Source organism: Capsicum annuum, chromosome 12 (assembly GCF_002878395.1).
Source record: "Capsicum annuum cultivar UCD-10X-F1 chromosome 12, UCD10Xv1.1, whole genome shotgun sequence".
Classification (NCBI taxonomy): Eukaryota; Viridiplantae; Streptophyta; class Magnoliopsida; order Solanales; family Solanaceae; genus Capsicum; species Capsicum annuum.
In genome coordinates, this window is record NC_061122.1 from 155057106 (window position 1) to 155129194 (window position 72089).

The 72089-nt window shown below is 36.3% G+C and overlaps 1 protein-coding gene and 1 long non-coding RNA gene across 15 annotated transcripts; both read right to left on the reverse strand.

Annotated features, from left to right (window-relative positions):
- Nucleotides 1-4796: 4796 nt before the first annotated feature.
- On the reverse strand, nt 4797-13020 carry LOC107851023. 4 transcript variants are annotated; one of them, XR_007047966.1, is made up of 5 exons: nt 12526-13020; nt 7204-7298; nt 5336-6476; nt 5186-5268; nt 4797-5106 (listed from the first exon to the last, which is right to left on the reverse strand). It is a non-coding gene; the product is annotated as an uncharacterized LOC107851023 (long non-coding RNA). The 4 variants fall into 4 exon arrangements; XR_007047965.1 differs by lacking the exon at nt 7204-7298 and having other exon boundaries at nt 4797-5109; nt 12526-13017; XR_007047967.1 differs by lacking the exon at nt 7204-7298 and having other exon boundaries at nt 12566-13015.
- Nucleotides 13021-13979: 959 nt separating this feature from the next.
- On the reverse strand, nt 13980-46760 carry LOC107850957 (protein LUTEIN DEFICIENT 5, chloroplastic). 11 transcript variants are annotated; one of them, XM_016695817.2, is made up of 16 exons: nt 46251-46760; nt 45982-46132; nt 44052-44253; nt 43881-43952; nt 43655-43765; nt 41210-41401; nt 40930-41091; nt 35424-35519; nt 35243-35344; nt 34867-34899; nt 34685-34765; nt 34517-34599; nt 26338-26469; nt 14786-14846; nt 14576-14641; nt 13980-14411 (listed from the first exon to the last, which is right to left on the reverse strand). In XM_016695817.2, the coding sequence occupies exons 1-16, from the start codon at nt 46342-46344 to the stop codon at nt 14277-14279; spliced, it is 1773 nt and encodes a 590-aa protein (XP_016551303.1). In that variant the 5' UTR covers nt 46345-46760; the 3' UTR covers nt 13980-14276. The 11 variants fall into 11 exon arrangements, 2 of the variants coding, with proteins under 2 accessions (XP_016551303.1, XP_047256386.1); XR_007047975.1 differs by lacking the exons at nt 13980-14411; nt 14576-14641; nt 14786-14846 and adding exons at nt 27428-27833; nt 28047-28400; nt 29268-29461 and having other exon boundaries at nt 26344-26469; XR_007047972.1 differs by lacking the exons at nt 13980-14411; nt 14576-14641; nt 14786-14846 and adding exons at nt 27428-27833; nt 28047-28124; nt 28266-29461 and having other exon boundaries at nt 26344-26469.
- Nucleotides 46761-72089: the final 25329 nt, after the last annotated feature.

Here is a 72089-nt window from a genome sequence, read left to right on the forward strand (position 1 = left end):
TTCTGAAAGAGAAGAGCACGAATCAATAGTAGAGAGAGACACTTTAAGCATGATAAACTTCTGATAGAAAGAATCACACTTTTTCCTAAAAGTCTTATAGCCTTTTGCTTATAGATGTGGTGCGCTACACATCGATGATCAAGACTCTACTTAATGCGGCTCGTCAGAGTCCTTAAGACACCTTAAAACCTTAGGCTCTGATACCAAATTTGTAATGCCCCAAAAACGGGTTCTGGAGCGTCACACGGTGCTTGATGCTACGAGTAGCCCCAAGCTAACCCTTTGAGCCATTATCATTCAGTTCAACATGAATCAACGGGGTTTCCATAAATAACCCTCAAATATCAACAGAGTAATCATCATCCAAGAATAAAAGAATTTCAGAAAGATAACAAAATACGACTTATTAGTCAACTCCCAACATCTATACTAGTCTGACAAGCCTCTAAGAAAATCAATAAAATCAGCGAGCCATTGAGACATGCCCCAACTGACTCATACTCAGTTATCAAAAGTAAATAATTTCGTGAAACCAACATCAGACATCACGTCCTCGAAACATGAGGACTCACCACGACAGAGGATGTAGGACAGCGTGCCCAAAGAATCACTGTCGAACCTGGAACTGAGCACCTAAACCTACATTTCGCAAAAATGCAGCGCACATTCGAAGATGTGGGTCAGTACCATGGAAAAGAATCAAGTATATGGGGGTGTATGCAGTTTTATAAACATCATCATCATAAATATTTATAAGAAATATGTAGGATGTATGAAAGACTCACATAACCCGAAGAAAATCATCAAAATCATAAGAGGATGAAATAAGTACAATAACACATGTGAGTCATCATATAATTTGTCAATCACTTTCAGTTCATCAAGAATATCAATTCTCATAATGTAAATATCATTTAAATCTTTCGAAAGAATAACTTTCACAATTCCACTAACTTTCACAATTCCACTATCAAATCACTTCATCATTCACCATAGACACAAGGAAACACACACACACTGGGAGATCCTATAACCGACAAACCATGTGAGCTACATGGAGTCCAACGTACAACCCACGTTGGGGAGAGTCGTCCTATCCTTGCCATCGAAGTAGGACTATCGATATTAAATCCACACAAACTAGTGATCACTATATAAATCAGCCTCAGGCTCACTTCTACAGGGGCACATAGTTCTAGGAAAGTAAGATCGCTTTATACCCCCCACTCGGTGCTAAAGATTTCTCCCAGACTTAGCTCAGATCATTTCAAAGACAATCCACAACAAAACAATTTCAGTAATATATAAATATACATTGAGAGTCATCATGCTTCCCATTTATCAAAATTAACCACGTTGTGGATTTCTTTTACACTCGAGTTCAAAACAACTCCATTAAGACCAAAAGGTCAAATCATTCAAAATATCTTAAATATTCAACATCAACGTGCTTATAACACACACTTTCTCAAAAAAAATATAATTTTCAATGGGGATTCATGACCCAAATGTCAAAATCATAATAAATATCATTCAAGATTCATACTTTATATCTCCACACATGTAAATTCATCTTTCAAAATCATAAACATCAAGATTTCATAATAATCATCATAAGATATGGGTTCATGCTTTAAATTCGTAAAAATCAAATAAAAATCATGTCTTTGTAAAAAAAATTACTTTTAGGCACAAGAACGAAAGAGAATTCTTGTTAAAAAAACCTACATACCTTGAATGATGAACTTTAGATCAATATTCGTTTTTGAGATGTTAATCGTGCCTTTGAATGATGGTTCTTGGAGTTCTTGAACTAGAAACTTGAAATCTTGAATAAATTTGCAGAATTAATAGTGAACTTTGGAGGTTCTTGAAGTTCTTGAACTAGGAACTTGAAATCTTGAATAAATTTGCAGAATTGATGGTGACTTTGGAGGCTCTTGAAGTTGGATGTAGGAGCTTAGGGTTTTCTTTTTGAGGAAATTTGATGAAATATAACATATAATGCTTCTAATAGGCTTTAATATAGGGTTTGAATGGATTTTGGGTGAGGGAAAATGACCAAAACGCCCCTAAAAATTAAATAATTCTCGAATCTGTCCTTAGGTGGACTGTTTTGATAGTTTGAAATAGATCAACCATAATGTTTTACTCCGATATCCAAATTGGATAAATCCAATTTCATTAGAAAGAGAACTCTAATATCTTTCCGTTGATATATAGTATCTCACCCAAATCATTGTGTACGAGGAGTCATGATCGTTTGAAGTTGACCCAAAATTTGCTTTTGATAGGCTGAAGTAGATCAACCATAACTTTTTGCTCTGATAGACAAATTGGATGAAACCAATTTCATTAGAAGGAGGACTCGCAGAGCTTTCCGTTGATATATAGTAAATCACCCAGATCATTATGTACAAGGAGTTATGATCGTTTAAAGTTGTAGCAAAAATACGCAAGGCCTCAGTACTTTTTCCTGCACGTTTTACTGTTCACTACTATTACTATTCATGGTTCAATCAGATTGTTCATAACTCGCCGCTCGGGTGTCCATTTTGGATGATCCACATATCATTGGAAAGATTATTCGATACTCTACGCAATGATGGGTCATAATCTAAGACATTCCGCACAAAAAAATTATAATTCATTCTAGAAGATAGAACCCAACACGTTTACGCATAAAATTTCAACGAAAAATTTTTCGGAGTATTACAATGGTCTTCCAAAATATAGTCCTAAAATTAATTATCTCTCATATGCATATGATACCATTTTTTTATTCTGGGGATAAGATATCAATTATCAAGATGATGAAGGTCCTAAAGGAATATGAGAACATCTCACGATAGCTGGTCAACCAACGAAAAGTTTTTCCTATTTGCATGACAAGACACCTTTGATTGTGGCAATAAGGTTGAGAAGGTTAACTGGAATAAAGCAAGGAAATTTTTCATTTACTTACTTCAGATGCCCTGTTTTTTATGGAAAGAAGAATAAGGCTCACTATGAAGATTTGTTGAGAAAGGTAACTAGAAGATTATTGATGTGGAAGAATAAGTTGTTATCATTTAGTGGTAAATACATTCTCACTAACCATGTATTGAAATCTATGCATGTTTATACACTTTCAGCTATGAATCCTTCCAAAAAGGTGATTGATCAGCTACATCAGATCTTTGTTAGATTCTTTTGGGGAAAAACACGAAGTACAAGAGGTAAACATTGGGTGGCTTGGGAAGATATGTGTTACCCAAGAAAGGAAGGAAGATTAGGACTCAGATCACTTCATGATATGTCTAAGGCATTGTTTGCAAAGTTGTGGTGGAGATTTAGAGTTTCAACCTCATCTCTTTGGAGTACTTACATAGGTAACAAATATTGTAAGAAATTTTATCCAGTTATCACAAGAAATAGTGGTGTTTCTTATGTGTAGAGTAAAAGGTTAGAAGTAAGAGAAGAAGTAGAACATGAGAGAAGTAAAACATGGTGGCAACTTAAAGCTAGAAATTTCAGCTTTTGGTTTGACAACTAGACAAAATTAGGGGCTTTATACCATTTGGAAGGACAACAAGCAAGAGAGGAGGAAATAGAAGTGAAGGAATTCATCTTTAATGGTAAATGGAATGTGGAAAAGCTTAAAGAGTATTTATCTGATAAGTTAGTCAGTCACATCACTAAATCCATTAAGCCTCAAACTAGAATGGCAGAAAATGATAAGGCTTGATGGATGGGGAACACCAAGGGTGAATTCACAGTGAAATTATCCTATCAGATTAAGAGAAGTAGAAGAGATGAATTGGAGTGGTTACAAAACATCTGGATAAAAGGAATCCCTTTTAAGATTGCATTCTTTCTATGGAGACTATGGAGGAAAAGAACTGCCACAGATGATAATCTTAAAAGGATGAGGATTCAAATTGTATCGAAGTGTAATTGTTATGAAGGAAGATTCATGGAGACTATGAACCATTTATTACTAACAACCCCTATAGCCCAACAGCTATGGAGGCATTTTGCTTCTTATGCAGGTATTAACATAGAGGACTCAATTTGCATCAAATCATTTTTAAGTGGTGGAACTATGAAGGTAATTCTAAGATGAAGCAAGTCACAAAAGCAATTCCTGCGATGCTAATGCGGGAACTATGGAAAAGGAGAAATGCATGGAAAAAATGTTACTTTAGATAAGATGAATCATCAATGCCTATTGAATGTTTATCATCTTATGAAAGTAAATTTTCCATGGATAAAAGAAGTACCTATTTATTGGAATGGCATGTTGGATACATTAACAAGTTATAAACCCAGACTTCACTACTTAAAGGTGAAATAGAACATACGGGAAGAGGGTTGGGTGACATGCAATGCAGATGGAACTAGTAAAGAAAATACAGGTATGAGTTCATATAGCTTTTGCATTAGAAACAGTGAAGGCAATCTAATATATGCAAAAGCTCTTAACATTGGAATCTCTACCTATATGGAAGCAGAATTATTAGCAATCTTACAAGTTATCAAATATTGCATTAGTCGTGAGTTTCTACATGTACATCTTCAGACAAATTCTCTTGGGGTAAAGAGAATGATTATAGGGGAACGGAAGGTCCCTTGGTTACTAAGTGAAAGAATAGAGGAAATTATGGAACTTGTAATTACTCTTGACATTCACATTATACACATGTTTAGACAAGATAATCAATTAGTGGATTTCATAGCAAACACAACAATAGAGCAAGAACAAATGCTTCAATTTCATAATTTCAATCAACTACCAATCAAGGGAAGGCAGAATCTAAACATAGACAACATGATGATTCCTTATATAAGGGTTAGAACAAAGAAAATATCAGTCACACATAATCAATAATGAAAGGCAAGAAAAGAAGGACCACAGAGTTTCACAATTATTACATTTATAGAATAGTTTATGGCCATAAGGGCAAAATAACTGTGAGAAAGCTAACTAACCTAAGCTACATCAGCCAACAAAATTGATGACCAGCAAAAAGTTAGAGCAAAGGAACAAGATCTGCAATACAATGCTTGTATTCAGCTAGGAGTTTCGAAAGACGGAGATTGGAAGCAACTTGTTTTTCTCCACTTCTGCTTCAGTTACGAAGAGTACATGGATTAATGAGAGTAAAGGGATCTATTAATCAAAAGCAAAAAGGTAATAGCTTACACGGATCTATGGAACTTATATACAGTGTTCACACTCTCTATCGAGTTTCAACTAAACTCATGGACCTCCACCGAATTTCACACCTACAAGGGAAAGAGGTCATAAAATAGAGAGAATACAAAATAAAAGCAAGAAAAGAACACTTCTTACTTCTTCAAGCTGAGCAGGAAGAAGATGCACACAAGATGATGAAGGTAATTCACCACCCACAACAAGAGCAAACGGAGATGACGATTACAAAGGACTAACACAAACATCCTCAACGACAGAAAGGACGTATGGATAAAGAACAAGAGGATCAATTAGGAAACCTTAATATTAGGGTGCCTTTTATAGACCCAAATTAGGTCATTGGATCGGGTTTGGGCTTTTTGTTTGATATTTGTTATTGAAATGTTCTATTTGGGCTGACCGGACCCTTTTGATAAAACAAACCTTGAGTCCACTATTAATTAAAAAAATAAGGAGATCCCATGTATCCTACTCGCTTTATCTTATCTATTGACGTTATGACAAGGGCTCTCAATTATATTTTTTAGGGTGATTTCTTTATGGGATATGGTATTCATAAGTTAATCCCAAATCTCAATCACTTGGCATACGCTGATGGCACTATTATCTTTACTTCTTCTAATGCATATTCCCTTGAAAGATTATGTTGATTTTATAGGATTATGAACAAAAATCTGGATAAAAGGCTACATAAATCAGAATATTTTTAGGAGAGTGAAACAAACCACGGGAATGGCTAAGGATTCATTTTATCTCAAATACCTTGGTTGTTCAATCTAACACTTAAAGAAGAAGAAAGAACACTTTAAAGATTTGATGGAGAAAGTGAGAAATAAAATTCAAGCATAGAAAGGTAGACTACAGTTGTAACGCCTCGAAAATGGATCCCGAGACGTCACACGGTGTTAGGAACACAAGTGATCCCAAGCTAACCCTTGTACTTGCATACTGCTAAGCAACTGATTTACATATGTATAAAATGACTGAAGTTACTGTGCGGAAATATAATCATGAAATCTAAAAAAGAAACAATGCTGATACAATTTTATATTCTGATGAAACTGGAGAGCAGAACTAAAATTACATGACTGACTCTGACTGGCGTCACTATAGATAGCTGGGATGCGACTCCAACTACTACTAATCAATACATATGAGTAAGAAAGTAAAGTACATAAATAACATCTAACTGAAATCCCCGAAGTAGGAGGACTCATCATCTGCTAGCTGAAATTTGAACTGTCTGATCATGATATATGGACTACAACTGAACTGGTACCTACATTATTAAACAATGTAACGCATAGACGTATATGTGGGATCAGTACTTTTGGAATGTACTGAGAATATGGGGGTGAATACATAAGTAAAACAATATCTCAATGTTCGTATAAACTTGTAAAATAATGCATGCTAAGTATAAATGACTCACATTGGTTGGAATAACTGAAAGCTAAAAATCATGAATCATGAATGATAAAACATACTGTATAAATCTTGTGAGTCATAACACTTAGTTCTAAAAGTTGTACTTTCACTTAGTTCTAAAAGTTGTACTTTTACTCTTTCTGCTAGTTGACTAAGTAGAATTGAAATTATGTTTGTTTTCAAATCATGCAGGCTAAGTGAAAAAGGACTCACCTTTATATCTGTAAACTAAAAGCTGAAATTTCATAGCTAATGACTTATGTAGAACAATATCGGCATAAAATCGTGAGCCTTTACACTTAGTTTCTAAAAGTTTTTATGTTGTTCTTTTCTATTACAATTACTCTGCTCTGTAGGGAATTCTTTTAAAAACTGTTCTGTAAAGTTTTGCTATATGGAGGTTTTTCTAACCAACATACACTATGTGACTATTATAGTGTCCAACATCTAGTTCCCTTATGAAAAAACCTCACGTTGGGGAGAGGTGTCATACTCTTGCCAAGGAGTATAACCTAATCTAAGTGATCACAATCAGTATTTGTATCCATATACAAATGAAATATAATCTGAATCTGTACCTACGTTGACTCGGAGTTCTGGGGAAGTAGGATGCGCTAAACCCACACTTTCCGCTCGGTGCTAAATACTACTCCCTTTAATCTGTATGCTCAATCTGTAGGAAATCCCACTTTAAAAGCTAGCATAAAGGTTTGTAATGAAAAAACCAATTATGCATCTGTCTGTTTTAAAGCAATCATCTTCTTGAAATTTCAATACTCAAACTAGGGACTTAAAAAACACAAGCTTTAAACTCATGTAAATTCATAGCAAAACATTATTCTTAATATACTTCTTGAAATACTTCAACAACATCAATATAATGAGATCAACATCATGATATCATGCTTAAACTCAAATTTGAAATCTGTAATCAATGCCTCAAATCATACCCATGGTATTCAAATCATAAAAGAGAATTCTTTAAATCAAGACAATATGGAATTTCATGCTTCAATCCCTTTATAAATCCATAACTCGAAACAAGGTACTTAAGGTATGAACCCTAATTGAAATTCATGTAAATTTAAGTAAATTCATCTTTAAAAGCTAATTTTGGGCACAAGGATGAAAGAGGATCCTCGTTCATAACCCCACATACCTTGCTTGATGAATTGAATGTCAAATCTTGAACCTTTGACTCTCTAATGGTGTTCTTGAAACTTCTTCTTGAAGTTCTTGAACCTGGAACTTTGGATTATAAGTTTTCTTGGAGTAGGAGTTATGGGATTGTTCTTGATTCTTGGAGCTAAGGTTTTGTTCTTGGAGAAGAAAAAGATGAATAATGAAGCATCTATGCTATTTGGGGCTAAAATTGTGTGTTTTGGGCAGATTTGGGTGAGGGTAAATGACTCAAATGCCCCCCCTAACCTGTCTTTTAACACACAAAACTGGGCACCGACGCGATCAGCGACGCAGTGAGCGACGCGATTAGCGGCGTGTCATGTCTTCTAAATCGAGACGGCCATCGACGCGATGCAGCGATATCGCGTCGAGGCTCTATTTTGGCCAACCAAACATGCCCCAATCCTTCTTCGAAAATTTTGAAACTCAGTCCTGGATGAAATGAAAACTTCGTTCAAGGAACTCCAACCCATTTATTTACCATTCCTGAAAGACACTCCCTTGGAATTAGGAATAAATTGGAATTAGGAATAAAGGGAAGTTTTTTCTTTCTTTCAATCCAAATAAGAGAACAAAGAAAGCACTCAAAAATGAAAGTTAGATAAAGAAGTGTTGAGGTACTATGGACTACCCTGATCATGAAATAACTTAGAAATTGACATTCCAAGGTCGGAACGGTCAAGAATAAAGTCTTCAGAGTTTAGAGGCCAAAAGTGAGACTAAGTCTTCAACACTTAGCTAAAATTTCAGGTCCTAAGTCTCTAATGTGCCTCTTTTGAGCTGAATTGAACTACAAAGAATACGGGGTATTACAACTCTATGAACATCTTTCACCTATAGAGCACTTCATAAACTAGGATAATGATCATGACCTTATATTCACATAGGAATCATTTGGATTAGAGCTTACACACGTAGGAACGACGGTTAGAATTCGAGCGCGAAAATACGGGGTAACAACTGTCTTATAAGGGAAAGGAAGTGCTGCTGAAAAGTGTTTTACAAAGCATTTTCACATATGTCTAATCAACAATTATCCCTCCTAAGAGTATGGTTAAAGAATTTAAAAGGATTTTGCAAAATTCTTTTGGCATAATAAAGAATCAGGAAAAAGTAAACATTGGTCTGTTTGGGACAAGGTTTACAACAAACAACAACAACAAACCCAGTGTATTCCCACTTTGTGGGGTCTGGGGGGGGTAAGATGTACGCAGTCCATACCTCTACCTCTGATGAAGTAGAAAGGCTGTTTCCGAAAGACCCCCGGCTCAAGTTACGAGATATCAAACAAACACATAGTACAGCACAGAAGCAGATGACATAACATAGATACTGCCGCCATAAGGAATATAAAACAGAGTAAAGCAGGAATGCAGGAATATAAAGCAGAGGAAAGCACACAGATTCGTAACAAACATAGAACACGGAACACGGAACAGAACATTGAATACGGAATCATACCAGGAATACACCCCCACCAATTACCTCCCTACATTAGCGACCCGAACAGGCCCTAATCCTCTGCCGTAATTCGCGTCTTCCAGACCTTCCTATCTAGGGTCATGTCCTCGGTAAGCTGTAACTGTTCCATGTCCCGCCTAATCACCTCACCCCAGTACTTCTTCGGTCTACCCCTACCCCGTCTAAAACCATCCAACGCTAGCCTCTCACACCTACGGACCGGGGCATCCATGCCCCTCCTCTTCACGTGTCCGAACCATCTCAATCGTGCTTCCCGCATCTTACACTCCACTGAAGTCACCCCAACCTTCTCCCGGATAGTCTCATTCCGAGCTCTATCCCTTCGGGTCAGTCCACACATCCAGCGCAACATCCGCATTTCTGCCACCTTCATTCTTTGGGTGTGGGAGTTCTTAACTGGCCAACACTCCGCTCCATATAGCAAGGCCGGACGGACTACCACCCTATAGAATTTACCTTTAAGCTTGGGCGGCACCTTCTTATCACACAGCACCCCCGATGCAAGTTTCCACTTCATCCATCCCGCCCCGATACGGTGCGAGACATCCTCGTCAATCTCACCGTTACTCTGGATCACGGACCCGAGGTACTTGAACTTATCCCTTTTCTTTACCTCCTGCGCTTCTAGCCTCACCACTACCTCATTCTCTCGCCTTACGTCATTAAACTTACATTCCACATACTCTGTCTTGGTTCTGCTCACCCTGAACCCTTTAGACTCCAGAGTTTGCCTCCACAGCTCTAATTTGTCGTTCACACCCCCTCGCGTCTCATCTATCAGGACTACATCGTCTGCAAAAAGCATACACCACGGCACCTCCCCTTGGATACGCCGCGTTAACACATCCATTACTAGCGCAAACAAAAAGGGACTAAGAGTAGATCCCTGATGCAATCCTGTCAGGACAGTGAAATGCTCTGAGTCTCCTCCCGCCGTCCTCACCTGGGTTTTCGCTCCCTCATACATATCCTTAATTACTCTGCTATATGCCTGCGGTACTCCACTCACCTCCAAGCATCTCCAAAGCACCTCCCTGGGGACTTTGTCGTACGCCTTTTCTAGGTCGATGAACACCATGTGCAAATCCTTCTTCCTTTCCCTATATTGCTCCACCAACCGCCGTACCAGGTGAATTGCCTCCGTCGTCGAGCGGCCGGGCATAAATCCGAACTGATTTTCCGAGATAGACACTATCCGTCTCAGCCTCACCTCGACCACTCTCTCCCAGATCTTCATAGAGTGACTCAGTAACTTAATCCCCCTATAGTTATTGCAACACTGAATGTCCCCCTTATTCTTATAGAGGGGGATCATGGTACTCCACCTCCACGCCTCGGGCATCTTTGCTGTCCTGAAAATTTCATTGAACAATGCAGTCAACCACCTTACACCAGCCTCTCCAACGAACTTCCAAAACTCCACCGGTATCTCATCCGGCCCCGTCGCCCTACCCCTTCGCATCCTGCGGACTGCCTGTCTAACCTCGTCTACCTTAAAACGTCTACAATAGCTAAAATCCCGACACTCCCCTGAGTGCTCCAGTTCCCCTAACACAATAGCTCTGTCCCCCTGAGTGCTCCAGTTCCCCTAACACAATAGCTCTGTCCCCTGAGTGCTCCATAGAAGTTGTTTGTCAAGCAATGCACGCCAAGTTGTGGTGAAGATACAGGACACAAAATACTTCGTGGATAAATTTTCTTTGAAAGAAGTATTGAAAAATAAATTCCAACTTTAGAGCAATGAAGAGAGGGATCCCAAGTGTGGAAAGCTAAAGAAGGGAGGAAATTGAACACTACTTATGGTGGGAACCAAAGAGTGGCACATCTTCTATTTTATTTGAAAACTGGATCAATTCAGGTTCATAATACTTGCACCCTACTGAAATTCGCTCTTGCCATCCTTTGAAGGACATCAGTAAATTTCTAATAGAGGAAGGATGAAATTATGGAAAATGAAGGAGATAGTTCCAGAGTATATAGTCAATCATGTTAGAAATAAACTGAAGCCAGTTACATATGATAATGTCATTAATAAATAAATAGAATCCTGAAATGTTTGCAAATTGTGGATGTTGCATCAATCCGAAAAGAGAAACTATTGAGCACTTATTTCTAAAAGGTGAAATTGTTGATAAGGTGTAGAATAAGTATTTTGGTGTAGCTGATATCATAGATCAAAAATTCAATCTGAAGCAAAGTATCAGACTAAGGAACAATCAGGAAAGAAATGATTGATTAAGAATTGTTTTTAATGTGGTTCTTTTATTAATTGTATGGTTTATATGGAAGAGAAGGAACATCATCCTTCGTGGAGGCAGGTATTAGGAAAGGAAAATATACTGAAAAATTGATGCGACTGTAGTTAAATATATAAAATACTGACTTAATATGGAAATGAATGGCCAGAGATTGACTGAGATAATTGATGAACTGCGAATTCTCACATAAGCAAAATTGTGAAGTGGATTCCCCCCCCCCCCCCCCCCCCCCGACAAAGAGTGGCTGAAAAGTAATACTAATGGTTCTTCTAAAGATAACTCAGGCCCTAATTTTTTTGCATTCTGCATTAGAAACTGGAAAGGTGAGCTTTTGGTTGCTAACGGTTCTACTATACATGACACTACCTGCTTGGAGGCAGAGGTTATTGCTATCAGGGAGTGCTTATTTTTCAGCAAGGAGAATGATATTTAAAAAATTGTAGTAGAATTTGATTCTTGGACTATGATTCAGACCCTTAATGGAGTGTGGGATGTCCCATGGAGTGTGACAAGGTGGTCAACTCCATTAAAGCCCCCTAATAAATGTTATATTAGTAAGAGTAATTCATTTCCTTCGGGAAGGAAATACTCTTGCTGATTATTTTACTAACTTAGTTGTTGATTTTGCAGGTGGATTCCAATTTAATAATGTTGAAAAAGTTCCAACAACAGGCAGGAGAATCATTTATTTGGATATTTCAGGTACACCAAATATCAGAAGGACTGTTTGGGATACATGACAACAAGTACACAAGTAGTGTCGATGCATATGAGTCACAATGAGTTTCATAAAACAGTAAGCTAAAGTAGAGTAGAGTTTGTGTTCTTCCAAAGAGACACAGTACAACATTTCTATGGCTAGCTACTGTACACATCGAAAATATCAGAATAACAAGGTGGCATTCCAACACACATGCAAGAGGTGAGAGTAGGATGAAAATAATCTCAAATTAGGGGCGTTCATAAAAAAGACAGTACCTTTATTGAAAATAAAATTCGTGAATACAAAGATCTACACCTGGTGAGAGCTTGAGGTGTTGAATGATTGAATATTCAGATACTGGTACAGCCTAATCAAAATTGAAAGCTCCAATTTTGTGTTGGTATATCACTATAGCACAGATTCAAAGATATAAAATAAGTTCATCACTCTCATTGATTTCTTCTCCGAGTAGGTGGTGGTGTTAGCTGTGATAGAAGCTCAACCCACTGATTTGAGAAAGAATAAAGAAGGGATTGATACTTAGCTTAGAAAGCAAAAAAATCAAGTCGCAATAGACGAAGAGCTACATGATACACGAACGACTGAGAAAGGAATCGATCATCCTTACTTGAGCTAATCTGGTCTGCTTGTTGAAGTGGAAGAGACAACTTTGCCAAATGGTTATTATTAGGGATTGTTTGTTGGGCCAAGCCACTTTTGGGCTTGATCTTTGTAAATAACTTTTTTTAATTTAACAAAAGTATAAATAACATAAATACCAATCATTTTGGAAGTAATTACTCTTTCTCCCACTTTTTTAATTCTTTACTCTCTCTCCCTATTAATATACATAACATAATCGACATATACATAGCATTATATGTATATATTGAGATTTTTGTAATATGTTTAGGAAGTTGAGATTTTTTGTAATATTAAAAACATAAGTTGTGTATTTGTGTAATTTTTAGTTAATTAATAAATGAATCCAAAGCGTGGTTTTAATGAAAAAAAAAATAGAAAACTTACAATTTAGGAGAAAGGATATTTAGAAATAAAATACGAAGCTTCAAATAGGAGAAAGTTGAAGAAATACTGAGTTTTTAATAAGAATGCAACAATAACAACAACAACAAACCCAGTGTATTCTCACAAAGTGAGGTCTGGAGAGGGTAAAATGTACGCAGTCCATACCACTACCTCCGAAGAAGTAGAAAGGTTGTTTCCGATAGACCCTCGGCTCAGAATAGAGAATAGTACACAGGGTCGTAGTGAAACATGAAGTAGGATGGATGACATAATAGAAATAAGGAATAAGGAATAAGAAATAATAAAATAGATATCAGAGAAATACGAAATAAGAGGAATAGGAGCAATTCGAAATAAGAGATAGGTCACCCACCTAGTAGTAACATACACTCACAGACCAAAGACACCCACCACACCCAAACTCTCCATTCTGAATGGAGGAGGAAAAAAGTTAAAAGAGGGAAAGAAGAAATTTGAAATTGAAAGAATGCGGATTTTATGTTTTAAGTATATTTGTAAATATCCATTAAAGGTTTTTTTCAAAAAAAATGAGAAAATGAAAGTAGGTCATTTTGCTAATCGGAAACTTGAAAGGTCGATAAGCCAAATTTTCTCTACAACAAAGACTGATGCTTGAAAGGTCGATTACCCAAATTTTCTCTACGACAAATACTGATGACTACATCAACCGAGAGCTCAATTGAAATGAAATTTAAATCATTCAAGGCTTGAAAAAGAATACAGGTATATGCCACCAAAAGTGGATTCAGTTTTAATAAGATTTTTGCTTATAAGGGTCCACCGTATACCATTTTACTTACAGCAAAGTATCTATAAAATTATGGACTGACTTATCTCGACTGGCAGCATTAAAGGACCCCAAACATTCATGGTTCCCTGTTTGTTAAATACATGTTGTTGCTTGTATTCAGTTCTATTATGGTCGAACAGTAGAAGCTTCAGCTTCAGCTCTTTGGCTCGACACTGAGTTGACATCTCAACTATTCACAGATGAATCTACTTCTAATGATGGCATCTCCAATTTGGGCACTATTGGAGGTCTTGTTCTTCGTGTTACAGTCATTTTTAATCCTTCTGTAGTGTGGATAGTAGCTCCAGTTGTCATTTTAACCTACAGCAAAGTTGATTATATTCGAAAGTTCAGAGTAGGTAAGAAGTCACATCCTCAAGTTCATCTAGGTGTAAAAGGTACAGAAACAACCTATATGTCAGTAATAAGTCTTATCATTTACCAAAAAGAAATGCCAAAAATTAAGAGAGGACAGCATAACTCACAGGAGGAGCTCCAAGTGCCATTTGAAAATCAAATCGTCGAACAAGCATTGCAACTGCCACTATATTCTGAAGATAGATGTAAATCATGAGGAGGGTTCTTGAAGATAGTATAAGAAGGTTAGCAGAAACAGAATGCAGTAATGACTAAAGTCCCTTAGACATCTTTCAAAACCTGTCCCCACTGCTGCACTCTACTATTTGAAGGATTACCTCAAATGTGGCGAACATGTCTCCAACACATTTTCTTGGTCCTCCGCCGAAGGGAAGGTAACTGAAAGATGGAATGTAAAAAGCATGTTTTAGCTTATTGATACTAGCTCCACATGGAAATGAACAAAGATACTGGCATGGAAGTTACTGCACTTGTCTCCAAGAGAAGATAGATTAAATGAATTCGATGCAATATATCCAGAATGAGCACAACTGAGTAAACTTGATCAAATGCTTGGTGATGCAAAAACTGAATTAAAACCTATCTTTAACTTCTGAAGGCATCAATACTATCCAATCCATATGATTGTTACTTCTTTTAGTAAACAACAACAATATAACCAGTGGGGAGGATAGAGCATGCGCAGACCTTACCTCTCCTCAGGTGAGGTAGAGGGGCTGTTTCAGCTCAAGACAACTTTTACTAAATTACCTTTCTTTCCTTCTCACTTTTACATTTTTATCTAGTGTCCTCATTCATAAACCCCCTCCTTTAAAGAGAATATACAGCAACAGTTGAGGGGAAAAGAACATGGCTATGAGAATTACCCACTACGCATATTTGTACAATGGACAGCCCGCTACCAACTACATTGCTGAAGATACTTTTTCTGATGTGACATGGTATCGGAATAGATACTTTTTCTGATGTGACATGGTATCGGAATAGATGCAAATGACTCGCTTGAATAGAATAATTGCAACCCTGAACGGCTAGGTGGTATACCCTACAACTCTGAAATTCCACGGGCTATATGGAATCCGCCATTGACTCAGCGGGGAAGCCTCCAACCCAAGTATGCCGCAAGGGTTGGAGTCTCTGACTCTGCTACGCCACACTACCGTCGCCAACGTAAAATAATATACCCGGATCGACAAATCACAGTTTTAGGCTAAGAGTTACTTGAACTAAAGCCCTCTTCGGGTAACCACCTAACCCTCTTTAAACCATTTTTAACTCTTTAAAGCATGCATTCTCTGAAAACATATTCTGAAAACATACTCTGTTATGGCATATATGTTTATGGTATCGTCATACCATTGACTTGCAAGTCACGTCTCTGAGCCATTAATAGCATATAATAATCTCTATTTTCAAAACATAAGTTTGGGACCACCATGTCAATAAATCAATCCAAAGAAACTCTTTCTCAAACCTCATGTAAACACATACAAGGCACTCTCTTTGTCAAGCATTTCAATAATACAAGGTGGTCATGTCAAATTTCTCAATCACATGCAACTCTTTCTCATTTAAAACAAGGGTGTAATTATATCAAGAAGCTCCCTCTCATCATCTCTAAATCATGCTCAAACACTAAGGTATTGAGGAAACTAGTTTCAAAACCATAAATCATGCATTTCAAATCATTCACAATAAGATCATAAACTTGAATTTATCACAAGAGAGGGACTTCATAATCTGTACTCTCAAACAAATCTTAAATTTCAATTTCATACATATACTTGTAAATCAATTTAAGGGGCTGAGGCCTAAAAGCCAAAACAACAATATCAATAACATGCATAAAGCAAAATAAAAATCATGGATTTCAAACCCTTTAACAAATTCATGCTTTATAATCTTTAAATCATAATTGAGTGTTTTCAACAAGCCCATGCATTTTTAGGATAAACCCCACGTACCTCAATTTAGAAATTTGATGGATGATTGTTGAAGCCTACGATTTGGGGATTCCAAATCTTCAATCAATCTTGAAAACCCACGGTTAAATCTTGAGTTATTTGAGTTTTTAGTTTGCAACCCTAGAGAGTGTTCTTGAGTAATTTGGATGATTGTGAATGTATTCTGGTGCCTTTGGGATTAAATCCCGTGTTTAGGCTGATAAGGGGGTGGAAAATACCCAATATACCCTTAATGAGACGGAATAAAAAATATAACTGGGAGCCCGATTTCATGGGCCACCGCGACGCGCCACAATCGCGATGGCTCACTGAAATGACGAATGGGATTCTTAAGGTCACCGCGACACGGAGCCATCGCATTGTCCCACTAGTTGGGACCTGAAACTTCAGCACGACGCGCCACAATCGCGCTATGCTACTGGAATTTGACAATTTCTAAATAGGTCCCCTCTGTGATGCGCCAAGCACCAAAATGACTGTGTTTTACGACTAGAACTTAAATTAGCCATAACTTCTTGCCCGGGTATCGAATTTGGGCGAATCTTATATTGACGGAAAGCTCATTCAATTTCCCATATGATAAAAAGTCGAAATTAGGGAAATTATATAGTTTAGACTTAACTCACTTTGAAAGTCAAAAATGAGACTAAGTTTCTTTGATACAATTCTAATCATTTAACTCTAAGAGCATATTACCACGAGCTAACGCATGGACGATGTTTTGCGGGGTGTTACATTATGCCCCCTTGGGATCATTCGTCCCCGAATGATGATGCGAAACACAAACAAGCACGATTTAAAGTATACTAAGGCTATAAAAGATAAGACAAGGATTGTACCTTCCATTTCGTCATCCACCGGATCAAACAAGTCTGGGTATCTATCTCTCATGTTATTTTCTGATTCCCAAGTTGCTTCCTCAACTTTCTGATTTCTCCACAACACCTGAACCGACACTATCTCTTTGCTCCTCAACTTCCGAACTTGGCGATCTAAGATTGCAATAGGTTCCTCTTCATATTCTAATGAGTCTGTCACCTTGATCTCCTCTACAGGCAACACTAGGGAATGGTCTCCAATACATTTCTTCAGCATGGATATGTGAAATACCGGATGAACAGTGCCCAAACTTGCAGGCAACTCTAACTCATAAGCAACTCCCCCTATCCTTCTCAAAATCTAGTATGGCCCTATATAGCGGGACTCAACTTACCTCTCTTCCCGAAACACATGACTCCCTTCATAGGAGAAACTTTGAGAAACACCCAATCACTAACCTCAAACTTTAAGTCTCTTCTCCTAACATCGACGTAGAACTTCTGTTGACTCTGGGCTGTCTTAAGTCGTTCTCTAATAATTTTCACGTCCTCCATTGCCTGATGAACAAGATCAGGCCCAAACAACTGAGTCTCACCCACTTCATACCACCCTATTAGCGACCTACATCTTCTTCCATACAATGCCTCAAAAGGAGCCATCTTAATACCGGCATGGTAGCTGTTACTATATGCAAACTCTATCAATGGCAAGTGATTCACCCAACTCCCCTTGAAGTCAATTATGCAGGCCCTTAACATATCCTCAAGAGTCTAAATGGTGCGCTCAGCTTGCCCATCAATCTGAGGGTGGAATGCAGTACTTAGGTTCACTTGGGTACCTAAACCCCTCTGAAAAGACCTTCAAAACTGTGAAGAGAATTGAGTACCTCGGTCAGATATGATGGATACAGGTGCTCCATGCAAACGGACTATCTCCTCAATGTACAGCTTGGCATAGTCATCTCCCAAATAGTTAGTTCTGACGAGCAAAAAGTGGGCTGACTTGGTCAGTTGATCAACAATCACCGAAATTGAATCATACTAGCTTCGGGACCTCGAAAGTCCTGTGATGAAGTCCATATTGATCATCTCCCATTTCCACAAAGGCAAGGCTATCTCTTGGGAAATACCACCTGGCCTCATATGCTCTACTTTCACTTGTTGACAATTCAAACACAACAACAAAATTAGCCACATCACGCTTCATATTATTTCACCAGTAAATAGCTTTCAGATCATGATACCTCTTAGTAGAGCATGGGTGAACAACATACCTCGAAGTGTGAGCTTTATCAAGGATCCTCTTTCGTAACCCATCTACATCTGGCACACATAGTCTGCCCTGATATCTCAAAACTCCATCACCACTAATTTCAAAAGACATCACCTTCTGTTGACCCACATCTTTCTTGATCTGCATCAAGATGGGATCTTCAACCTGCTTCTCTTTAACTTCAGCACAAAGGGAAGATTTAGCTACCTCATGAACAACCACTCCCTCATATTCAGAATCCAAGAGTCGCACTCCTAGATTTGCAAGTCGGTGAATATCTTTCACCATCTCCCTCTTTCTCTTTTCAACATGCGACAGACTACCCATAGATAACCTACTGAGGGCATCGGCTACCACAATTGCCTGACCCGAATGGTAGTGCAGGCTCATGTCATAATCCTTTAAAAGTTCTAACCAACGCCGTTGCCTGAGGCTCAATTCTTTCTGCGAGAAAACATACTGCAAACTCTTGTGGTCAGTAAATATATCAACATGTACCCCATAGAGATAATGCCGCCAGATTTTGAGCGCAAACACCACAACCGCTAACTCCAAGTTATGGGTAGGGTAATTTCGCTCATGCACTTTTAACTGCCTAGACGCATAAGCCACCACTTTACCATGCTGCATAAGTACACACCCAAGTCCCACACGGGACGCATCACAGTACACAACAACCCCTTTCGTACCTTCCGAAAGAGTCAAAACAGGAGCAGTTGTCAACTTATCTTTTAATTTCTCAAAACTATTCTTACAGGAGTCAGACCACACGAATTTCACCTTTTTCTGAGTCAACTTAGTAAGTGGTGCAGCTATGGAAGAAAAACTCTCTACAAATCTTATGTAATACCCTGCCAAACCAAAGAAGCTCCGAATATCGGTTGGAGTCGTGGGTCTGGGCCATTTTCTCACTGCCTCAATCTACTGGGGATCAACCTTAATCCCGTCACTAGACACGATATGCCCCAAGAAAGCAATAGCATTAAGCCAGAATTCGCACTTGGAAAACTTTGCATACAACTCATGATCTTTGAGAGTCTAAAGGATGATTCGAAGGTGATTGGCATAGTCATCCTCACTCTTGGAATAAATCAGAATATCATCAATGAAAACTATAACAAACAGATCTAGAAACTGACGGAACACCCTATTCATAAGGTCCATGAAAGCCACAGGGGCGTTAGTTAACCCAAAGGACATCACTAAGAATTCATAATGACCGTATCGGGTTCAGAAAGTTGTTTTGGAAATATCTGACTCTCTAACCTTCAACTGATGGTATCCCGAACGAAGGTCTATTTTTGAAAAACAATTAGCACCTTGAAGCTGGTAAAAAAGATCATCAATTCTAGGAAGAGGATATTTATTTTTATCAGTGACCTTTATTCAGCTGATGGTAATCTATACACATACGCAGGGAACCATCTTTCTTTCGCACGAAGAGTACAGGTGCACCCTTGGGAGAAACAGTAGGACGGATAAAACCTTTATCTAGAAGATCTGCTAGCTGCTCTTTCAACTCTGCAGGAGCCATTCTATATGGCGGAACAGAGATGGGACAAGTATCTGGCAACAAATCAATACCAAAATCTATCTCCCTATCAGGTGGTATTCCTGGGAGATCATCTGGAAAAACTTCTGGGAACTCATTCACCACAGGGACGGATTGAAGAGAAGGGCTTTCGGTATTCGAATCTTTAACCCGAATAAGATAATACAAACAGCCCTTAAAAATGAGTTTACGGGCTTTGAGATAAGAGATGAACTTCCCTCTAAGTGCTAAAGAATGTCCCTCCTATTCTATTACTGGTTCATTCGGGAAAGAGAAAGTAACCTTTCGGGTTCTGCAATTTAGCGTGGCATAGCACAAATGAAGCCATTCCATCCCTAAGATAGCATCAAAATCAACCATGTCCAATTCTACGAGGTCTGCCGCAGTATCCCACCCACAAACAGTCACCGCACAATTTTTATACACCCTCCTAGCCACAACAGAGTCTCCCTCCGAAGTGGAAACAAAAAAAGGTTCGGCGATTACATCGGGCTCAAACCCAAAACCAACAGCCACATAAGGGGTCACGTAAGACAAGGTAAACCCGGGATCAAGTAACACAAATATCACGGGAAAAAATTTGCAACATACCAATAACTACATCCGCTGAGGCTTCTGCCTCTTGGGGATTGGTCAAGGCGTACAACCAGTTGCGACCGTTTCCAGCGGCTGAAGTGGCACCCTTCTGAGGCGGTGGTGGTGCAGATAAAATTAGCCTGTGACTTGGCTCCACCAACATTACCCTTTGCTGCCGGACATTCTCTTTGGAGATGGCCTGGCTGGCCACACGAATAACACACCATAGCGACAAACTGACATCTCCCTGGATGATTCCTCCCATATTTCTCACAGCGCGGGTATGTCCGAGAGGTCTGAGCTACACTTCCTTGAGACAGTGAACCCTGCATCCTCGGCCCCTGCCTATACTGAAAATCCTGAGTGCGTTGTCCGGCTGGGGGTCTGGTCACCGGGGCACTGGCTGCAGACTGCGCATTACCCTAATTCTTCTTCTTCTACCATTTGTTACCCCAATTCCCACTCTGCTGCTGACTGTAGCTCTGGTCTGCTGTTTTGGCTCTCTGTCCTTCTCTCTAGATTCAGCGATTTTCTTTTTCTTTTCCTCAACTTGCTGCATGTGGACTGATAGCCTGGCAAAATCCATGTCCCGGTTCAACATTGCTCCTTGACATTCAAGCACTAAGTCATCTGAAAGGCCGGATGCAAATTTCCTCATTCGGGCTCTCATGTTACTAGTCATCTCTGGAGCATAACGGGCTAGTTGGTTGAACCTCTCAGAGTGTACTCCTAGACACTCATCTTACCCTGCTTTAGATTCATAAACTCTTCGGCTTTGGCCTCCTTTAGCTCGAGAGGAAAGAATCGATCAAGGAAGGCTTCCACGAACTCGGCCCAAACTGTGGGCTCAGCATGCTCACTCTTTGAATCTTCCCACTCGTTATACCATTAGTTCGCTACATCCTTAAGCTGGTAAGCCGCTAACTCAACCCCCACTACCTCATCTACATGCATCACCTTAAAGATCTTCTCCATCTCGTCCACAAACTCCTGTGGATCCTCTTCTACCTTGGTACCAGTAAACTTGGGCGGGTTTATCCTCATGAACTGGCCCACTCTTGTAGCCTCAGACGTAATAGACGCAGACCCAATATCTTCCGACCGTTGAGTCTGTGTGGCTACCAACTGGGCAAACATGTGAATGGAGTGTCTGAATTCTGCATTAGATACCTCTCTCCCACGAGGCTGAGTGCGGTTAGTCCCCGTTCGAGGAGCTCTGGGCGCCCTAAGTGGGCTGGTCTGAGTGGGTGGGACTCCCGGAGTAGCATCAATCTCCGGAGTCTGAGCTCTATTTCGGGTCCTCATCCCATGAGTGGGACGGACCTCATTTGTTTGTGCATTCTGATCGGCGCCGGGGAGGCATGATTGTTTTTTTGAAACACAAGAGATCATCGATTAGGGGACAACTCAGACTCTGAAGCACGAACTAAACCACAAAGAAGAGAAACATTCCTAAACGCCTAGTAGCCTTCTGATTATAAGTGTGGAGCGCTACACATCCATAAACAAGATTCAACCCGACGCAATTTCGCAAACACCCTGGGACCATGAACCGTGCTCTGATACCAAGTTTGTCAAGACCCAAACTAGGGCCTGGCCGGGACGAACATCCCGAATCATGAAGGCCCAAGCGTCCTACTCTCATGCACAACATTCACATAATAAAAGAAGATGCGGAAATATAATCTGATATGGAAACATGGTCATACTCTGGATTTAGTCTAACAATAAGGAATGAAATCCGAAATCGACTAAACAACATCTGAAACAGTCTTCGAAATCTCTACTACATGAAAATCTGACAACTATCTGAAAACTGGGACAAGGCCCCCAGTAGACCAAAACAACGGAATAACATAATCTGAAATAACAGGCCTTCTGGAACAAAGAAGGCTCACCACTGAACGGATCACTTCTCTCTGGAATACTCTACTGATTAGTCGGACCCTTAGACTGAGCCTCCGAACCTGGGAGGTAGGGTGTCAATACAGATGTACTGGTACGCAGAGTAGATCCAAAATACTAATTTATATTCAACATATATAAGAGCAATTTAAAACAGTTCATAAACATATCAAATAATAAGAAATCTCATGGGAATTTTCGAAAGACTCTGTAAAACCATCTGAACTCTGTGACACTCTTCATTTTACTTCTGCTCTAGGTGGTATACCCTACAACTCTGAAATTTCACGGGCTATATAGAATCCGCCATTGACTCAGCGGGGAAGCCTCCAACCCAAGTATGCCGCAAAGGTTGGAGTCTCTGACTCTGCTACACCACACGGCCGTCGCCAACGTAAAATAATATACCCGGATCGACAAATCACAGTTTTAGGCTAAGAGTTACTTGAACTAAAGCCCTCTTTGGGTAACCACCGAACCCTCTTTAAGCCCATTTTTAACTCTCTAAAGCATGCATTCTCTGAAAATATATTCTAAAAACATACTCTGTTATGGCATATATGTTTATGGTATCGTCATACCATTGACTTGCAAGTCACGTCTCTGAGCCATTAATAGTATATAATAATCTCTATTTTCAAAACATAAGTTTGGGACCACCATGTCAATAAATCAATCCAAAGAAACTCTTTCTCAAACCTCATGTAAACACATACAAGGCACTCTCTTTGTCAAGCATTTCAATAATACAAGGTGGTCATGTCAAATTTCTCAATCACATGCAACTCTTTCTCATTTAAAACAAAGGTGTAATTATATCAAGAAGCTCCCTCTTATCATCTCTAAATCATGCTCAAACACTAAGGTATTGAGAAAACTAGTTTCAAAACCATAAATCATGCATTTCAAATCATTCACAACAAGATCATAAACTTGAATTTATCACAAGAGAGGGACTTCATAATCTGTGCTCTCAAACAAATCTTAAATTTCAATTTCATACATATACATGTACTTGTAAATCAATTTAAGGGGATGAGGCCAAAAGGCCAAAACAACAATATCAATAACATGCATAAAGCATAATAAAAATCATGGATTTCAAACCCCTTTAACAAATTCATGCTTTATAATCTTTAAATCATAATTGAGTGTTTTCAACAAGACCATGCATTTTTAGGATAAACCTCACGTACCTTAATTTAGAAATTTGATGGATGATTGTTGAAGCCTACGATTTGGGGATTCCAAATCTTCAATCAATCTTGAAAACACACGGTTTAAATCTTGAGTTATTCGGGTTTTTAGTTTGAAACCCTAGAGTGTTCTTGAGTAATTTGGATGATTGTGAATGTATTCTGGTGTCTTTGGGATTAAATCCCGTGTTTAGGCTGATAAGGGGTGGAAAATACTCAATATACCCTTAATGAGATGGAATAAAAAATATAACTAGGATCTGATTTCATGGGCCACCGCGACGCGCCACAATCACGGTGGCTCACTGGAAATTGACGAATGGGATTCTTAAGGTCACCGTGACACGGAGCCATCGTGTTGTCCCACTATTTGGGACCTGAAACTTCAGCGCGACGCGCCACAATCACGCTATGCTACTGGAATTTGACAATTTCTATATAGGCCCCCTCCGCGATGCGCCAAGCACCAAAATGACGGTGTTTTACGACTAGAACTTAAATTAGCCATAACTTCTTGCCCAGGTATCGGATTTGGGAGAATTTTATATCGACGGAAAGCTTATTCAATTTCTCACATAATAAAAAATCGAAATTAGGGATATTATATAGTTTAAACTTTACTTTGGAAGTCAAAAATGAGACTAAGTTTCTTTGACACAATTCTAGTCATTTAACTCTAAGAGCATATTACCACGAGCTAACGCATGGGCGATTTTTTGCGGGGTGTTACACCCGGATAATTCAAACTAACATTACTCTAAATTATCTGGCTGTTTATAAATCCTATCAGTACTTTTTTTCAACTGTTAATTTAAGCACATCACTCAAGTAACTAATGATATAATATAACTGGACTTTCTTTTCTTGCCTTCCAGAAAATGGTAGAAGAATATAGATCTCTGCCAAAAATAAGAGGCTTAACTAGGATTAATCATGATCACATCCTAGCGTATTTCACAACTTTAGCTTCGAAAGAATAGCAAGGACTACACATGATCTTTTGCGATGTTGATATTAAGTATGGACAAGGCAAAAAAAGAAATAGCTGGTGGAATACTGTTCCTTCTTGTATCTGGTGGGTATTTTGGAGAGAAAGGAACTCCAAATGTTCTGACGAGAAGCACAAATCATTTACAAAGGATTAAGTTAGATTGTCTTTTGTTCTTTCATTCTTGGTGTAAACTGGAATATGCTAATGAGACAAGTTTTATTGGAGTTCATGGAGTCCCTTTAAGTTTAGCAGAGGGTCAAAACTTTTGGTTTTATGCTCACATGTACGGAATTTACAGTACTCCCCTTGTGCTGATTTGTGAATACAATTCATTACCTTTCCAAAAAATAATAGTAACGACTCTGAAGCAAGGATAAAAGCAAAGTCTAGAGGCATATAGGCACAGACAGAAATTTGAAAAACAATGATAATGACATATAATGCGAGTCACATTTTCGGTTTTCAACATTAGATTTTTACTGAAAATTCTAACAAATTGCCTTTATCAACTGTTATCTGACATGAAGTCGGAAGTGGTTTCATGTATTAAGAATGCTATGTGGCATGGTTGAACTATCACTTAGTGAACTAAAAAATTTGCAAAGTCAAGGTTCTTCAAATAACTCAAAAAAGGACTCTGCAAATTTTCCAATGCAGTGATCTTTTACTAAAAGTAACCACCTTACGGGAGTTACTATAAACTACATCAGAAGAAGCAGTATAGAGAAGGAAAATTTCGAGGAAAAGAATGGACATCTATGTCAGTGAAGCATTATTTGCTGCACGAATTGCTGTCTAAAACAAGAGATTGATCAATAAAGTTCTAGAAATATTTGTCGCACAGCAACCAGAAACCCAATCAACTGAGTCATCTTTCAAATTATGTCCTTGATTTGAAGAAAACAGGATGTTAGGTTGCGAGACCGCAATTAGCCCAATAGAAGAAAATCATAAGCTTGAAGAAAAGAAAAAAAAGACGTTGGATGATGCAGGCATCAGAGGCTTGTGGGAAAATATAGATATCTTACTATCACCAGACTATGATTTACTTGATAAAAAAGTTAAATTACGTTTTAGGTAATACATAAATCCCAACCATTTGGTGGATCTTCCAAGCATGCATAACTTCACTATATTTCCAGTCTATTTCACCAATGTTAGAAAGAAGGGAGAGTTTAAAGTGTAAAAATTATCTGCATAACTAAACAATATTTCCAGTCTATTTCACCGATGTTAGACTGAAGGGAGAGTTCAAAGTGTAAACATTATCTATCTCATACTACTACAAATGTTGAAAGAGACCACATATAACATGGCTCAAATCCATATGATCAAAATATTGATGACAAACGTAAAGTTTTTCACCTCAGTAACTCCAAATTGAAGTGTCAACTACCATAAATATGATTGCCTTCAATCATGTCATTTTCATTGGTAAGTCATTAGGAAAAAAGTAACAGAAAAAAACATTTCTCTCATACTTCGATAAAATTAGCATGCACTTCCAGAATGACTAGTACTTCTACAAAAAATACAGAAAAATTGAGCTACCTCTTTTGTACACAATACAATAATGAGCTGAAAACTGCAATACCTGTAATTTTGGTTTGTCTCATTCGGGTTAGGTCCATCTAATGGCCACCTCTCGGGATTGAATCTAACAGCCTCTTCCCAACGATTGGGGCATCGATGCAAGTTCCAAACAGAAATGAAAATGTCTTCACCCCTGTGAGAAATAACGGAGAAAAATATAAATGAAATTGTGTGTTTACATAATTACATTCAGACCCTATTTATAGACACTACATTACAATCCTTTTTCAAGTAGGATTTTATATATAATTCCTTTTCCTACTCATATTAACACTCCCCCTCAAGCCGGTGCTTACAAGTCATATGTACCTAGCTTGTTACAAATGTAATTAATACGAGGACCAGTGAGGAACTTGGTGAAGATATCTGCAAGTGATCTTGATCACTTGACTTCACAAATTTTGTAACAATATCTCCTACGAGTATCTTTTCACTGACAAAGTGACAATCAATCTCTATGTGTTTAGTCCTCTCATGAAACACGGGATTTGATGCGATATGAAGGGCTGCTTGATTATCACACACAAGTTCCATCTTACCGGTTTCTGCAAATTTAGTTCTCTCAACAACTGTTTGATCTAAACTAGCTCACAAGGTGCTACAGTTATTGCTCGATTCTGCTTCTGCACTAGATCGAGCAACCACACTTTGTTTCTTACTCTTCCAGGATACCAAATTATCTCCTACTAAAACACAATATCCAGCGTCTACCAGAGGGTGATCCTGCCCAATCAACATCTGTATATCAAATGATATGCTTATGACCTCGATCCTCGAAAAGTAGTCCATTACCTGGAGCTGACTTTATATATCGCAGAATACGAACAACTGCATCTCAATGACTATCACAGAGGGAAGTCATAAAATGACTTACAACATTCACATCAAAGGATATGCCAGGTCTAGTCACTGTGAGATAATTCAACTTTCCAACCAACCCCCTATACCTTCCAGGATCACTGAATGGCTCCCCCTATCCAGGCAAAAGTTTAGCATTTGGATCCATAAGAGTGTCAATAGATCTACATCCCATTATATTCCTGTCTCCTCAAGAATGTCTAAGGCATACTTGCATTGAGAAATAACAATACCTGATCTGGACTGAGCAACTTCAATACCTAAAAAATATTTCAGTCTGCCTAGGTCTTTAGTCTGGGAATGTTGAAAGAGATGTTGCTTCAACTTAGTGATACCATCTTGATCATTGCCGGTGATAACGATATCGTCAACATAAACCACCAAATAAATACACACATTTGATTCAGAATGCCGATAAAACACTGAGTGATCAGCTCCACCATGAATCATGTCAAACTGTTGAATTACTGTGCTAAACTTTTCAAACAAGGCTCGAGGGGACTGTTTCAGACCATAGAGTGACCTGCGCAATCGACATACACGGCTACTAGTCTCCCCTGAGTAACAAAACCAGGTGGTTGCTCCATATAGACTTCTTCCTCAAGATCACCGTGCAAGAAAAGCATTCTTAATGTCCAACTGAAAAAGAGGTCAATGACGAACAATAATAGATATGAAAAGACGGGCATATGTTATTTTAGCCACAGGAGAGAAAGTATCACTATAATCAAGCCCAAATATTTGTGTGTATCATTTGGCAACATGGCGAGCCTTAAGCCGATCAACCTGGCCGTCTGGACTCTAGACCAACTTTGACTGCATAAACCCAACGGCAACCAACACTAGATTTACCTGCAGGAAAAGAAACAAGCTCCCAAGTACCACTCGTATGCAAAGCAGACATCTCATCTATCATAGTCTGCTTCCATCCTGAATGAGAAAGTGTTTCACCTACAGTCTTAGGGATGGAAACAGAGGGCAAAAATGAAACAAAAGCATAATAGGGTAATGATAGACGATGATAACTCGAGAAAGCATAATGTGGATTAGCATTATGAGTGAAATGTATACCCTTTTTAAGTGAAACTAATTGGCTAGGAGGAGGCAAGTCCGCAATAAGAGCAGTGTTTGGCGCATGACATGAATCATCTGGGACTAATGTTGGACGCGAACGACGATGATAAGCCAAAAGTGGTGGCACTGCAGCTGGAGACGTAGAAGTAATCATTAATTCCTCAAAGATTGGAACAGGTAAATTTGGAGATACGGGTAAGACCTCCGAAATATCAAGATAATCAAAAGATGTATAATAAGGTTGAGATTAAAAAAAGGCGACATCGACGGACATAAGGTAGCGATGAAGATCCAGTGAATAACAACAATACCCTTTTTGAACTTGAGAGTAACCAAGGAAGATATACTTGAGAGCACGAGAGACTAACTTATCTTTTCCAGGGGCTAAGTTATGAACAAAGCATGTGCTCCCAAATACACGAGGAGGGATAGAGTAGAGAGGTGACTGTGGAAACAATATGAAATGGGGAACCTAATTTGAATGGAAGATGATGGCATTCCATTAATTAGATAGCAAGATGCGAGGACTGCATCGCCCTAATAATGCAGCGGAACATGGGATTCAATGAGAAGAGTCAAGCAGTCTCAAGAAGATGCTTATTCTTCCTTTCTGCTACACCGTCTGCTGAAGGTTGTACGGACAAAACGTTTGGTGAATAATTTCTTGATGAGACATGAACTCCCAAAACTGAGAGGATAAGTATTCTAAGGCATTATCACTACGAAAAGTACGAATAAAAACACCAAATTGAGTTTGTATTTCAGCACAAAAACTTTTTAATATAGAAACTATCTCAGAACGATCTTTCATTACGGAAACCCATGTACATCTTGAAGAATCATCAATGAAACTAACAAAATAACGAAAACCTAAGAGTGAACTGACTCTACTAGGTCCCCAAACATCAGAATGAACTAATGAGAAATTAGACTCTGAACGACTCCTAATAGTATGTGAAAAAGTAGCACGGGTGTGTTTCCCAAGTTGACATGACTCACAATCAAAATATGGATAAACTAGACAAACTAGGCACCATCTTTTGAAGCTTGGATAGACTCGGATGTCCTAAACGTTTGTGAATTAGGTCTGGAGGGTCTGTAACGGAGTATGCTGTGAAGGAATTTGAAGAGGTAATATGGTAGAGGCCTTGTGTTTCATGTCCTGCGCCAATCGTCTGTCCCGTACCACGGTCCTGCATTAGAAAAGAATCATCAAAAAAAATTATGCTATAATGAAGGGCACATGTCTAACGACTAACAAATGCAAATTAAAAGGACAACCAGGGTCATAAAGAACAGAGTCTAAAGTGACAGAAGATAGGGGTTTGGCTTGTACAACTCCTTTTGGTTTCGTTTGGATCCCATTAGCTAAAGTAATAGCAGGAGTGATTTGTTACCAGAAATATTCAGAAGCACCCGAGTTCCATGACCCATGATCCAAGAGTACTAGACTTTGTGTAACACCCCGTAGCATTCTTGATTTAATACCTCACTTAGTAGCATGCTTAAAGAGCTAACTATCTGAAAACTTTCTAAATGTCAAAAGGACTTAGCCATATTTTAAGCTCCTAAACTTTTATGATTTATAAATCGATTTTTCCAACCTCGAGGTGCGGATTTTTGAGTTGATTCATGTTCAGTGGTGTAAAGGGGGTGTCTCGGGGAAGTTCGAAATTTTCAGACGACGTTTCAAACATGTTTGGATGATCAAAACAAAAGCCCGACGCGATATCGGTAATCGCGTTGGCAGGACCGACACGTCGTGTCGGAGGGACCGGCGAGATGCATCGGGTGCCCAATTCGCAGTTTTAAATTCTGGGTCTGGGAGGGTAATTTAGTCTTTTCCCTCGTCATATCTCAGCCATAACACGAAATTCAAACGTCCTAAAGGCATATTATACCCAAAACCACTCAAATTTATCAAGAAACAAACCCTAATTTCCCTTCCAAGGACCAAGAGTTCATCCTTAAGTTCAAGAATCTTTCAAGAAACAAGCCAAAAGTTGGGTTCCATTCCCCATACTAGTGATCTAAGGTACGTGGGACTATCTTAAACACCATAGGCATTGATTTTCGGTTTTCAAATTCGTTTATATATATATATATATTTATATATATATATATACGAAATTGTTTCAAGATCATTGAAAAACTTGTGTTGAAATTATCAAATCATGATAAGTTGCGAAAATTATGATATGAAGCCCTAAACTTGAATTGTTTTCGTGTGACCATGATGATGATTAGATTGTGAATTTAAATGAGAGCATGGGATATGTAATTCCCTCTTTTGCTATGAAATTGTTTTGATTTTACATGTTGAGAATGGGTTATGCAAATTGTTAAATGTTTGAGCCTGTAATGTATACATTGAACAGTTTTCATGAGATAATGGAAGAGTGATTTGCTTGTTTTATGATGATCATGATTCCTATTTAGAATGGCTTAAAAGTGATTGAAAAGGGTGACCACCATAGAATAAGTATTGAGAATGCTTTGTTTTTTCAACTATTTTGAAATATGAACTTTAATTCAAAAGGTAGAGCTTTTAGGTGGTCAATAAACATCTTTTGAAAGAAGATAAGGGCAGTAGAGATGTTGTGACATGACTAGCAAGTCTGGGTATGACGATACCCTATTTTGATATGCCCAAAGATATTAAGAAAGAAATAACTTTTCAAAGAAGATATGGTTTAAAGAATCTAAAACTGGGCTTAAGAGAGTTAGATGGTTACCCGAAGAAGGTACGAGTCAAACGACTCATTGCCCGAAACCGTGATTTGCCGACACGGGTTTATGATACCCGAAAGGGAAATTGTATGCTAGCGACGGCCCAATTGTGTAGTAGAGAAGTAGAGACTCCAACCCTTGCAGCAAACTTGGGTTGGGAGCTTGGCCCCGAGTCATAGACGGATTCCATATAGCCCATGGAATAGCAAAGTTGTAGGGTGTACCATCTGGCTCAGAAGTAAGATAAAGAGTAGAGTCGTGAATTACAAAATGTGTATTGAAAGTTTTGAATTAGGCCCATGTGTTTTCAACTGTTTCAAGATGATACGTGATTTGTGAAATGCTCTCACCTATGTTCTATAATAATGCATATTCTGTTTTTGGATTGTTCTGTTTACCAGTACATTTGTATTGACCCCCGATATTTCAGGGTCTGAGGCTCAGTCCAGGGGTCCCGCTAAGCCGTAGATTTGTCAGACAAAAGTGTGCAGTCGATGAGCCTCCCTTATTTCGGAAGGCCTATTTTTTAGAACATTGTTATTTCATTTTGTTTTTGGACCGACTGGGGGCCTTGTCCCAGTTTAGACAAAAAAATGCTGGTTTTGATGTACTAGAGATTTCGCAAACTGATGTTAGATGCTGTTAGAGGGTTATGAATTTCATTTTGAATTGGTTAGTTGCACTATAGTGTCGACCATGATTACGTATTATGATGTTTCCGCTTTTCTTATTATTGTATGAACATTGTGCATGATTGCCAGATACACAGAGGTGCCCGGGCCTTCATAGTTCGGGATGCCCGTCGCGGCCAGGGCCTCGGCTCGGGTCGTGACACCATGAAACACAAGCAAACGGATTACCAGCAACAGAAGCATCAGGCTGGGCAATCGAGGCTACTTGTGGAGATATCTGCTTACTTGCTCGATACTGAAGGAACTCGAGCATTATTGGATGGTTGATTAGGCTATGGAGATGTCTGCTTACTTGCTCGATTCCGAAGGAACTCATTATATTCCTTTACAGCAATAGGATCATAGCTGGGTGATGGGCCATGCAAACTATTACATATATCCTAAATATGACATATATCCTGAGTGTGTCCAACTTTATGACAATAACTATACTTCGATCTAAATTTTTCAAAACGACCTCCTCGTCGCCGATTTTCCATAGGTTTATATGTTCATTTTTCTATGGTTTGAGATGCAAGAATAGAGGAAGCAACAGTGGGTGATGAAATTACTTTGTGACTGGGAGGCGCGGCAAGACGAAGCAGACGAGAGAATAACTCATCAATTGTAGGAACCGTAGGACTAGCTAAAATCTGATCACGTACTGCATCATGGTCAGTAGAAAGTCTAGCAAGTGTAAGAACTAAAACCAACATCTGTCTATGCTCTTGTTGTTTTTCCACATCCGCAGTGACGGGCATCAATGTATCAAATTCTTCCATGACTACTTAAACTTGTCCTAAGTAAGTAGACATCGAATTTTTGTTTTTTCTAGTTGATCATCCGAGATATCACATCATAAAACGAGATATGTCATTAGTGTATAAAGTACGAGCCTTTTCCCAAACTAACACGTCTGGAATGAGCGAAACAAAGGCATCAACTTGGAAGCAATAAATCGCCATAAGAGACTACATAATTGAGTGTCAACCTTCTCCCATTGTTCTTTGGCTTTCGCATCTTCCATGCTAGATTTTGCCTTCTCATCTACCGGACTAGCCTTGATCTTTAAGTGATCTTGGACACCTTGACCTTTGCACCACAACTCAACTGAGGAAGTCCAGGCTAAATAGTTTGAACTTCCCATTAAAGGTTTAGAAGTGATCATAGGACTTGAACTTTCAATTCCAGTATTTTTGGAGCCAAAAATATCATACCGAAAAGACATCTTAGGAAATTTTGACTTAAAAACACCAAGAAACAGAATCTGGATGTCTGAAAATTCGTTGGAAAAAATATGAAATCGTTGGAATTAAGTTTCGGCGATCAGAATCTGAAAAGGCCAAGCGGAATCTGGAAAAGAGTAACTGATCGGAGTCGGAATAGATCGGGGACCCCAACAAAAAAGGAACAACTCAAAAAATTCGACCGGAGATGGGCTCATGCGCCAACCCGTGAAACAGATCTCACCGAAATTACAGAATTCCGGCAGGCGCGTGGCTGGTACTTTTTTGGCTGTTTAGGTCGGGTGTTTGTCGCCTGAGCTTTCCGATCCGCTTGGTGGTGTTGTGTTTTGCACACAACCCATAAAATAGAAAATGACACAAATCAGTCACCGAAAATTGATGCATGGTAACTTAGTTTTCTTTTTTGAAGTTTCTCACCAATGCTCTAATATCATGTGAGAAATAATGGAGAAAAATATCATTGAAATTGTGTGTTTACATAATTACATCCAGACCTTATTTATAGACACTAAATTACAATCCTTTTTCAAGTAGGATTTTATATATTATTCCTATTCCTACTCATATTCTAACAACCCCGATGAAGTGCTAAACAATTTCAGAATATAATGATTAAAAGATGACCTAAGAGAACCTAAACCAAATAATAGCAACCAGCTAAATATGGTGCAGATGTAAGTCCCTCTTTCAAGGTTTATAAAGATAAAACTTCAGTATCACTGGGCATGGCCCCATGTCAAACCCAAGTGTTGAAAAATTATAGACGTTGATAGAATTCTATGACCAATTCTCACTATATGATACAATTTGCCTTTTGATCTCTTCAAATGAATGCAACGGTATGGGAAAACTCAATCCCTTATCTCTCCATTTCCAATTCACCTTTTTCAAGAAACTCTGTAAAGAAAATAGCACATAATCTCGCCAATTTCAGTGAATGGCCAAATTGATCCTGAACCACTCTGAGTCCGAGACCGTACCATTTTCCACTTTGCCCTTGTAGAAATGTTCAAGGCAGAACACAAAGTATATAGTATGCATGATGATGACCTCCGTGTTCTGTGTTCAGCTGCTATTATGCGAAGGGAGGACATTAGGATGCAAAATCAGACAAGGAAGAGAAGTTTGCTAAAACTATTGCCAAACTACCAAAAAAGCTTTAAGATTAGAGCTGACAAATGACCTTAGTATACTACTATCCCGAACTTTTACGGAGCAAATGTTTCTGCAAACTAAGAACACCAGTTTATTTCTTTCTCAGAGAAAGATAGAAATTATCTGCAGTATGCACTAGTTTAAGCATCTCTGCACCCTGAGCATACAAGAGCGCACAATATTGGTAGTAGGCTCAATGAGGTATTATTCAAAAGCAGATGCTGACAAGGGCAATCAGTTGATTTTCATCATCGAACAGCCTACACCTAACATGCTAAAAGCAAGATCAAATATTTCTTTTCATCCCTTCGTTTCTTATTTTTTCTGTCCTGAGGGAAGGAGAGATGCATTTTCAGTCTCTCCAAAGATTGTATACACTCGTGGGACAAATATTTAATTGATCAGGTTTGTGTGAAATGCTTCTCAGAACAAATTTCGGGATAACCTTTTAATTGGGTAACCTCCAATTACGTCCTCTTCAATAGAACGACGAATCAAGACTGGTGGCTGTGGGTATAGTCTTAAAGACTGCCAAATTAAAAAGAAGCATTTCAGAAAGTAAACACTTGCAAGCACAATAAAAGGATTTGACTGAAAGTAACATTCATCTTACTTCATTAATCACACGAGTTGTGTATCTGAGTTTCTTTAGATCTTCAATGGTTGGAAACCTATCCCCTAGAACTGAATCGACCTGATATTAACAATAAATACACTACGTATCAGATCCAACTGGCTGTTCTCTGAAAAGTTGATTTAAATATTCCAAGTGAGAATATTTATATTTTAACCCACCTCATCTTGAAGCTTGGCCATGACACTAGGTTCCTGCAGTTAATCAGGGTTGAAAGAAAGGTCAAAGATACTATAATGGAGAACTTCACAGCTACCAATGGAATAGCTTTATCTCCTTTTCATTTTCATATCTTGAATAAATCATAATTTCCAAATGTTCAACCATGAGAAAATTATTAATGATAGCCAGTAAGAAAACATTAACCCTAGCCAGTAAGATTTGGAATGAAACGCGACAGGCAGACAATCATAATTGACACTTAAAATATCTATCAAAGATGCACATAATTTTTTGAAGGAAAAAGCTTCACACAGAACTTAAAGAACATTGCACAGAGTTATCTGAACTCTGAATTCTCAAGTTTGTTGTACCAACCTTGGACAACAGATAAAAGGTCCATGTGAGCACTGCCGCAGATGTTTCATGTCCGGCTATAAGCATTGTCATGAGGTCATCACGGAGTTGCTTGCTTGAGACCTACAACTTAATGCATGAGAAGCCTCTAAACTAAATTGTTTGGCAGTGTAAATGCATCCAAAATTCCAATGTGTCATACCTCATCTCCAGATGCTAACAAGAAATGGAGGATGCTAGGATCTTGTTCATTCATGTATTCCTCGTGAAACTGCAACTCTTCTTCATCTACCATCCTCTGAAATGAATTTCGAGGTAGGCACGACTCAGAACAAAATTACTAGCAAAAGGTCAAGCAAAGTAAATTTGGATAGTTATCAGAAAGGCACTGACAATATAGTAAAAAGAGTTAAAAAATGGTTGCATGTGAATACTCACTCAAAGCAACTTATCTTTCAAAATCTATATTTGCAATAACATCTGAAGCTAATTCACTCAAGGGCTTGGTTTCGCACTTAACTCTTGGCAATAAGCAGTCCTCTCTTTGCCTTTATCCTTGACTGAATTACTGTTTCTTATTAACTTAAAAGAGGAAAAACTACACCTTTTGCCACAAAGTTCATACATCTTATTCAAAGAGTAGGACAAGCTATTTCAAACAAAATGGAGAACGACATCAAGACAAAGCCTTTAATACTGCAGGTTAATAAGAAGATATAACAAAGTCGCCATGGAGCTTTGCAGTATTAGATAGGAGAACCACTTAGTCCCAGTTTCAGTACACAGAGATGTAGAGGTCTCTAAAAAACCCATACATCCCCTTCCATAAAGCCACTATGCTAGTTCTGTGAAGCATATATTCCGATAATCTTTCCCATATCCGATTACCACTTCACTTTTTATTCTTAGTTTGTAAGTGCTGAGGTTTTATCCTGAATCATACTAATCCCGATCATATTCAAGCAAATTATTGTCCATTATTATTTATAAGGTAGGTTGTTTTGAAACACATAAAAAATAAAAGTTGAAGAAACGGTGAGAAGAAGAAAAACTTCGAAATTGCAGTAGTCGGATTGTTAGGTCCTATACAATCCTTACTGATCATAGGATGATTCCTTTCCAATCTGACCACTTATTGACATTAAGGATCTGCATATATTTTTAAAATGGTGTCCAAAAATAAGAAAGGAGATCGGGAGAATCTGCTGGGCAAATCTCTTACACAGTCTACAACAACAACAACAACAAACCCAATGTATTCCCACAGCGTGGGGTCTGGGAAGGGTAAGATGTACGCAGTCCATACCGCTACCTCCGAAGAGGTAGAGAGGTTGTTTCCGATAGACCCCCGGCTCAAGATAAAGGATAGTAAACAAGGGGATGGATGACATAACTGAAATAAAGAATAAGAGATAATAAAATAAAAATCAGAGAAATATGAGATACGGGAAATAAGAGCAACACGGAATAAGAAAAATAGGAACTAAGAAATAAGAAATAGTCCACCCACCTAGTAGTAACATACACTCACATACCAAAGACACCTATGTACGCTGTCCTACGATTACTATCCCAGCTACACAAGAACTCTCCTAACTGCTTGCTACAAACCACACACTAACACTAGCCTTCTACCCTTATCCTCGACCTCCAGACCTTCCTATCTAGGGTCATGTCCTCAGTAAGTTGAAGTTGCTCCATGTCATGTCTAATCACCTCCCTCCAGTATTTCTTCGGCCTACCTGTACTCCTCCTGAAGCCATCCAACGCTAGCCTCTCACTCCTACGAACCGGAGCATCCGTGCCCCTCCTCATCACATGCCCAAACCATCTCAGTCTTCCTTCCCGCATCTTATCCTCCACCGAAGCCACTCCCACCTTCTCCCGAATAATCTCGTTCCTAACTCTGTCCCCTCTAGTAAGCCCGCACATCCAACGCAACATTCTCATTTCCGCCACCTTCAATTTTTGGATGTGAACGTGCTTAACCGGCAAACACTCCGCTCCATATAACATGGCCGGATGAACTGCCACTCTATAGAATTTGCATTTAAGCTTAAGTGGCATCTTCTTATCGCACAACACTCCCGAGGCGAGCCTCTACTTCATCCATCCAGCTTCAATACGTTTAGAAACATCCTCATCAATCTCGCCATTCCCCTAGATCATGGACCCAAGATACTTAAAACTATCCCTCTTACAAACATCCTGGGAGTCCAACCTCACCACCACTTCGTCCTCCTACCTCGAGTCACTAAACCTTGCATTCCAAATACTCCGTCTTGGACCTACTCAACCTAAACCCCTTAGACTCAAGGGTTTGCCTCCAAACCTCGAATTTGTCATTCACACACCCCTGCGTCTCATCAATCAGCACTACATCATCCGCAAATAACATACACCAAGGCACCTCGCCTTGAATACTCCGCGTCTACACGTCCATCACCAACGCAAAAAGGAACGGACTAATAGTTGATCCCTGATGCAACCCTGACTTGACCGGAAACTGCTCTGAGTCACCTCCCGCGGTCCTCACTCGGGTCTTCCCTCCATCGTACATGTCCTTAATAGCTCTGATGTACGCCACCGGAACCCCTCTTACCTCCAAGCATCTCCAAAGGACCTCCCTCGGGACTTTATCATACACCTTTTCCAAGTCGATGAACACCATGTGTAAAGCCCTCTTTCTTTCTCCATACTGCTCCACCAATCTCCTTACCAGGTGGATTGCCTCTGTCGTCGAGCGACCGGGCATAAATCCAAACTGATTCTCCGAAACGGACACGACCCTGCTCAATCTCCGCTCAACCACTCTCTCCCAAATCTTCATAGTGTGACTCAACAACTTAATACCCCAGTCTAATGGTTTCTAAATTTCCTTTGTTGTGGGACGATATATCTAATATTCTAACACAACGCTTCAAGCTCAAATATGGAAAAGTCACCTTCACTGTCCAAACTAATAATGTGGAATAGGACCATGAGCTGATGAAAGGATATAACAGAAAGAATGTATCACCAAGATACACTATCAAGGTGGATGTAAGAAAGGCATATGACTCAGTAGAATGGCCTTTCCTGAAAATGGTGTTGCTAGAATATGGTTTGCCTACAAAGCTGGTGGAGTTGATCATGACTTGTGTTACAACAGTCAGTTACTCTCTGATCCTCAATGGTGGGCTCACATCCAGTTTTCAAGCAAGAAAAAGGCTAAGACAAGGTGACCCCCTATCCCCCTACTTATTTGTCCTAGTCATGGAATACCTAAACAGGGCACTGAAGAGATTACAGAGTATACCAGCCTTTAACTTTCATCCGAGATATGAGAAGCTGGGACTAGTCCATATATGCTTTGCAGATGACCTACTTATGTGTTGTAGGGCTGATAAAGAATCCCTTGAGTTGATGCTACACTGCTTTGAACACTTCTCCAAGGTATCACAAGGTATCACAGGCAAACATGGACAAGAGTTGTTTATATGTAGCTGGAATATCCAATGAATTCAAACAAAAGATATTGTTAACATACAAATTTTGCTTGGGATCCATGCCTTTTAAATACTTAGGGGTACCACTGGGAGCTGGGAAACTAAAGATCCAGTAATATATGCCCCTAGTGGAAAAAATAACAGCAAAAGTGAAGTGTCGGACATCAAGATTCCTATCATATGGAGGTAGAGTACAACTAATCAAAAGTTTGTTATTTGAAATGCAAACATATTGGTCACAGGTCTTCCTGCTTCAAAAAAAAGTGATATCCATGGTGACAGCAATATGCAGGGATTTTCTATGGCATGGGGCTGATGCTCAATCACACAGAGCACCAATAGCATGGGCTACACTGTGCCAAACTAAAGAGACTGGTGGGCTAAACATATTAGATTTCTGTATGTGGGAGCAGCAATTTGCAAACTCCTGTGTGATACAATGCTAAGTGTGTATCAAGAGATTCCAGCCAACACAAGAACAACAAGATGAACAACAAAGTGCTAGTGAATCGAAAATGGCCACACACGGCTTCACTAGGCTTGCAACACTTGTTTGAACTAGAAAAGTGAGTTTAAAAACAAGAACAACAAAGACAATATTGCTAGTGAATCGAAAGAGCCCCACACGGCTTCACTAGACTTTTATATTCAACAACACAATGTTAACAAGATTTACAAAGAAAGAGATAGAAAATTGACACACAATATTCATTAATCTAAGAACACCTAACAAGAGAAAGGACCCTAAGACTAATAAATATCAATACCAAGTCCTTACTTGGACCAAGAGGAACTCAAAGAACCTCAAGAACCAAGTTTCTTGCCAAGATACAACACTAGTATCACTCTACTAGTGAGAATTTGGTTTTGGCCTCTCCAAATGATGAGAAAGATAAGTCAAAATTTACAAGTCTTTGTTTCTTGAATAATAGGAATGAACTAAAGCAAGACTAGCCCTATTACATGGCTTATATAGTCACTTAGAAAGGAGGGACAAAGACCAAATTACCCTTGGCATTTAAGTGGGTGGGTTTGGGGTGTCTTGGTGGGCCTCTTTACATTTTATTAAATATAGGCCCTTAGATGGGCTCACAACGGCCTCACACATGGCCAAGAATGTGAACAAGACTTGGAGTCGTTGCAACTCACGTGCTTGGCTTCGTGTGAAAGGTCTCGAGCTAGGAATTCCCGTATCATTGTGGGCACTAGCTCTGAATGAAGATACACTCTGGATATAGTGGGTACACAACTTCTACATAAAGAAGAACACCTGCGAGGACATACCAGCACCTAAGCAGGCAAGCTGGATAGTGAGAAAGATTTTTTATGCTAGAAAATGGCTTCTAACTGGGGGTACCACTGACATGACTACTACACTTCAGCAATGTTGCAGCAAGGGGAAGTACAGCATCAGCAAAACTTACAGAACCATGATGTCGCAGCAAGCAAGTGTCGAGTGGAAACAATTAGCCATGCTGAAAGGTCTAATCCCTAGACATCAATTCATCATGTGGATAGTTATCAGAAGAGTGGTTGGATAATGGATAGTTATCGAATAAGTAATGGAACAGCATTGGAAGAGTCACGAAAAACAGGTGTATTGCTATCGGATGATCACTTGAATAAGGCAAAATCAGAGGAAACGCACTGCTGCCACTATAGCGGTAAAAGGAGATGCAATGCCACTGAATGAACATTGGAAAAGAGTCATGGTATCACTAGAGCGAACACTGGAAAGAGATTGAAATAGTGAAACTAGGAAGAAGAATGAAAATTTTGGCCGATGGAGCAGCTGTAGCTGAAATAACTTACGTCCTTACCAAAATCGTCCATACTCTGACACCATATGAGTAATAAGAGGAGATTGGGAGAATATTTTGAACTAGTCCACTATCCAGGAGCGGTTATAGATAGCTTAGGCAATACACAAGATTCTGACATTATAACATTATACCGGTCAAGTTGGATCGTGGAATTGAATGAACCTATGCACATTGAAATTCTAATGACATGAGGTCAGAAGCTTTGCTTCATAAACAGGTAAAGGTCTGGGATTGATTTTTATGGAAATACTCCATTTCCAGGAGGTCCAATAAGGCTTCAACTATACAAATCATTTCTGTCATGCAGACAAATAAATAAAATTAGTAAAAGTTCAAAGTGATTTTGTTCTTGAATAGCAGTAGATCATGATAATCTCTGAAGCAAATAAAACATTACCTTACATGTAGCAATCAAATCATCCAATGTGGCATTAATCAACTTGAGAGCTGCATTGACCTTTTTCAGCTTTGGAGAGATATCTTTCCAGATGGGTATTTCCCAAACTGGAATCGGTGCAGTACTGCGATCTTCTGCTTCCCTAAGTACTGTATATACAGCCTGAACAAGACAAAATCACAAGCACAGGTACAATTGCTGCTGTTAAAAATATATAAAATTTGCAATATCTGCAACAAAATAGACTAAACAAGTAAATTGATACAAGCAAAAGTAGTACCTCCACAATACCATTGTCTATGGTTAACGAGTCAAAATCATAATTAAATACAGCTTTTCCAATGATGTCTAATGTTAGACGGGAGAATAGTGATTCCATCTCTACATCTTCTCCATCAGATGCAGCAACATCAATCTTTTTGCACAACCTGTCGGTTGCTTTTCCAAATAAGCCAATCATAGCTGCTACATACTACAATCAGCAATGGAAAATGATGACAATAGTAACAATTTAGAAGGATTTTACCTTCTCACTTAACGCTACAGAAACAAAGTACCTCCAAAGAAATAGAGAGGTTGTTTCCAATAGACCCCGACTCAAGATAGAGAATAGTAAGCAAGAGCGTAATGCACCATTAAACATGGTGGGTGGCATAACATAAAAGGAATAAGACATACTAAAAATAAAATAGAAATCAGAGCAATATGAAATAAGATAAATAAGCGCAATATGAAATAAGAGATAAGAAATATGGCATCCGGAAAGTACGACCCCTACCTATGGACACGGTCCTGGGATTACTAACCCAGCTATACATGAGCTCTTCTACTACTAGCTACAACCCACGCACGCGACCTAGCCTTCTACCCTTATCCGCGACCTCCACACCTTCCTATCTAGGGTCATGTCCTCCGTAAGCTGTAGCTGCTCCATCTCATGTCTAATCACTTCCCTCCAATACTTCTTCGGCCTACCTCTCCTTCTCCGAAAGCCATCCAACGCTAGCCTCTCACACCTACGAACTGGGGCATCCGTGCCCCTCCTCATCACATGCCCAAACCATCTCAGCCTTCCTTCCCGCATCTTGTCCTCCACCGAAGCCACTCCCACCTTCTCCCAGACTATCTCATTCCGAACTCTATCCCCTCTAGTAAGTCCACACATCCAACGCAACATTCTCATTTCCACCACCTTCAATTTTTGAATGTGGGAGTTCTTGACTGGCCAACACTCTGCTCCATATAACATAGCTAGACGGACTGCCACTTTATAGAATTTGCCTTTAAGCTTAAGTGGCACCTTCTTATCACACAACACACCCGAGGCGAGCCTCCACTTCATCCAACCTGCTCTAATATGGTTAGAGATATCCTCATCAATCTCGCCATTCCCTTGAATCATAGACCCAAGATACTTAAAACTATCCCTCTTACAAACATCCTGGGAATCCAGCCTCACCACCACATCGTCCTCCTGCCTCAAGTTGCTAAACCTGCATTCCATATACTCCATCTTGGACCTACTCAACCTGAACCCCTTGGACTCCAGGGTTTGCCTCCAAACCTCCAATTTTTCATTCACACCCCCTCGCGTTTCGTCAATCAACACTACATCATCCGCAAACAACATACATCATGGAACTTCCCCTTGAATACGTCGCGTCAACACATCCATCACTAACGCAAACAGGAATGGGCTAAGAGTCAAACCCTGATGCAACCCTGTCTCGACTGAAAAATGTTCTAAGTCCCCTCCCGCCGTTCTTACCCGAGTCTTTCCTCCATCGTACATATCCTTAATAGCTCTGATGTACACCACCAAGACCCCTCTTGCCTCTAAGCATCTCCAAAGAACCTCCCTAGGGACTTTGTCATAAGCCTTCTCCAAGTCGATGAACACCATGCGCAAATCCCTCTTTCTTTCCCTATACTGTTCCACCAATCTCCTCACCAGGTGTATTGTCTCTGTCGTTGAGTGACCGGGCATTAAACCAAACTGATTCTCTGAAATGGACACGATCTTCCTTAATCTCCGCTCCACCACCCTCTCCCAAATCTTCATAGTATGACTCAGCAGCTTGATACTCTTATAGTTGGTGCAACTCTAAATGTACCCCTTGTTTTTGTATGAAGGAATCATCGTACTCCACCTCCAGGCTTCAGGCATCCTCGTCGTCTTGAAAATGCCATTAAACAAATCAGTTAACCACCTTAACCCTGCCCTACCTGAAAACTTCCAAAAATCCACCGGAATCTCATCAGGCCCCGTCGCCCTTCCCCTCCGCATCGTACGAATAGCTTCTCTGACCTCCTCAACTTTAAAGCGTCTACAATAACCGAAATCACGTCTCTCCTCCGAGTGTTCCAACTCACCTAACTCAATGCCTCTGTCCCCTTCCTCGTTCAAAAGCCTATGGAAATACTCCCGCCATCTCTTTTTAATATGGGCATCCTCCACCAAAACTCTACCATCCTCCCCCTTAATGCACTTCACTTGGTTGAGGTCCCGACCCTTCCGCTCCCTAGTCATAGCAAGCCTATACAACCTCTTTTTCCCGCCTTTCACCTCTAACCCCGCATACAAGCTCACTTACGCTACAGAAAAAAAAAGAAAAAACAAATAAAATAGAAGAGCAAATTAGCTCATATGAATTCAGTAAGAGGCGAACTGACAACAATAAGACAGAAGAATAAGCCCCAAGAAGTAGAACAATTGCATTGATACCTTTTGATGCAATGCTGGTACAATGGCACGCCGCCTGACACGCCAAATTTCTCCATCTGCAGGTATAAGTCCCTTCCCCATCACAAAGTTCAATATTTCAGCTAGGATACCCTGGAGATGGAGGAGTCAGAAGATATCATCTTTTGAATTTTGAGTTGATTATTTGTTCAGTCACCCTTCATATTCACAACAAACTAATAAGAGTACAGACAGCAAATTGATTTACCTTAGAATAAGCTTTTGAATTATCTTTCAGTATGTGCTTGGCTATCGATGGATCAGAAACTATTAAGAAAGACTGCAAAAAATGTCAAATCATCAAAAAATCACACAAAGAGTCTGACTGACTTTAAAATACACAAGTGAAAAACATAGATTTTGATGCAAATGAACAAACCTTGGGACCAAAAATCAACCGGAAAATTCCACCATAAGTAAGGTAAAGCTCATAAAGTGGGATGAAGAATGGCTCTTCCCGAATAGCGCTGATGGATCCTTTTGCCTCTGGAATGCGAGGCCCCAGCTGTAGAGAGAAGAACTCAAGAAACTCCTTTGGTACACCCAATTTAGACAAACCATTTTTGAGCAATGAAGGGAATCTACAATTTAGCAACAGAATAACTTCAAGTCCTATTATTGTCAGCTAAAGATAGAAATATGTTGCGTTAAAAGAACTTATCGAATTAAGTGGTTAGCTAAAGTTCACGAGCCTCAATAAGGAACAAACTGCTAATTAGATATATCAGCATGGTCTTCTGTTTCCTGAACATCTGAATAAGGAAAATATTCTCTCTAAGTAGGAATCCTGAAACAGCTAGTCAGCTAGATAATGCATGAATTGACATCACTAAGTGCTCCACAATTTAAGATTGATGACTGAACATGTGAAAAATAAAAAACACACAGAAAATAATTAAGAGACTGACTGGAGACTAATTCCACAAGCCTGATTCCTTTTATAGGCACACTTTTACAAAGTATATAACTGCATATTTCCGGCATGGGAAACTTTCAGAGGATAGATATGAGACATGGCTATCTACAATCTACATTTAACTTTCAAACACTCCTCACTCCGGTGCATACGAGTCGTATATACCGAGCTTATCAGATACGTTATTGATTCAAGGATTGGTAAGGTGCTTGATAAATATATCTACAAGATATTCAACTTCCAAAATTTCAAGTCTCCTCAGATTCCTTTTCTCCAATAAAGTGACAATTGAGTTTTGTGTGATTAGTTCTCCTGTGAAAGACCAGATTTGGTGCAATATAAAAAGCAACTTAATAATCACTCAAATTTCCATCTGATTGACCTCTCTCTAAACTTCAATTCTTGAGCAATTATTTGATCCATATAAGTTTAGAAGTGGCACCATTCAATATTCTGTGCTTTCACTGGATATGGCAACTAAATTTTTTTCTTACACTTCTAAAGCACCGAAGTACCTCGATAAAAAAAAATATCCAAAGTTGGAGCACCAATTAAAATGTGACCATGCCTGATTTCATTTGTATATCTAAAAATCTGCTCATATCCTGCATTCTCATACAGTAATCCTTGTCCTGAAATAGATTTTATATATTGAAAGACACAAACACTGAATCCTAATGAGTATCACATGGAGAGTCCATAAACCAGCTTAAAACACTTACCTGAAAAGCAATATCATGTCAACTTATCGCGAGATAATTTAACTTGCTAACAACTTCTGTCTCTCAGGATCACCAAGAGCCTCCCTGACTTGTTGGAAGCTTAATCAATGAATTTTTCCCCTTAAAGTATTTGTTTTTCTCTTACAATTCAGAGAAAAAACATGTCCAGTGAAAAATATAATCATATTGAGTAAAAGGTTCATATCATCATTATCATAAAGTTGTTTGCATATTCCAAATAGTCCTAACGATATATCAATCAATGCAATGTGTATAATATGAAAAGATTTTTTTTTTCTTTTAGGGGGTGGGGGGTGGGGGGGGGTGGTAAATGTGGTGACCGAACGAGCTTGCGCGCGTCTAGACTAATTCCACGGGATACATGTCACTTCCAACCTACAACATGTATCAGGTCTGTCCACAAAGTTTATAATAGATGGAAACATCGAGCATTTTTGTGACCCCGAGACCGCATGGTTCTCACACACTTGATTAACCACTAGGCACGTCCTTGGTGCTAATATGAAATTAAAGAATTATACACTTAAAACAACTAATAAGACCAATAAATTTGACTATAGCTCTTTCATTATAGGATTTGTTTGTTCATCAAAACCAATACTAGCCATATAAAGATTATCCATTACTGACTACAGTGTAAGTGAAGATACCCAGGTTGTTCAACAGTGAATTCGCCGGAAGCAATACGAGCAGATAATTCAGCTCGCCGCTTAGCTTGTAGAAGCTTCTCCACCTCCTTAACTCCTTCGTCTACCGACTCAGGCTCTCTTCCATTTGAAGAATACCTTATTGTAAAATGTCCTGCACTAGCAAAATAATGAAGGAAAAATCCCATCTCAATATACATATATATATATATAAATATATATATATACATACAAAGAAAAAAAAGTAAGGATATAAAATGATATGCAAGTACCATTGAATTTACGAGATGAAGTTGGTTTGAATGTAGAGGAAAGGCGTGTTGGAGAGCGAGTTGGGAATTGAAAAAGTGGAAGAGGAGAAGCCATGAAAGAGAAAATGGAGAGTGTATTTAGGAGTGAAGTTAACAATGTGGAGAAAATGGAGATAAGGGAAAGTGTATTTAGGAGTGAAGTTAACAATGTGGAGAAAATGGAGATAAGGGAAAGTGTATTTAGGAGTGAAGTTAACAATGTGGCGCACTCAACAACCGCTAAAAACGGAGAGAGAAACGAAATCTTATTTGGATTGAGGGGGAAAAAATTACTTTTAAATTACTACTATTATTTGGGTTATGGAGTGTTTTCGTGTAAAGATAGTGGCAGCCGTTCGGAAGTATCTTTGTTTTGGTTATGCCAACTAAGGAAATTTGGACCAAGCCGTGTTTGGTGGAGCCTGGAGGTTAAATTTGCTGTCTTGGAATCCATGGGAGGTTAAGGAAGATGAGACAGTATTATACAAAACAAAGATGGCATTTAGGGCCCTCCTTGCTCGCTCATTTTATTATAACTCTCACCATTTCAAAAACAATCAACTATTTTTTATTTTTATTTAAACAAAATACTTAATCATTTTCATTTTTAATAATACTAGTATACGTACTCGCACGATACACAGATAATATTAAAATATTATTTCTAATCATTTCATATTGTAATGTATTATACAGGCATGTTTGAACATATTGCATTAAAAAAAAATTAACTACCATATTATTTCTCAATAAAATGCGAACAAAAAATTCTACCCACCCTTCATTCGTACCTCCATTTCCACCTCCACCCCCTCCCTCTCAATTTTTTGTAAGAAAAATATTCCACCCCTCCACACCCTCCCCTACATCTAGCCAATCTATGCGAAAAAAGTAATTATGTAATTGTAAAAAAAAATGTTTCATATTTTTATTTATTAGTATATGATGCACATTTTAAAGAAATTAGACTATCAATGTCCCTCCTCCCCCCCAAACCCCTCTCTCTCTTTTCCCACCTCTAATCAAATTACATGAGTAAAAATTTAATTGGGAAAATAATTATGTTTTATATTTTTCTTTATTATTTAAAGATTTCAATTTGTCAAACATACTTTAGCCTTTTATTCTAGTGTTTCTTATCTCTTTCGCTTAAAATTTATAAATAGTATTAAGTGTATTATTTAATTACTGCATTATATTTTCAAATTTAATTCAAATTTCCTCCCACCCTCAATCCTCGGTGTACTTTTTTTTTTTTACTGTATTTCAATTACTTTATTTTTCTCTAATTTAACTTTGAATCAACATAAGTAGTTGAGCTTTCTCCTTTTATCTCAAAATATAGAATTTGGAATAGATAAGTTTTGTTAGTATAATAAAATAAAGGAAATAACTGCTCTATTAAAAACTATTTTCACTTTCGTAATACTTATTATGACCAAATAATACTTAATATGACAGGTTCATATAAGTTATCAATATTTTTGGAGAAGTAAAGTCGTCCTTTTATCGATATCGCTAAATAACCTGACATATTACAAAAATATTGAATGATTCTTAATATAGTTTTCATTATTATAGTAAACAATTATTATCTATTATAGGAGATTAATTTATATTAGAAACATCATTTCTTCTACTCATATTGCAAAACCTTATTTATCATCATGTTGACATTTGTAAATAAAAACTAAAGCTTCCATATTCATTGACATAAGTCGTCTTTTAAGATTTTTTTAAAAAAAGAGTATAACTTGAAATTAAATTATCATGCACATAATTACTCCAAATTCACGATCAAATAAACAAAATATCTTGCTACTAATGCAAAAATCTTCCTTACTCTTATAATAAACAGTTTATCCATGACAATGTTTATATTATTGGATTAGGCAAGGACCATCTTTCTCCCAAGTTCACGCTCTCCCTTCTCCCTCTACCTTCGAATTTGTAAAATGATTGTTATTCCTCCATTTTCATTAATTTCAAACAAATAAATTTCGAAATCATAAAGATAACCCTAGCTGAGTAGGAAACACATAAAAAATAGTATGTATAGCTATATTTATAAAGTAATAATATAAAGATGGTAAAAAGTTAGTATTTAAAAGCTAAATGATTGACTAAATTTTTTAATAAAAGTTGATTTTATTTTTATTACGTGATTGAATATATTTATTTTTATCAATAATCAAATGAATAAATCAGAATGAAAAGCATTATTTACTTGAATTTAAATTTAGATATTGTATTAAAAAAATAGCTTGTAATACGGCTATCACTCATCTGCGTAAAAAAAATACAGATACAAGAATTTCTGGAAAAAGAAAATTATGAAAAATATAATAAATAAATTCGTCAGTAAAACTATGAATACCCAAAAGAAAGAGGGGAAGAGATTGAAAGAAGTTTAACGTTGAGGTATATATATAAGAGAGGTCCAAAAATTAGAATTTCATTTGAATTCAAATTCAAATATTATATCAATTTGAAAAAAAAAATGATTATTGCTCTTATCCGTAGATGTGGGTTTTTCTTATAATAGTAAATTTGAATTGAGAGGAATTTTTGAAATCAATTAAAAAATTCTTATAGTAAACAACAACTCAATAAAAGAGGAGCAAATTGTTACTCGTCCTTATCTTTCCCATCTTAACAAAACTCTGTCCCCTCGCCCCTCATTTTCTCATTTTTTTGTTAAAGAAATCATGTTTGTTTTTTAACAAAGGTTAATAAGTATATATTTATATATACATATACATATACATATATATATATATATATTGCCTTGTTGAGGTATTACAGGATTTTCAATGTTGATTAATTTCGATTAAAAATATTTTTTTAATTTATCTATTATTTAGATATACAAATAATTGCAGATAGATTTAAATATTATTATTATTACTATTGCTACTACATGTTACGCTATACGTATGTACAACTACTATTAATGTTATTTTTAATTATTATTAGTATTATTATCTTTTATTTAATATTCAAATATATTTTAATAACATTTGAAAATTATAAGTTTATGAAATAGTTAGAGTTTATTTAGGGCTCTTCAATTATGGATTCTAAGATTAAGTTAATAATTTTTTTTTCTTCTAAAAGCTTAATTTTCAAATTTAAATATTTGTAATCCTTTATTTAAAATCGGTTATTACAATATTATCATTAATAATAATACTACTGTTATTATTATATTTTTATCTTTCATTTAATATTTAATAAATTAAATTCATATTTTTTTATAACGTTTAAATTTTAAAAGAAATAAATTGATGAAAGAGTAAAAGTCTATTAAGAAACCATGTGTTTATATTTTTAAGTTAATAAAAGCCTTTTTTTTTTACAACAAAGGGTAACTTTCTTTTAATAATCTGTATAGATTATTATTATAAATAATATCATCACTTCTACTTTTTTTTAACAACAAAAAATAATTAACACCACTACAACTACTTGAATTAAAACTACTACTATTATTATTGTTGATATTATTATTAATATTAATATTAATATTAATATTATAATCAGTTATTTAATATTTGTATATATTTTAAATTATTGAATGGAATAATTTTTTGGGTGCTTTGGGCCGTAGGTGATAAAAAAGTTTTAAAATAGGATGTAGGTGACACAAGTCTTAAACTCTTAATAATTGAGTGGATGTGACAATTACTTAATTATGGATTAAGAAAGTTTGAAAATTTTAGAATAACCCACAAGTTTTAAAATTTACACTTTGATCTAAATGTTAGTTAATATAACGGAAAACGAAGGAAAAAAATGTGTGTTTTTCTCTTTTCTCATCCGTTGTTATTTTCTCTCTCTTTGCGATATTTGTTGTTCATTGTTGTTGATGCTTTATTCATCATATTCTGATTCATTACCATCATCTTATACTTCATTATCATCTTCATATTCTTCTTGTTGACCATTGTTGTTGTTGTTGTAGTTGTTGTTACCGCAACTGCTACTCTTTGATCAATTTCTTAAGTCAAATTTTGCTTCGTACATCACTTTCAACTTTGGCATTTACTTGAGAGAAGACTTTGGTAAGTCAAATTATGTTTTTTAGTTGAATTTGTCATCTAGGTAACTGCTAGTGTACTGTTTTTTCAACAATAGCTAGCACGCGAACATGAATGCAACATAAGAGCAATCTATTTAAACAGATACATCATTTGTGGCACCAGATAAATATTTTGTTGCAACAGAAGACTCATGTTGGATTCATATTTATGGTTCTATGTGACCGCAATATGAATCGAATAGATGAGTACTCTGTTGCAACAGATTAGTAATCTATTCAAATAGACAATTAATCTGTTGCACCAGATAATTAATCTAATGCACCAGATTAGTTATCCGTTCCAACAAACAAGTAATCTGCTGCAACAGATGAATAATCTATTTTGAATAATACAATACAAATCCTGTCACAAACCCAACAGATAACTCATATGTTGACCTCTTGCTATTGATACTGGATTCAAATTATTCCTTAATTATAGACATGTTTGTTGAGAAGAAGAAATAGATAGAATGAAAATTAAATAAGAATTAAAACATCAAAGTGGATCATAAATTTTTTATTAAAAATAAAAATAAAAATACATAGGTAAAAGAAAAAAATAATCTTAATTATTATTATCATCATTATCATTATTATTTTTTTGGCCAGCCGACCAATCTTCAACCGGAAGCAGCAGGACCCTTCTCAACCTGCGAATCTCCTGTAGCATTCTTACTTTGATGGTGGCCAACTCCCACTGCAGGTCATGAACGACCTTCTGCAGTTCCCACATGGCGTCTCGTAAAATAGCGACATCTCACACTGGATCAGCCATATCTAGAACACGCATAAATTGATAAAACACGTAAAAACAAAAGTAAAGAAATTTTTTTTGAATATAATACAACGTATATTTACACAAAAAGCAAGAATAAAACTTACCAAAGAAAGAAAAAAGCTATCAAGACCTTGAAGAGAAAGTAGTTGAAGGGGTAACAAGAGCAAGGAATAAATAGAGTGTAGTAGAATGAACGATTGAGTAAGAAGGGACCTATTTATAAAGGATTGAACTTGAATGTGTTAGGCAAAAAGGCGCAACTGTTCACCTCCATTTATTAATGACATTTTTCATTACTGTGAAAAATTATGACTTAATTAAATTAAGCAATATTGTGATAAGTCATGAATTTTCAGATTATTATTATTAATTAGTTCTTTCCAAGAACCGTTTTTATTGAGTTTTCACAACAATTCTATATCTGTTGCATCAGATAACTCATATACGAAAACAGATATATCATCTGTTGCAACAAATAAACAACCTATTGCATCAGATAATATATCTGTTGCAACATATAATCTATCTTTTAAAAAAAATTATCATCATATCATTAATCCAAATTTTTTGACTTTTTTATTATATAAATTAATAAAATAAATTTAAAGGCGCAACTGTTTACCTCCATTTATCTATGGTATTCTTGATTACTGTAAAAAATTATGACTTAATTAAATTAACAATATTGTGATAAGTTATGATTTTTCAGCTTATTATTATTAATAATTAATTCTTTCCAGGAATTGTTTTTATTGAGTTGTGACAACAGATTCTATACTTGTTGTATGAGACAACTCATCTGTGACTACAGGTATATCATCTGTTACAACAAATAGATAACCTGTTGCATCAAATAATCTATCTGTTGCAACATATAATCAATCTTTTTTTAAAAAATTATCATCATATCATTAATCCAAATTTGTTGAATTTTTTATTATATAAATTATTAAAATAGATTTAAAAACAAAAATATTTTTTGTGACTAGAAATGACGCCTATTTAATATTAACGTCAACTATTCAAATTCAATAATCACTTTTTTACAGTTATAAACTGTGTTTATCATTTATTTCCTTATTATTTTCTATGGAAAGAAATGACTTAATTAAATCAAGTTGGTGAGTTTTTTATTATTGTGACAAGTCATGACTTTTCAACTTATTATTATTAATCAGTTCTTAAATTTAAATAACCTTTTTCTCAATTTAAAAATCAAAGACACCTTTTCAATAACCTTTCTTTAATAAAATAATAACCATTTTTATTGAGTTATGACAATAGATTGTATATCCATTGCATCAAATAACACATCTGTTGCAACAAATCGACCATCTATTTTAGGAGTTTTTTTATTTTTTTGAACAGTTGATTCATCAGTTGCAACAAATGGGAAATTTGATGCATCAGCAACATTATTTGTTTATTTAATGTGCTTAGACAAAAAGTCATGGTCACGACTATTCACCTTTTTCTTAATAAACAATCATCATATAACTTAATTAATCCAATGCTATGCCTTTTTTTAATTAAATAATATTTCTTTTACGGTCATAAATTGTGTATATCATTTAGTTCCTTATTATTTATTTACGAACCGTTTTTCATATTAAATAATAGGAGAATCATGACTTTTCACCACCCTCTCTATAATAATCTTTTTTTTATTAATAACCGCTTGTTGCAACATATGATTCATCTGTAGCATCAGATTAAACTCTGTTGCCACAAATGCTCAATCCCTACGTCCAACCATTGACATGTTGAGAATAAGGAATAAATAGAATGATAATTAAATATTAAATAAGAATTAAAAATTCAAAGTCGATCAAACCAAACATAGATTTTTTAATTCCTTAGGTAGATCCGATATAAAAAAGGAAAATACATGCGCTAAAAGAAAAAACATAACCTAATTATTATTACTACTATTATTATTATCATTACTATTATTATTATTATTATTATTGTCAACCGGACAATTTTCATATGGTAGCAGCAGGACCCTCCTCAGCCTTGCTCCGAGTCGGCCAAATTCCTCTGGAGTTCATCAAACTACCTTTGAAGTTTTCTCAAGGACTTGACATGAATCTTCTTGTACGAATCTGGATCAGTCATATTTGTATTGAAAGTATAGTAGAATGAATGAGTGAGAGTGAGCAAGGAGGCCGAAGGGACCTATTTATGAATGATTGAATTGGAAGGGGTTAGTCAAACAAAAAGCCACGACTGTTCATATCCCTTAATTAAATAAAACTGGTGACTTTTTGAATATGTAAATTAAAAAAAATGAATCTAAATACAACATTTTATCTTTTATTGTATTTTGGAAAGAAAAGAAAATTATTTTAAAATAAATCTAACAGATGGGTAATCTGTTGCAAAATATATTTTATCTGTCAGATAACTTACAACATATTGACAATTTATTGCAACAGATGGATATATCTATTTGCTTTTCCAATAGATATGTCATATGTTGCAACAGATTGATCATCCGTCGTAACAGATATCTGCAATTATTTCACAATTTAAATAGATATGGCATCTATTGCAGCTTGCTAGTCATCTATTTATTCAATTAAAGCCATGGATGGGCTAGGAAGAATAAGGTGTGTGCAGATAGATCCACTATCATATGTGTGGGAGTTGAGTAAGTATTATTGATAAGGTTACCGGGATAACACACACAAAGTACAATGTTTTTGTGAATTCAGTTTTTAACCGATTAGGCACTGATCATTCAAACAAGATCTTGTTGTAGTATATGAATCCCAATAATTTTCAAGCTTGCCTCCAGCTTGCCGATTTGGTATCCAAGCTTGTCGTTGCTATCTTTGAAGTTGGTATAGAGCTCCTGGTATTTTGTAAGCTCGATCAGGAACACTACCTTCAAAGTTGTGGCATTGAAGAAGGCCTTCAGAATACTTTTTTCAGAAGCCTTAAAGGATACATAGAGGGTCGATGTGTTTGTTTTAGGTCAAAATATGTTGATGCACACTCAAGATGTGATCCTAACCGTTGAACAACTCATTTTTATCGAGCTTTGCTCAATGCATCTTGCTTAACCAACCTTCAAAGGATTTGATAAATTAATAAGTAAGGAGTTACGTAACATTTGATCTAAACCGACTCTACCAAGCCTATCAAACGTTACGTAACTCCAGGCTCATTACCCTATCAAAAACTTTGCGCTTAATCTCTCATCCTTTCTGCTGATCGCTCTTCTCCAATACAGATGACAAGATATCCGCCATGAAAAAGTTTACACCATCGTCAGAAATACTTGTAGTCTTCAGAAGGCATCAACAGTAATCTCTCAATATCAAGTGATTTTAAGAGATTCCTAGTCATGCCTTCTCAAGACTTTTGCTGCAGCAAGAATTTCTGCTGATGACAAAATATTCTCCATGTAAAAGTCTACACCGTCAGCAGAAATTCTTGCCAGAGCAAAAGACTTTAGAAGGCATTATTAGTAATCTCTCAACATCAAGGAATTCTTGTACGAAATTCTTCAGAAGACATTTGAAAATAAGGAAGTTTTAAGCAATGACTACGCATAATTACAGCATCAACAATCTCACCAGATTGACTCCTAGTTCAAAATAAAAGGCGAAAATATTTCATTTGCATTCGCATGTTATTTATTTAACAAACCAAACAAATAAATAACATGCGAATGCAAATGAAATATTTTCGCCTTTTATTTTGAACTAGGAGTGAATCTGGTGAGGTTGTTGATGCCGTAATTATGCGTAGTCATTGCTTAAAACTTCCTTATTTTCAAGTGTTTTCTGAAGAATTTCGTACAAGAATTCCTTGATGTTGAGAGATTACTAATAATGCCTTCTAAAAACTCTCGATCTGACAATAATTTCTGTTGACGGTGTAGACTTTTGCATGGCGGATATCTTGTCATCAGCAAAAATTCTTATCGTAGAGAAAGTCTTGGGAAGGCATGACTAGGAATCTCTCAATATCACTTGATATTTAAAGATTATTGTCGATGCCTTTTGAAGACTTGCGCCCTAGCAAGCATTTCTAGCGACGGTGTAGACTTTTGCATGGCGAATATCTTGTCATCTATATTGGAGAAAAACGATCAACTAAAAGTTTGAGAGATTGAGCTCGTTTGATTTGTGCACTAACTCGGGCAAAATTTTTTGATAGGGTAATGAGCCTGGAGTTACGTAATATTTGATAGGCTTGGTAGAGTTGATTTAGATCAAACGTTACGTAACTCCTTGCTTATTAACTTATCAAATTTCTTGAAGGTTGGTTGAGTATGATGCATTGAGCAACGCTCAATAAAAGTGAGTTGTTCAACGGTTGGGACCACATCTTGAGAGTGCATCAACACATTTTGACCTAAAAACATACACAATGACCTTACATGTGTCCTTTAAGGCTTCTGAAGAAAGTGTTTTGAGGGGTTTCTAGAATGTTACAACTTCGAAGATAGTGTTCCTGATCGCACAAAATATTAAAAACTCTATACCAAATTCAAAGACGCCAACAACAAGCTTGAATACCAAATCAACAAGTTGGAGGCAAACTTGAAAATTATCGAAATTCACATACTAGAGCAAGCCTCTGATCTTCTCCAAGATATGTTAAAAGCATGCTAAGGCTATAAAACATAATCAATTATAACCATATCACTAAGGAAGTAATGATACTCAATTTGACTTTCAATCTCATTTGTGGTTCCGATCAGGTCAACAGCAGTGGACCTAACCGAAACCACAAACAAGAAGACATGGGCTGCAATTTAAAATTCAAAAATTGCCATCTTCGCTTAGATTTCTTACTTTAACTACAGATGCTGTTGGGAAAGTTTTTTAGACTTACTGTACATCATTTCAACCCTCGATGCCCTTAAGGTGGCTTTTTTGGTCTTTTGCTCTTTTCCATCTAGGTGATAATCCTAACCACGCTACGTAGTCGCAGCTCCCTAGAAAGTGACCATCTGTACTATTTTTCTCTAAGAGAAATAACAGATTGATTTTTCATTATTAGATATACTTTCATATTTGTACTTGATATAGATTTCTCATGTTTTAAGATAATTTCATCGGCCAGATTCATTGGAAGTTACTTTCTACCCTATGTATCCTCTTCAATTAGCTCTCAGGTGATATAATCTTTATCAACCACCCATTTTTCCTCGAAGGCATTTTCCTACCGCACTTTCTAGCGTATAACCATCACCTCGATCAACCCAACCATATAAATTTAGGCTAGGTCAATAACTATATTGGTTTTTCGATCTTGTTTGATGCAGTGCTAGGCTTCTAAGGCCTTTTCAGAGTTTAATGCACCCTAAAAGTTAGTCCAATCGCTATTGAATCTCTTTACAATGACACCAAACTAGATTCCTTCACAATGCTTGACAAATAAACATGAGCAACTATCGAATTAAATCTTAACAGGGTATCAGAACCATAATTATGGCCCCCCAGCCTTATCAGTTCGGACCTACCAAACTTAACTATAAAACTGCAGATATCTTGTTTGAATGATCTATGACTAATAGGTAAAAACAGCATTCATAAAATTAGTGTACTCTATGTGTGTTTCTACAATAACATTATCAATAATATATAACTCCCACATATGAAGTGGTTCCATCTGCATGCAGCTTATTCCTCTAAACCCATCTTTACCGTAGCCTCTTGTGATGGTCGGACAAAATTTGATCAACTTTCAGTTCCTTATCTCTACAAAGAAGAGGAAAAACTTAATGTTACAAAAAGAATATTATCCATCTGTTGCAATAGATGTAGAGTCTGTTGCATTAAATATGGAGTCTGTTGCATCAGATGTGGAGTCTGTTGCATCAGATATGGTGTCTTTTGCATCAGATGTAGAGTCTATTGCAACAGATGTGGAGTCTGTTGGAATACATCAAACTAGCCTTGCTGGTGGTTTAATTTGTTCCAATAGTTGCTCCATCTGTTGCAATATCAACAACAACAAAACTACAAATAAACAACAAATAAAAAACATTAACAACAAAGAAATAACAACATTTATTCCAACACTATCAATAACATCATCAACAACAAAGAAGCAACATCCTTTGTTCCAACACCATCAACAAAGCCATACCACAAGTTTCAACAATGTCAACCCCACCAAAAACATCAATAACAGCATAAATAACAAAAAAACAAATAAAATACATACAAAAAAAATGATACTGCCAACAAGGCTTTTAAACTTCTCCCAACAAAATATTTTTTTTGCATATTGTAATAAAAATTCTCAGTTCGTTTATTCAATACTTAAAAGTTCCTTCAAATTTTTTAAATAAATATGATATGGGTAAATAGTAATTAAATAAAAAATAGATATAAATAACTTGCAAAGAAGAAGATGAGAATGGAAAAGCAATAGTGAACCATACCTTAATGTTAAAAGAGGATCAAAACAGCAATTTTAATTAAGGAAAGATATGGATTAGTTTAGATCCGAAAGGATCTTTATGAGAATGAGAAGAGAAAAGAGAGAAAAAAGATTGTGATAACCTTAAAGAGGAGAGAAAAAAATGAGAGATGAATAAAATAAATTTAGGGCTGAAGCTGACGAGAGATGAGATAATTCTAGGTGTATTGTGTATGTAGATGTGGGTTTCAATATTCATTAATTATATAATTAATAGTCATTAATAATTTAAGGGGCACGAGGAAGACTAGTGACACTGAAAAGACAAGATATAACTACTCAATGAACTCATTTTTGAGTTATCCAAGAAACTCTTTATTTTTATCGCATTCCGTAGTACTTACTACTTTATCTACTCCAACAGAAGTTTGCTTTAAAATAAAAAGAAAAAAACATTCAAACAAATATGTCATCTGTTGCAACAGATAGCAATATCTATTTAAAAATTCCAACAACACAGTTATTTGTTACAATAGATATAAATATCTATTTAAAAATCCCAACAGCTCACAGATGCAAATTTTTATATGATAATTAAATCAGATATGTCATCTGTTACAATAGCTATCAATATTTATTTAAATATCTCAATAGCTTAGTCATCTGTGACGACATATGCAAATATCCATTTGATAATTAAATTAGATATATCATCTGTTATAATAGATATCAATATCTATTTGAAAATTTCCAATAGCTCAGTCATCTGTCACAACAGATACAAATGTCTATTTGATAATTAAATCAGATATGTCATCTATTGCAACAGATATGAATATATGTTAGAAATTTCCAACAACTCAGTCGTTTGTTCCAACAGATTTTATTGCAATTGATTTAGATGGAACTAGGGATGAATGAATGAGTTCATAGGGTCAACTACAACTTCAATTGAGTCTTTGCAATTGCATGGTGTTGGTATTACGTTCATCCCGACTCGAGTCGTCAATTGATCACTCTAAGTTGAAATGAGTGTTCATTAACTTAATGTTAAGATTAATAGTACCTAAATTGATTTAGGTGAAACTAGGGATGAGCTCATAGGGTCAACAAAAAATTCAATTGAGTGGTTGTAATTATATGGTGTTGGTATTGCTTTTATTCCGGCTCGAGTCGTCGATCGATCACTTTGAGTTGAAATGAGCTCTCATTAACTTAATGTTAAGATTAATAGTACCTAAAATAATTTAGGTGGAACTAGGGATAAATGAGCTCATAGGGTCAACAACAACTTCAATTGAGTCGTTGCAATTGCGTGATATTGGCATTGTGTTCATCCCGACCCGAGTCGTCGATCGATCACTCTGAGTTGAAATGAGCTATCATTAACTTAATATTAATATTAATAGTACCTAAATTGATTTAGGTGGAACTTTGGATGAATGAGTTCATTGGGCCAACAACAACTTCAATTAAGTCATTGCAATTGCATGGTGTTGGTATTGCATTCATCCCGATCCAAGTCATCGATCGATCACTCTGAGTTGAAATAAGTACTCATTAAATTAATATTTTAAAAACTATATCTTTTGAAATTTTAAAAATTAATTAAGATCAATTCGGACCAAATTAACAATTTCAAAACTTGTCATTCTTTTTCAAAATTACAAATCAACCTGTACAAATCATCCATTTATGGGAAAAACTTTTTATCATTTCAAATCTCAAGTTCTTGCTCCTCTCTCTCTCTCTTTCTCTCTCAACAATACAGATTACAACTACTCAACATATTGCTCAACCCTTCAAAATAGATGGATTTTCTTCCTATTTCAGACCACATAATTGTTATTTTTGACTTCATTCTTGCTTATATCTATCGTTTTCTCTGTATTTACAGGAAACAGAGTTTGATAAGAGTTCTACATTTGTTTTTTATTCTAAAAATTAGGGCTTTTTAGTTAATGGTGAAAAAAAAGACTTTTAGTTGTATTATCTACGAGAATGGGTTAACAATTTTGTATTTTGATGCTAAAAAAGTAGGAAGCACCTGAGAAAACCCTAGTTTTGTCTTAGTGTTTTGTTAACTGTCGCGGTATTATTGGATGGTGTTTGTGGTATTGTTGGTGAATATTGTTGTTGGTTGTGGTATTGGTGGTCCATCTGTTGCAACAGGTGGAAGATTTATTGGGAGATATTAAATAAGTCTTCAAACATAGTACCCATCTATTCCAACTGATTGGTTATTCGTTGGTGGATTTTTTTGTAATGTGGCATAGAATAATTTATTGAAATTTATCTTACCCTTTTTTACAAAAATTATACAGACATAAAATGTAATGTATTTTTTGTTTTTCTATTATTTGTAGTTAAAAGATGTCTCCCAAAAGAAAAGAAACTGGAAGTGGATCAACTTCTGACCACCAAACAAAAATGGCTAGAGTACAGATAGATTCAGAAAAACTTTCTGAACAATCTCAGTTGGAACAAAATGAAGTTGAGGAAAGTAATAACTCCTTCTCACTAATGAGGCATGACTTAATATCAAAATCCCAATAATATCCTGTCAAAACCATTAGTATCGACAGGTTTTGAGTTACGATGCCGATGGATAACCCTGACAAAGTAACTGGTGATCTTGTACTTAAATGTTAGTTAGGGAAACGTTTTGATGAATTAATGAGAATTATGTAGAATAAAAACATAGATGGACTTTTTAACAAGAGTCGTTTTGCATGCTTTCTTGAACTGCCTGAGGAGTGCACTCTCTGTTTCCCAATGAGCATGATATATGGTTTTCTCAAGCGCAGAATCAAATACGCGAGGAATGATAAAGATCCAAAGGAGAGAGAAAAAAAATGGTGAAATTCGCATCAACTATTGTGGCATGCTGGTTTGTTTTGGGTTGAAAGAGTTTGCCATAGTGACGGATTTGAGATGTGATCGTCTAGAAGAACCTCTCATCAAGGAAACACCCCACAAAAAGTCCAACAAATGCAAGGGAAAAATGGGTTGTTGAGCATTATTGGATGTAGCTACAAAGCGGGGGATTTGATGGCAAATCACAAGGATAAAGACATACCAAAGCATTACAGGAAGAAATTGTGCTTAGTTTGGTTTGTCAATTGTGTTTTATTGGCAACAGACGTCAAAAAATCATTGAAGAAGATTTGTTGGCACTTGCTGATGATTTTGATAAATTTAATGATTATCCCTAGGGATATGACAACTGCTACTTGATTGTCGAATATTACTGACAAAGCTATCCACAACGATGATCACATTATACGGCTTTCCTTGGGCTTTCATGGTAAAATTAATCAATATTTTTACTCATCCATTAATTTATATTTAATATAGTTATTATGACTTTTTTTGCTTGCTTCCTGTTTACATTTTTAGGCTTGGGCATGTGAAGTCATTCCTCCCCTTCGAAAGCAGTTCAAGGATTACCCGAATAAGGTTTCTCATCCAAGGATTCTTAGGTGGTTGATGGTTACAAAGGGCAACAAAAAAAATATTAAGGAGCAGGAGGCAGATCTATTTAACCCTCCGGATGATACAGTACACCTTCTTTCAACTAAAATAATTTGTCTTAAGGAAAGATATTGAAATAGATATCCCATCTGTTGTGACAGATGGGTCATCTATTTTAACAGATTACCCATCAACTGCAACTGGTGCAACAGATGGGTAATCTATTACAAAAAATAATCCATATTTTACAACAGATTAACCATCTGTTGCTTTGGTTCTCAAAACCTGACTCAACAGATTACCCATCTACTACAAATTATACAAAGATAGGTAATCTGATGTAATATATTATCAATCTATTGCGACATACAGATCAGTTGTTGCAGCAGCTAAATCATCTGTTGCATAAGTTGGTTGTGTTAACATGTGACCCAACTAACTGCAAATTATTATTATATGATTTAAATACCTCCTGTCTTTTTTTCATAGGTTGTGCATCCTTTGATCGTGCCTACTGTTGATGAGCTGGGGATGACTTCTTTTCTTACTCTAGATCTTGTTGATACAAAAGAAGTCCCAGTAATGGAGTTAATAAAGAAAGAATTGGCTAGAGCAACATGCATAAGAAGAGCAGTTAGGCAAGATTATCCCTAATGTTGAAGCTCTTCATGACCAACCTTAAACTGCAACAAATCTGGGTGCTTTTTCTGAGGGTGTTACTGGTGGAGTTGTTGATGATAGTGGCAACCATCCTAATGTTGATATTGCTGCCAGTCTTGATTATGAGCATGTTGGTGCTCAGCAAAAAATAAATATATTTGAAAACACCCCTTGCACAGTTCCTTCTCACCCCTACACTGGTCCCTTCCACCCTTATGGTGGTCCCTCTCATCCCTCTTCACCTTCATATTCTCATTGCAAATGCAAAGTGTGCAAGGGTAGAGGGCATAAACTCCTTAAAAAGCTAAAGGTTATTGCTGAAGCTGCCGAGGATTTGAAATCTAGAAGGGGTATCATACCATCCAACAAGGTGAGGGAGCCATACACTCCTACAGTAGCGATTAGCTGGAAGAGAAGAAACATTAGATAAATTCTCTCTATTGTGAAAACAAAAAAATTGCAACTCCTCCAGCTCCAATAGTTGTTAAAGTTCAGGGGCCGCTGAAGAAGGTGGACATATACACGGCAGTTGGCAACGAAAAGAAGAAGAAACTGTAAGAAATTATGAATGACAAGATGAAGGTTCAAAAAAGATACAACATGCATTTATTTGCTGCCAAAAACTTCACGAATATGACAAATATGCATGAGTGGTATGAGGACAATGTAAGTTTACTTTTGCTGCTAACCTAGCCTTTCAATCTACTCCATGAAGAAGAATCTATGCAGCAGTTGTGTAATCTATTGCAACAGTTTGGTATTCTATTGCAACATAATACTTATCTATCGCATAAGTTTCGTTAGCTGGGTAATCTGTGAACTGATTCAGAGAACCCTCTATAACAGATTCTTTCCACTGTATTTTTCTTTTTTACAATTACTATCCTAGTTAAAATTTGTCGTTTTATACCACAGTATGTTGATGAGATTCTCTGCCTCATGAGGGGCTGGCAATTAGCGTACCCGGATGCTTATGATATTGCCAATATGATAATAGGCCTCAATTTCTACAATAATTTCAAGGTTTGGTACGATGATCTCCATAAGATAGCTGGTCCCGATGGCCAGAGTTTTGATAAGTTATTTTTTACGTTCCAATGAGATGAAGACGTAATTAACTATGTTAGAGAGAAGAAACCATATCTACACGGCAAGAGCTGGACTAAGGCAAAGAGAATCCTTGTGTCATGAACGTGAAAGTCAAACATTTTCTCGCTGTTGAGATACTACTCTATGAGGGAAAGATTAAGGTTTATGACTGCAACTTACCTTTCTTCAATGAGGACATATTTTTAATCCACATGCAGCCACTTTTGAAGTTATTGCCCAAGTTATTGACGTAGAGTAAGATGATGGGTCATTTGCCAGCGGAAGTCTTGACGAAGGAATCATGGGATTTTGAAGGTCGAAATAAGAACATCGAGCTCCCAAAAAATAAAATCGGTGCACCATGCGGGTCGTACTCAATTGCATACATCGAGTGTTTGCTGACTGACACAAAAATGACCGGTATATGCGATGCCATTGTGGAAAAGATGTAAGAAGTTTGGGCTTATAGGGTACTAACTAAATGGTTGGAGCCCGTGTATAAAGAAGAATAAGTACAAAGACAGAGATGAACATGATAAGAATTTTTTATTTCAAGCCACTTTACTTTACATATAATGGCAATAATTTTTATGTCTGGCGAAAGTTAAATTTTTTTTGATGCAACAGATTATATATCTGCTGTAACAAACATAGTAAATGTTGTGATAGATTAATTATCTATTGAAATAGGTCGGTCATCTATTGCATTATGCAGATATTCCCTGTCTGTCTGTCGCAACAGATATATAATCTGTTGTAACATATAATTTATCTATTGCAACTGATAGGTAATCTGTTGGATTACATAAAAAAAAGTAGGAAGACATGTTATATAATTTCTAGCAGATGACCTACATGTTGCAACATATGTCTAAATTTGTTTGATAAGATATGTCGTCTGTTGTAGCAGATGTATTATCTCTTACGATATATGAATCTAGTATTCCATTTCAATTAATATGTTCAAAACTAAGGATTGAATTATTCATAGACAACATAAAATAACTCAACAAATAAATTAAATGTAAAAAAATTATTATGGGTACAAATGATATACTCTACAAATAAATCAACAAGTTAAACCAAGGAGGATAGGTTATTACATTGACAGACTCAAGCTATAAAGATCTACTCAGTATGGACAAGTTGTTCTTCATTCGGTGCTACGAAATTTGGCTTTGGTCGTCTTAGATCTTTAATGTCGCTTGCATACGACTTCTAAGCTTTCATTTCTCCGTATTTCCGTAAAAGAGAAGCATATCTTTTGTGGAGTAATCCGGCATCAAGTCGATCATTTGGTACTTGTAATTCATCGCTCAAATACTCAGCGTAGACGGCAACAAAAAGACCATAATCCCTGTGTTTTAAAAAATAAATAATCTATATCTTGCAGTTCATGCAAGCGTTGTGAAATTTGTGAGGTAAAACTAAATCACAACACTTAAACTTAGAGGCTACCAATGGTTTGTTGAGCAATTCCTTCAACATATTGTACATTAAATGGATTACCCATTTTATCCCGGTATGCTTCAATCATCGACCAATCAGTACGAACCTTCTGGTCCAAAAAGCCATTCATATTAAGGTAATTAGGCAATATTTTGGCCAATTTTTCTATCTCAAATGACAGCCCAAAACGTCTCCTTTGCAACATCGTGTCATAAACTTGAATGCGCCTCTTTTCTAGAACTACGACAGCCAACACCCAATGGAATTCATTACCATAATTGATTGGGATATACACTTCGTCGATCAAATGACAAGGTAAGCCAGCTGGAATGCTAAATCCTTTTGATGATGTTGATTAAGAATTCCTCATTTCGGAAAACTTTCGGCTGTTGTTGACAATACCTATCATCGGCATTATTGATGTAAACTTTGTACAAGCAATTGCCTGTCGTGTATCTGTATTGTTCTTGTGTTTGTAACTTGGCCTTTTTTCGAAGATAGTAAAAAATGACACCAATGTGCTGCACATATTATCAAATATTTTGAATTACGTAAAGAAAAAATTAATACACAGATGCAATTAAATAAAGTATTAATTAATAGTAATATATATGGCATTTAAACCTCATCATTCCAGCAAGTTTGGGGTTGTGACATCAAATAGAATCAATTCTTTATTCCGGGATGTGCAACAACAAAGTTGAACATATCAAAACCAAGACTCGATTCATTCACTTTGTAGTATCCCTCATTTTATTTTCTACATGATGATTTATATGTGTTGATGTCGTTACAACAAGAATTGTATAAACCAATATCTTTAAAATTGATTTATGTACCTGCCGACATGATGCTTTAACAACCCATCGGCAATCCATTCTGAATAGTCATTGATCAACTATGTTAGTTTTTTTGGAGCCTCATTCGAGATGTTGAATCTTTCAAACGGGTAATTCTTCCGTTCTACTAAACTGACAGACTCTGCTTTTTCTTCTTCTTTGGAAGCAATTAATAGATCATCAACTGTGATATAATACTTTTCAGCAGTATCTTCTACTGTGACATCTACCTGGAAATTTAGAATTATCAATGCTAATTATAGATATACAACAGATTGTCCATCTATCACAACAGATGAGTCTTAGTTGCAATAAATGGATCATCTGTTGGGATAAATTTGAACAGGTAAATCAGAGCAATACGATAATTTTGAACAGATGAGCCATTTGTTGTAATATAAGACTTATCTATTACAATAGATAACACATCTGATGCAACATGTTAACAACAGTTGCAACAGATGTATATATCTTTTTGATAGTTTTCAGTAGAGTATCATCTGTTGAAATAGATATGTTCCTGTTTGTTTATTGGAACAGATGATGTACATTCACCTTCTTCGGCTCATGTTGCTCTCCTATGGCCTTTGCACATTAAACTAGCGTAAGACATAGACAGAGGCATTGCCATTTTGCTTTTTTTGATGCTTGATGATGCCTTGGAAATATCTTTCCTTCTCCTCTTAGCCACCTTGATCTCTAGTGGAGTGTATGAATATGAAATCCTCTTTGATAGAATGACACCCCTCTTAGATGTCATTTTTTTTACAGAAGCAGTTAGTGCATTAATAGCATTAATCACCCCATCGTGTTTTGCCTTGCAGTCTTGACATTTGCATGCAGAACATTCGCTAGATGTGGCAAAATCTGGAGAAAAATTTGTACAACCAGTATGATCATAATCATAATGGCTTGTTGTTTTAAAAACTGTAAGAGGAGCATTATTAACCCCAACAGCAGCACTACTACCACCACCACTACCACTACCACTACCATTATCAACAACAATAAGCCTAGCCTTCAAAATTATTTTTCTTGTGATGGTTGTTGCTCCAAATAATTTTATTTTTATTTCATCAACGACTTTAGGGTCCGATAAAGTTTGCACAGATCATAAAGTAAGAAAAAATGGCATCTTCAACTCTCGGTTGGTCAGAACAAGCCACAAATGGACAATCTAAAATAAATCAGTACATATATTAGAATGATGATGAAATCATTTAAAATAATCGTTAATTGAAATAAAAACTTGATTAGAATTAGACTTACTGCTTTCTTCGGGGGATTGAAAAAATCAATAAATTTTGCATTTTTACCAGTTTTGGTCGACAACCATCTCAGGATTCTTGGACAGAAAACTTCTTCCTAGTAGTTCACTTATTGTCTCAAATAAGGAATGACTTCAAATGCCCAAGCCTATAACATAACGCCAATAAATTAAAAGAATTATTAAATAAAAAAATAAATCATATGATGATAAAAAAAATATTTACCATGAAAAGCCATATAAGTTGACTGTCATTGGGGTTAACGGAGTCAACAAATATTTAATAGTCATTTTGAAGCTTTCATAACCCCAATGATAGTTGTTAAACACCTCAAGATCCTCCTAGATATTTATTAAATCGAGACTTATGTTGTTATTAATATCTCTCGCCCAAAGAATATTATGTACAAATCAAACCAAGCACAATAATTGCTTGTACTTCTTTGAGAGTCCTTTACCTTTCAACGCTTCTATCAAATTTTTGTTTTTGAAGCTTGGACCAACAATGGACACCAGGTCATCATGATCACTCGACTTGACTTTGCCTTTTTTGGGTGTACGAGGTGCTTTTTTGGTGGTCAGAGTAGGTATAACTTGAGAATGAGAAGGAGGATAACTTTTTAATCCAGTAACTATGACAAACTTCTTCCAACCAAAACAAATAGGCATGCCACAGTAATTTATCCACACCTCACCCATCTTATCTTTATTTTCATACATAAACCTACATTTGAGAAGATCGTATACAATTTTTATCGGGAAATAAACATTGTTGTCCTCCGGCAAATCAAGATATTTCTCAAAGCATCTTTTCCTGAAATAAGCATTCAATTTTTGTTCTCAAAGTATTTTTTTGAAGGTGTCGAAAGATTTTCTTATGACTGACTTAACCATGAAATCACTCATTAAATCTGTGGCACCATCGCACTACATTCTTACAGAATAATGATCAATGCTAAGGTGTTGACCAACTCTTCCGCGGAAGGGCTATTAGAATTTGGATCATCTCTTTTAAAATATCTCTCCTTCCCGTGTTTATTATCTTCTGCTCCTGATTGAGACAACTCTTGTAAAGCAAGCTCATAGAGTGGTGGATGTAGCCGAGCTGCTGCACTTGTTCCTTTACTTGGACTTGATTTATTTTTTTTTCTTTTGAGAGTCATATTATCTTAAATTAACATGAACATAGAATAGATTATAATTGATTAATGCATCATTAAAAAAGGATAACAGTAAATCTAACATGTAGAATGGTAAAATAACAGTTCCAACAGACCACACATCTGTTGTACCAGGTATGTTATTTGTTGCAATATATAACCGACCTGTTGTAACGAATGAGTAAATCATTGGAAACAATAAAATCAGATCGCTAATCTGTTATACCAGGTATTTTATCTGATGCAATATACCGTTGTAATGGATGAGTAAACAGTTGGAAACTATTAAAAAAATCACTAATCTGTTGCACCAGGTGGTTTATTTGTTGTAACATATAACCAACCTGTTGCAACGGATGAGTAATCCATTGAAAACAGTAAAAACAGATCACTCATCTATTGCACCGAGAAGGCTATTTATTATAACATATAACTAACCTGTTGTAAGGATGAGTAATCTATTAGAAACAGTAAAAATAGATCACTGATCTGTTGCACCTGGTAGTTGCAACGGATGAGTAATCCTTTGGAAACCATAAAATATATTACAAATCTGTTGCACCAAGTAGTTTATTTGTTGTAACATATAACCAACCAATTGCAACGGATGAGTAACCGTTGGAAACAGTAAAAACATATCACAAATTATCTGTCACACCAGGTAGTTTATCTGTTGTAACATATAACCAACCTGTTGCAACGGAGGAGTAATCCGTTAAAAACCATAAATTAAATCACAAATTATCTATTGCAATATATAACCAACCTGTTGCAAGAATGAGTAATCCATTAGAAATAGTAAAAGCAGATCATTAATCTATTGCACCAGGTAGTTTATCTGTTGCAATATATAACCAACCTGTTGTAATGGATGAGTAATCTGTTGGAAATCATAAAATAGATCACAAATCTGTTGCACAGGAAGGTTATCTATTGTAACATATAACCAACCTGTTGCAATGGATGAGTAATTTGTTGGAAATAATAAAATAGATCACTCATTTATTGAAATATATCATACATCTGTTGCAAAATGAGTTATCTATTGGATCAATATTGTTTAGATTTCTTCCAAACAGAAGAGTTGTATGTTGCAACAGATGAATGATTTGTTAGATTGTTCATCTGTTGCATCAAATTTTTATAGTTGTATCAGATTTTCATTTGTTGCATCAGATATTTTCATCTGTTGCATCAGATGTATTCATCTGTTACAACACCATTTTTACTAAGATAAACAACAAATCAACTCAGCAACACCAACACATTACACACACACTAAGAACATCAATTGTGATAAAAAATACCAGCAAATTTGAATCAACAACTCGACAATAAAAAGAAAAATACCAAAAATTAGGGTTTTATTCAGTCCACATTTCAAATTTAAGTTAGAAATATTAAAATTATAACCAATACTAGAAGAGTAGTTGGCTCAAGTTCCTCTGTTTTTTCATAATATTTTACCTGTGAAAAAGAAAATGGGATGACGAAGAACTCAAAGTTGTTATTGCCGAAGAAGTCTTTACGTTGTTGATGGTTGAAAGTCGAAAGAGAACTCGCCCAACTATTTGTCCGTCGGAGGTTGAAGTCTTCGGGGATTGAAGGAAGAATTTTGCAGAAGTGTTGGTTGGGAGAGAGTTGAGAGAAGCTATGAGAGAGAGGAAAGAGATTGGTTGATTTGGATTGAAGGGGTGTGTGGGTTGGGTTGATTTGTATTTTTGAAAAGATTAGAGAGTTTTGAAAATATTAATCAAGTTCACAATTAACTTCATCAAGTTTCCTAATGATGTTTGACCCTTTAAGTTTGTCAATGTTACCAATCCTTCATTCAAGATTTAAAAGACACATTTCCTTCAAGTTTCTCAAGTTTCTGAATAGTAAGAGTTCATTTAGAACTCTTAAATGTTAGGTTCCTAGTTTTAAGTCAATGATAATTCTTTTGAAAAAGCATGATATTTTAAAATTCAAAATATATCTAAGTTTTTAATTAAAAATTTTATTACAATATTCTTATTTACTGTCTTAAAATTGGTAAGTGGCGTATTTTTATTCTGTCACTTGGCTTCTTCTAGTGCTTCGTCCTCTGCTTTATTATATATATAGATTTTAATTTTAACTTTTCATATAGTAATATTATAAGATTGAAGGAAATTTTGATACACTTAACATAACTTTAATTTGAAATTATAAAATTTAGAATGTTCTTTATTTTCTAAAAGGCTTAAGTCATCGACAGACCGTTAAAGTTATCCGCATATTTCACTTAGGCACCTCAACTAGGAGTTGTATCTATTGGACACTCCATCTTAAGAAATACATGCCTATTAAACACCTCGTGCTGATGTGGCACAACAAGTGAAATACACTTGTTATTGAGTACGTGAATTTGCTTTCTTCTTCATCTTTATATTTATCTTCTTTTTTAAATATTGAGTGATGATATACTTAAATATTATCACAATTTCTTTTTTTTTTTAAATATTATTTTCTTCTTCATTTTAATATTTATCTTCTTCTTTTTTTTAAGACAAAATTTTCCGGCCACTTCTTTTTTTTGGACACCAGCTCACCACCATTTTTATCCACCTTAACCTCAGTCTATCTAAAAATTTTCAATCCAAAAACATCAAGAAATGTTAATAAAAATGAAAAATAATTGATTATATAAGAGAAGTTCGACGGAGCCTTGACCATAAGTTTTATAAAAAAATCTTGGTTTCATTGTTGCAATTTGCATTTACACCGTTTTGATATTTGCCTACCTCACAATAAAACATGTTTGACATTTTTTTTCAAAAAAGTAAAAAAGAAGAAGTCTTTATACAGTTTTTTTTTTCACGGGAAGAAAAAGAAGGAAGAAATAAGAAAATTGGAGAAAAATGGGACAAGAAAATTGGAGAAAAATGAAACAAGTAATATAATGTTATTTTTCATTTATTTAAGGAAAGGAACATTTAAAAAATAGTAATTTTATTATACAAATTCAAAAAAATTACTCTTCAAATTTTTTATTTATATTACGAATTTAAAGTATCATATTATCACATGAAGGTTATTATCACAAAAATTTGATGAAAAAATATGTTAATGAAACCAATAATGAAAAGAAAAAAATTAAGAGGAAAAACTTTTGATGGATGGTCAATAATGGTGGTTTTGGGAGAAGAAAGAGGAGGAGGATTTGGGGGTGGGGGAGGTTTTTTTTTTTTTTCTGACTTTTTTTAGAATTAGTTAAATAGATTTAAAGATATTTTTTCTTCTTTTTTCTTTAACTCCAAAAGCATATTTTGTAATTATTTTGGTCATGAATGCCACTTGGCATTATTTAATTGGTTATTTTTCTACTTCACCCACGTGTACACTACACACTTTAATTTTTGATTTATTGTCAGAGAAATGTTTAATAGGTAAATATTTGTTAATATTTAAGTGCCTAATAGGTACACGTCTTAGTTGAGGTGTCTAAGTGAAATATGTAGACAATTTTAAGGATCTATTGATGTCTTAAGTCTTTCTTAAATATCATGTTAAATTAAAATATGTCATTCTTTTTTATACGGGGAATACTTCATGCCACTTTCTTCCCATTTTCCTTTTTATTATCTTATTTAAATTTATATGATAAGGATATCAATTCTTACAATGAATAACTAAAGTTTGCAAGAAAAAAATATAAAAAATTAAATATGATGGAGAGTATTTTTAATACTTTTTCCGTTTGCTTTTACTTGTTACAAGTTGACTTGGCACACCTATTAAAAAGAATAATTAATAACATGATTATTTTTCCATAGTATTTCTATTAAATAATATTTATATTATGTGTTAAAATTAATTTGGAGAAAAAACAATGACTACTAAGAGTAAAATAGGAAAAAAAATTATCTTTTCTTGATATGTCAAAAATGACAAGTAAAAATAAAAATATAATTAGAATATTTGTGACAAGTAAAAGTTAACGGAGGAAGTAACATACAAGTGATTTTTAGAATTGTTTGAATACAACAAATCAAATAATCAATTAAAAAATAATCTCAATATAATTTATTTCAATTCCCAACATAACTAATCTAATCATAAATTGTCTTCAAATCAAACGACCCATAAGAACATATTTGGACCTAAGTACGTATTGGGTCTAATTAAAGTTTTAACTACAACCATATAATAACTTGGTAAGTTATGTTTATGAAGTTATTTTGTTAAATTATAGGAATTCCTCCTGCCTCCCCCCCCCCCCCCCAACTAATTTAGAGCATTGCGTGGGAGCAATCTTAAAAAGCAACTTAACACGTAGTTTTAAAAAGTTATAGGTCACAATAAAGATAATGTCATTGCGTAGTAGTTTGAAGCATATTCCGGTTTCCGAATTTATAGTATGCATGTAAATTTGGGTTCAAGATGGCCGGTGTAAAGTTATTTATTTACAATCAATACAAATTAAATTTCATCAAAATTAAATGAGAAATAAAGAGCAATCAACATATCCACTCTCCGAGTATTTCATTGAATGTTTGCCACTCAATCACTTGTCATTTTTTATCGAAAAAATTACAGAAAGTAGATACTTAAGACTATAATTATAATAAATAGCAAGAGTAACATTATGTTTTACTTTCACTACTTTACAT

What these genes read in the sequence shown, in the direction of transcription:
- LOC107850957 (XM_016695817.2), bottom strand. Translation starts at nt 46,344, where the DNA reads ATGGCTTCTCCTCTTCCACTTTTTCAATTCCCAACTCGCTCTCCAACA. An exon ending in TAGACAATGGTATTGTGGAG is followed by an intron (nt 41,092 to 41,209) that starts GTACTACTTTTG and finishes TGTCTTGTTCAG; the next exon opens with GCTGTATATACAGTACTTAG. An exon ending in TGGCACTTGGAGCTCCTCCT is followed by an intron (nt 14,412 to 14,575) that starts GTGAGTTATGCT and finishes ACTTTGCTGTAG; the next exon opens with GTTAAAATGACAACTGGAGC.